General features: G+C 40.0%; 3 protein-coding genes across 3 annotated transcripts; all 3 read right to left on the reverse strand.

The window, feature by feature from the left end:
• Positions 1 to 842: 842 nt before the first annotated feature.
• LOC139324541 (vomeronasal type-2 receptor 116-like) lies at positions 843 to 8,985 on the reverse strand. Its single transcript, XM_070954253.1, has 4 exons — positions 8,701 to 8,985; positions 2,484 to 2,711; positions 1,833 to 1,959; positions 843 to 1,741 (listed from the first exon to the last, which is right to left on the reverse strand). The coding sequence occupies exons 1-4, from the start codon at positions 8,983 to 8,985 to the stop codon at positions 843 to 845; spliced, it is 1,539 nt and encodes a 512-aa protein (XP_070810354.1).
• Positions 8,986 to 16,899: 7,914 nt separating this feature from the next.
• On the reverse strand, positions 16,900 to 27,463 carry LOC139324542 (vomeronasal type-2 receptor 26-like; the record flags this gene model as incomplete). Its single annotated transcript, XM_070954254.1, has 6 exons — positions 27,258 to 27,463; positions 26,035 to 26,320; positions 23,765 to 24,613; positions 19,065 to 19,292; positions 17,875 to 18,001; positions 16,900 to 17,783 (listed from the first exon to the last, which is right to left on the reverse strand). Coding segments are annotated over exons 1-6 (2,580 nt in total), but the record flags the coding sequence as incomplete, so codon positions are not given.
• A 9,179-nt stretch (positions 27,464 to 36,642) lies between these two features.
• LOC139324543 (vomeronasal type-2 receptor 26-like) lies at positions 36,643 to 49,956 on the reverse strand. Its single transcript, XM_070954255.1, has 6 exons — positions 49,739 to 49,956; positions 48,208 to 48,493; positions 41,829 to 42,683; positions 40,038 to 40,265; positions 37,632 to 37,758; positions 36,643 to 37,541 (listed from the first exon to the last, which is right to left on the reverse strand). The coding sequence occupies exons 1-6, from the start codon at positions 49,954 to 49,956 to the stop codon at positions 36,643 to 36,645; spliced, it is 2,613 nt and encodes an 870-aa protein (XP_070810356.1).
• Positions 49,957 to 65,575: the final 15,619 nt, after the last annotated feature.

Consider the following 65,575-nt stretch of genomic DNA (forward strand, 5'->3'; position numbering starts at 1 on the left):
CTATTTTCTCCGTTTCCAATTCTATAGAAAGCTCTCTGGCTTGATCACTGCTTTTCTTGAGGGGTGGAAGACAATTCCACCTCCTACTCTTTGAGTCCCACTTTCACTCAGGCTAACTTTAAGGGGTCTCTTTGCTCAACAGAAGTTGGAAAAATCTCACCCAGATCAACCACACTGTTTCTCAGTCTTTTATGCTTTCTTCATTGGTCAGATGTCATAGCTTTGGTCACGCATGCAATGGCCATCTTTTTCTTCCTGCCAGATTGAGAGCTAACTCTAGGTCAAACAAGGAGGTTGAAGTCTCCTTGTAATCCAAAGACTGTCCTCTCTATTTTCATCACCCCTCCTGAGTGACTTGGGTCCCTCAGAACCACCTGACAAGTCAAATTCTGTGTGATTCCAAGAAGCCCCGTGGAGGGGCGCTGAATATTAAGTTATTCCTTAATATGGTTTTTGACCCATTTCCAGTCAGACTCATTTTGCAACTTCCTCCAATGCCACATCACACCTCAACAACCTAAAACAAAAAACTGGCCTAACCTGTCACTTCTCATATGAATTGGCCACTCAATAATTTAAGACAGAAAAATGTTTGCCACAGAGGCTCATATAACAAATGACAACTAAAGAAAATAAATCATAGATTTATTAAAAATAAATAAAATAAAGCATAGATCTAAAAAGAGTGGTAGTAATAGTTGATCATTCAGACTTTTGAATTTTGCCTCCCATTTTGAAGTATGAAAGCAAGCTCATTTCAGCTAAATAAAATTATAAACTGGTCACAGACTTCAAAATTGGAAAATTCTCCTACAATTACATATACATTTCTTTTTAAAAAATTAAAACTTTCTTTTCATGAGCTGATGTTTATTGTTCAGTTCAGGTCTCATCATAATGATAAAACACTTGGGAAAAAAGATACACACCAATAATCCAGCACTAGAGGAGATCATGGAGAAAATCTCCACAGCCAACATATATTTTCCCCCTGTGCTTAGATAGGTTGGGATAAAACACAGCCAAACACTACAGAAGACCAACATGCTGAAGGTAATGAATTTGGCTTCATTGAAACTATCAGGTAACTTCCTAGCTAGAAAAGCAGCAGAGAAGCTAACCAGAGCAAGAAAACCCATAAAGCCCAAAACACAGCAGAACATGACCGAGTCTTCATTACACTCCAGGATGAGTTCTTCAGACATCGACTGCATATCAAAATCTGGATATGGTGGGGATATTATCAGCCACACAGCACAGAGACATATTTGGACAAAGGAGCAGGAAAGTATAATGTAGCTGACCATTCTTCCACCCACCCATTTCTTCAATCTGGAACCTGGTTTGGTGGCCATGAATGCTAGAACCACAACAAAAGTTTTGGCCAATACACAAGAAATTGCTACAGAAAAAATGAGACCGAAGGCTGGTAGTCGAAGGAGACACAAAATCTTATCTGGTCTGCCAACAAATAGAAAGACACAAAGGAAAGAGAGGAGAAGGGAAACTAGAAGTATATAAGAGAGATTTCGGTTGTTGGCTTTGACGATGGGAGTGTCTTTGTGTTTCATGAATATTGTGATGATCAAAGTTGTCATTAAAGAAAAGCAAAGGGAAAGAACAGTCAGACTGATCCCCAAGGGTTCTTCATAGGACAAAAAAGTGATCTGTTTTAGAATGCACATATTTTTCTCAGGATTTGGATATTGATCTACAGGACATGGGGAGCAGTCATCTACGTCTGGAAAAAAACACAGTGGAATTGATACAGTTGATTACGGACAGTGTTGTACCCTAATGTCTTAATCCCATTATATTTGGAAATTTCCTACCTTTGTCCTTTGATATTTTTCCTTCTGGGCACAGCCAGCAATCATAGCAGCAAAACGACTTTCCTTCTCTCTTGACCTTGCTGTGTCCTGTCTCACAAGGATCATTACACAAAGATAGAGGTAATGCCTGTCAATGAATGAAGAAGAATTTTTTAAGATACAGAGGGGAAAGAAATCCTTGGTTTGATACTGTTAAAATAGAATTAACATAATAGAAAAGAATTGATAAGCAAAAGTGATGTATTGTCATCATTTTAGTTGTATTTGTTGTGAAATTATAATTCATTAAATATCTACAATTATTGGTATTTTCCAAAACCATCATCTCCTCTCTCCAAAGGCATTTTCTATGCTGGTCAGTTAAAGTTAGTTTTCTCTATTTCTTAATTATGAACCAATGAAATGTAATTATACTGTATTGCAGCTTTTACATCAAAATCATGAAAACCATAGTCTATAATTGACAGAGGGCAGAGGGCATAAAGTAAAGGATACAATATTCGATACCAATGATTAGAGAAGTAAACATTCTTATAGATATTTTTTCCTTCCCCAGGACATTTGTTCTTATGTTAGTTCAGAGATGATGCTCTGGAACACTCACCAATATATATTTTATGCTACAGATCATTTTAGATTTAAGCAACTAACCTGATTAAAGCCTATTGGCCATGTGATGGAATCTACAGAAATATTGAAGAACTTCTCTGGTAGAGCTGTGGGATCTATCACTCCAACTTTGAGTCTAAAGAAGGATTTGTTTGGGAATGTGATCCAATTGACAATATCATATCCACCAATGAATTCTCCATTTTTATCAAAGGTGATCTTTTCACCAACACTGTTGTTGAATCTGACACTTCTCAGAAAAGAATGAACCTGAAATACAGAGACAGTCAAAGAAAAACAGAAGGCAGAAATATATGTGCAAAACATAACAATGATTCCAAAAGGGAGTAGATATGACACTACTGAAAAACAATTAAACTGTATTAACAGGATTGCACAGTAAATTACTAACAAAAAATTATCTACGATCTGAGTTATTGCTCAGGTAAAATCCTTCAGTATAAAGCAAGAGAATAATAAGACAAAATGTAATGTCTTTACATTTAATATATGTATGTTACTTTTCAAAACAGTCAGTAATGATCATAAGCTATATGAGGTTATGGTAACCTAAACAGGATCTCTTGAATTGCTGGAGTTATATATGTTCAATAATGGCTCACATACAAAACTGGGCTACAATGTCTGACATTCCCACTCCTGGTTAACTCCTGGTTAAAATAAGATCATCGGTTTCTCTCTCTTGCCTGGCTATAGTGTTACAATCGGGAAACATCTGTATTTTTATAGGAATGGCCCCGAAGAACCTTATAAGAGTCACTAGTGGGGCAACAGACTTAAAAGAGGAAGTTGAGTCTGTGTCAAGAAAAGTAATTTGAGAAAATATTTCAGGAAAATGTTTATGGAGATTCCCAGTCATCCAGGTCATGGTTGTCCGAAAGGTGCTTTTTTCAAGAAGCAACTAGACTTTCCGGTTTTTCTTTGAAGACATGAAGAAGCTTCTTGGATGAGAAGAGAAATGTCTTCAAAGAAAAAACAGAAAGTCCAGTTATCTCTTGAAAAAAAAACACCTTTGGGATTTCAGGAAAACATAGTTCACACAATGTGAATTTGAGGGAGGGATAAGCAGACTGTTAATGCAACTGTTCCAATAACAATAGTGCTGACCTACATGGAATGGGTTTCTCAGTTTGGCTTACATGTTGAGATGGACAGTATTTTGGAGGTCTCTATAAACAGATATATTGCCAGCTGGAAGAGTAAAGAAACTCAGGGCAGTGGGAAAAGACTGACCCCACTGGATCTCGCACACCCACCCTGGAGATCAGGCTCAGACAAAACCGGTTTGCCCTTGCCAAAGATGCTTGCCCATCAGCTGGTCAACCCGCCCTCTCCGCACGCCTTCGCTGTGCTTTGGTCAAGCCCAGCCTCTCACTTCAAGACGGTATCCCTGCTCATGCACACCTTCCCGGCACTGCAACAGCTGGTCAAGGGATCACGTGGGAAGGTGGAGGAGGATGTTTGTCTTCAGGGAAGCTGCCATTGTGGCGCATGCTCAGTCCTCAGCTGTGGGCCTGTCCCCATTTCCTTTGTACCCTCCTCCTGGATCCCATTTCCACACCTCCAGCCCTTGTGTTAGCGATGTTGTTGTCAGCCACTGCTGGGTTGGGCCAGTCTTTCAGGACAGAGAGCAGGTCACGTGACCAGGTCGGCAGGGAGCCTCAGGTCAAAGGGCCGCATGCAGCTCTGGAACTGCGGGTTGCTGACATGTGCCCTAGGGGAAATTATTTGTTAGAGCTTATGAAGAGATGGTGCAACTACAAATATGGTGGTTACTCCACTAGCAAGCTTACCTGCCACCACATACAATTGTGGAAATATTTCCTTCCTTCTTTCACTATTGTTGTTTCCTTGGATTTGGATAAAGAGAGAGATTGCAAAGCATGTGCCACAGCATAGACTGCATTGTAAATATTGTAACTCTGTCCACTCATCCGTGTTTCAAACACAGATGTGGGAAGTGTCTCAAGCCTCTCCTGACCAGTACATTTCTTCTCAAATGTCTCAGTTTTTGAGTTTGAGAAGAAACAATTGAATGTCTGTTCCCAAAAATCTTTCCGAAAATGATCATGTTGGTTGTTGTTTGGATTTAGGTTTTGAAAAAAATCCTGGAAGTTTTGGACCTCCTTTGTGTGAACTGCAAAGGATAAAACACCATGTAGGAAATGGATGTCCAAAGATTTATCAAAGGAAATTGAAGTATAATCTGTCTGAGTGGATGTAATCAAGATTTTTGTCTTTCTTGGTATATCCTCCACTTCTGAAAATTGGAGAAAACTTCTCAGAAATGATATGGAGCGAATTTCACCATACAAGATTATCACATTGGCTGTGCTGTTCATGAGAACTTGGTATATATGTAGTCCTTTGTCTATGAAATCAGCAAAATCACCGTAAAAAGATACATTTGGTAACTCTTCTATGAATTCAATGCAGATACCATGTTCAGAAAATGTGGGGAGCACCTCTTGTACAAATTTCTCTCCTTTGTCATCCTTTACCACAAGAATTCCAATCCAGATCCATCTAAAATACAGCAATAACTGCAGGAGGCCCTTATGTTGGTGGGATTCATCTGGAAACATTTGCTGGAAGAAAATTGATTGAGTCTTTTTATCTATGACTGGAGCAGAGCCATAGGTCAACTACAGAAAGATAAACATATGCAATGTCAAAGGTCTATGTGAGCCTCTGGAAATGTGTACATTTATTTGCGTATCTTTATTCTTATATACTGAAACATTATGCAGCTAGTTGTGTTTATTTAGGAATATCAAGCAAGATGTCACTGTTAAGGTACCAGTAAATATCTTTTCCTGGAAGTAATACCTCCACTGTCTATTCAGAATTACTTATTACTCATGCAGGTCTGCTGATCAAGCAAAATAATATATCTAGGAATCTGAAAATTGTCTCCCTTCTAGAGAGAGAAAACTACAGACTACAGTCTGAAAGCATGTAAAAAATGCAAGGGGATGTCAGTAATTTAAAGTCCTTGAAAGAAGGAAAACTAAAAAACAAAACATTGTTGAAGTCAACATCAGACGAGAAATCTTCCAGGGAGTCACTTTCACCACTACTGTTCAACATCACATTAATTCCATTGACAATAATCCTATGAAACCCAAAACTGGGATACCAAATCTCAAGCCAACATGGCAAATTAAACCATCTACTATGAATGACTTAAAAATTATGTGAAAAGCCATATATTGTATCCTTTACTTTGGCCCCCTGTGAATTATAGACTATGGTTTTCATGGTTTTGATATAAAAGCGGCAATACGGTGTATTACATTTCATCAGTTCATAATTAAGAAGTTGAGAAAACTAGATAATTGGTACATACTTGGTTGATACATAGGACCAGTCAATGGTATTTGTGATGTATTTTTGAATGTTCAGTTGACTGAGTTTCATGTTTAATGAATAACGTAAATAACAACAACAACAACAACAACAATAATAATAAACCTGATCATGCCTTTCTGACACCAAACAGGCAGTTGGGCTGCCATGGCTGGGCCTGGACAGCTATCGGGTGTGATCCCTATGGTTATGGGATTCCCATCTTTGGATCAGTAGTGGCTTAGCCACTGTGAACCAACCCAGGCACCTACCATCACCAATGATGAGAAGAAATCAACAAAATTCCAAATCGGATCAGTCGTCGCCTGGGTCAATAAGGGCCATGTCAGATGCTATGGCTCCTGGACATCTGTCAAAGAATGGGCTACAGGGCTCAGTTGTTACTGCTAGGGAATCAGGGCATGCAACTGCAAAACGACTGGAACGAAAGAGCGAAACTTGAACAACTGAAGAAAATAGAGAAATAATCAAATGTTACTACCAGGCAGAACCAACAGCCAGAGGATTTGAAAAAAGAATGATGCAAGTGTGGAAGGAAAAACACCGAGAAAGTGACGTAACTGAACAAAGATAGATGGATCAAAGATGTTCCATCATCCGTAATAAAGTTTTCACAGATGTGGAAATGCAACATCTAGAAACATTGGTGAAAAAGAAAACAAGTAATGATGAACAAGCTGAAGAAACTGTTCCAACACCTGAACAAACTGACCAGCTAGTGAAAGAAACTAACATACAGGATGAAGATTTTCCAGTGCAACAATGTGAAAGTGTAAAGCTAAGTGATCTAGCAAAAATGCTGAAAGAAAAGATTGAAAACCACATCAAAGAAAACATAGAAAGAAAAAGACTGCCTGCCATTCGTGAAGTGCATAGCAAACGAGTGAAAGATCGACTAACTGCTGTGAACAACATTTTAACTTCCATCCCATCCAGCACACTGTAGTATATGAAACACTAACGTATAGCATAGTCGCCATTATAATTGCAGAACTGGGTTATAAAATGCCAAAAAAAAAAAAAAAAAAAAAAACCACTGGAACACCAATGTGGAAAATTTGACTTGAAAATAAAATTAAAAAACTTCGAACTTTTGGAAAGGACTGTGGGAAAACCCAGTGGAATAACAACAAAACTGCCTCCTGGATCAAAGATATTCAAAATCAAACAACATGAAACAAAATGGAAAATATTGTAATAACAACTGATATGGTTGCAAAACAAGAACTGGCAGGCACCTGACCTGGACGAACTGCATGGATACTGGCTAAAACACCTGACCAGCATGGTCACTCAATTTGATCAAATGCTTCAAAATGCAACAAGCGAAGAATGGTTAACAGCTGGCCGAACATATTTGATAATGAAAGATCCAGAAAAGGGCACATAACCAAGCAACTATCACCCAATTACTTGTCTGCCAACATTTTACAAGAATACTTGCAAATTCACTATTCAATCATCTGATGGAAAACAGCTTGTATCCAGTAGAACAAAAAGGAAATTATAAAAAATCAAGAGGAACAAAAGATCAGCTGCTTATTGACAAAATGGTAAGAAAAATTCAAGATGAAGAAAATGGTGTGAATCAATTGCAAAAAGGTATTTGACTCACTACCCCACAGCTGGATTAATGCCTGTCTGGAAAACTTTTGAATCAGCAAACATATTTGTACATTTTTTAAAGCAAACATGCAAAAATGGAAAACAGTTCTAACAGCAAATGGGGAGAACATTGGTGAAGTCAACATCAGAAGAGGAATCACTTTCCCCAGTACTGTTCAACATCACATAAATTCCACTGACAATAATCCTACGAAACACAAAACTAGGGTACAAAATCTCAAGCCAGCATGACAAGATAAGCTATTTACTGTACATGGATGACTGACAACTGTATGCAAAAAGCCCCACTGAATTTAAATCAATACTCAACACAGTTCAATTGTTCAGCAGCGACATCAGAATGAACTTTGGACTTGAAAAATGTGCTATATCATCTATGCAGCGAGGAAAAATGGAAAAAATAAAAGGAATAGAACTGGGAAATGGAAGCATCATGAAAGTATTAGCAAAGGATGATGGTTACAAATACCTAGGCATATTGGAAGCAGATAAGATCTTGAATGGAAAAGTCAAAAAGTCAACGCAAAAGGAATATATCAGGAGGGTCCACAAAATATTAAAATCAAATCTGAATGCTGGAAACATAATTAAAGCCATAAAACATAACTAAAGCTGCCCTGAGTCTCCGGAGACAGGCGGCATATAAATTGAACTAACTAATTAACTAACTAACTAACTAACTAACTAACTAACTAACTAAATAAATAAATAAATAAATAAATAAATAAATAAATAAATCGGCAGTTCCATGATATGCTACTCAGCTGGAATCATCAACTGGACTGTGGCTGAACTGGAAAACTTGGACTGGAAAAAACGTAAACTATTGAATAGGTACCATGCTGTACACCCACAAAGTGACATTGACAGGTTGTACCTGCCAAGAAGAATAGGGGACAGAGGGCTATTGCAAATCCATCAAACTGTAGAAGAAGAAAAACCAAGTTTGAATGACTATGTGAATCAAAGTACAGAAACATTGCTGCAGGCTGTGAAAATGGAGAACATTATTAAAACAACAGAAACAAAGACAGAATATAAGGAAAAACAGCTAGATGACTGCACTACTCAGAACAACATACAATTTAAGAAGATACTTGATTGATACCTAGGATGCTGGCAACAACCCGTATCAACCATCACAGCCAGTCAATGTTATTTGTGATACATTTTTAAATGTTTAATGAATAAAAGTTTATAATAATAAGAATAATATAAATATTACATCTTCAGCACCACTTACCTGAGGAACTTTATAGATGCACAATAAAGTTGCCATGTGAAGAGCAATGTCAGGTGCTCCAATAACTGCAGCCAAATTTTGGGGGACGCCACACTTGTAGTTAGGGATGAATTTGCCCTGAGTTAAAGGCAGCAACAATGAGGCAAAGTAAGTCCAGCTTGGACTAAAGTTGCTGTTAAAAATGTGGAAGCCCAGCGTGATGTTGGGTAGGAGCTGAGGATTTTCATTAATCTGTTTTATAGTAAATGCTAAAGCCAGGATATGCTGGTAATTCTGAAAAACCATTCTGTAAAACATTTTTAAAAAACACATTAAGAAAGCTCTGTTTCACTTTATGACACTTGTGAGCCTTTCAGTACAATATTTTGTGGAATACATTTTAGTGCAATGTATAGGTAGTCCTTGACTTACAACCGTTCATTTAGTAACAATTCAAAGTTACAATAACACTGAAAAAAAGTAACTTATGACTGTTTTTCACGCTTACAACCCTTGGAACATCCACATGGCCAGGTGATCAAAATTCAGACACTTAGCAACTGACTCACACTTATGACAGTTGCAGTGTTCCAAGATCATGTGATCAGCTTTTGTGAACTTCTGACCAGCAAAGTCAATGGGAAGCCAGATTCACTTAATTGTGTCACTAACTTAACGACTGCAGGGATTCACTTAAGAACAGTGGCAAGAAAGCTCATAAAATGGGGCAAAACTCACTTAACAAATATCTCACTTAGCAACAGAAATTTTGGGCTCAATTTTAATCATAAGTTGAGAACTACCTGTATTTAGTCTTCTGTTCAGATTCTCAAAAATGCAGACAAAAATATTAGCACCTTTATACACCTCCAGAACCTGGAATGATTTTTAAGAAAAAAATTGTTTTGTGATTGGAAGCATTATTTCTGAATGAATGAGGAAGGCTCAGTATCAAACTCCAGCTATTGAGAATGGTTTCTATCAAGAAGGAAAATGCTGAATTGTGATACTAGAAATATCAAATGAAAAAAAGTTATCACGGAACATATGTGCTCCCATCTAGATTTTAGTGGTAGGTCTTCATTATTTAATCCTTATCTACCTCAATATTTAGATTAGATTAATAGAGTTGGAAGGGACCTTGTAGGTCATCTAGTCCAGCACCCCCACCCACAGTCCAATGGCCGTCCAATCTCTTCCTGAAGGCTTCCAGGGATAAAGCTCCCACAACTTCCAAAGGCGAGCTGTTCCATTGGTTGATTGTTCTCACCGTCAGAAAATTTCTCCTTATTTCTAGGTTGAATCTCTCCTTGGTCAGTTTCCATCCATTATTCCTTGTCTGGCCTTCAGCCCCTCAAATATTGGAACACTGCTATCATGTCTCCCCTGGTCCTTCTCTTCACTAGACTAGCCATGACCAGTTCCTGAAACCATTCATCGTATGTTTTAGCCTCCACCTCCCTAATCATCCTGGTTGTCTTCTTTGCACTTTTTCTAGAGTCTCAACTTCTTTTTTAAAGTGTAGTGACCAAAACTGGATGCAGTATTTTAGGTGTGGTCTTACTAAAGCTTTATAGAGTGATATTATTACCTCACTTGATCTTGATTGTATCCCTTTGTTAATGCAGTTTAGGATTGCATTGGCTTTTTTGGCTGTCGGTGCACACTGCTGGCTCATATTTAGGTGGTTGTCCACTAAGATTTATTTATTTATTTATTTATTTATTTATTTATTTATTTATTTATTTATTTATTTATTTATTTATTTAAATTTATATGCCGCCCTTCTCCCGTAGGACTCGGGGCAGCACACGGAATAAAAACATGTAACAATAAGAATTCCTAAAAACAGCCAATATAAAACCCCAAACAAAATAAAATCTCGTAGCAGATCAGAGAAATTGCTGATTTTGCCAAATGCCAAGATCCCTTTCACAGTTACTGCTATTAAGCATGGTTTCAACCAGTCAGTATGTCTACTGCTGATTTTTCTTGCCTAACTTTATTTTTCTCTACATTGAATTTCATTTTGTTAGATAGGGCCCAGTGTTCAAGTCTGTCAAGATCTATCTGGATCGTGAGCCTATCTTCTAGGTGTTAGCTATTCCTGCCAGCTTAGTATCATCTGCAAATTTGGTGAGTTCCCCTTCTATTCCCTCATCTAAGACGTTTATGAAGATATTGAAGAGTACTGGGCCTAAGATGAAACCTTGTGGTACCCCACTGCTTACTTCCTTCCATGTAGATGTAGACCCATTAAGGACTACTTGTTGAGTACAGCTTGTCAGCCAGTTACGAATCCATCTCGTGGTGATGCTATCTATTCCATTTTTCCAACTTACCAAGGAGTAGGTTGTGGTCTACTTTGTCAAATGCCTTGCTGAAGTCTAAGTATATTATGTCCACATAATATTTTGTCCACCAGTATTTTGCTGGTCTACTAATTTAGTCACTATGTTGAAGAATGAAATAAGATTGGTTTGGCATGATCTGTTTTTAACAAACCCCAGCTGACAGCTAGTTATTACTTTACTTGTTTCTAGATGTTGGCAGATCTGTTTCTTATTATCTTTTCCAGAATCTTCCTGAGTATTGATGTTAGGCTGATTGGTCTGTAGTTTCCTGGGTCTGTTTTTTTTTTTCCTTCCTTTTTTGAAGATGGGAACCATATCAGTTCTTTTCTAGTCCTCGGTAGTTCCCCGGTGCTCCAGGATTTTTGAAAGACATGGTACAGTGGTTCTAAAATGACATCTGGCAGCTCCTTCAGAACTCTGGGATATAATCCATCAGGTCCTGGTGATTTGTATTCATCAAGATCAGACAGGTGTTCTCTTACTATTTTTTTGCTTATTTTAATTTTTATTTCTAGTCTGTCTTTTACAGTTATGTTTTTGGTAGGTTGGGCTATAGTTTCTTTTTGTGTGAAGACTGATGCAAAGAATGAGTTAAGCAGCTCTGCTTTCTCTCTTTTGCCTGTTACTTCCTTGCCGTCTTCTCTCTTTAGTGGACCAATTGTTTCCTTGATTTTTTTTCTTGTTGTTTATATGTTGGAAGAAACTTTTTTTATTATCTTTGACTTTTGTTGCAAGTCTTTGTTTATTCTGAGCCTTTGCTTTCCTGATTTCATCTTTGCAGATTCTGATTATCTGCTGATATTCTGCCTTAGTTGTGTGTCCCTCTTTCCATTTTTTGAATTTGTCCTTTTTTTCTTCCAATTTCTCAGAGAGATCTTTGTGCAGCCATGCCGGTTTCTTCTTGGATTTCTTGTTTTTTCTTTCTTATTGATATTGTGCTGGTTTGGACTTTTATAATCATATTTTTCAGAGTTTTCCAAGATTCTTGAGTTGTTTTGGGAAACTCTGAAAAATATTTACATTTAATGCTTGTTACATATGATTTGTTGAAAAAGAAATTTGGCCTTTTTTCAACTTTATGTGGAAGCTGAAGTTTAGATATAAATACACCTAGGCAGCCCATTTAAGATTACTGAAAAATATTTTGAGCAATGACCAGAACTTGAAAATAAATTGATAGTGTACATACATAAGTCCATCTTGAAGTCCCTGAGAAGGATGTTGACTGAAATCAATGGGGTCAGAAAATATCAAGCATACAGAAATAATGCCAGCAATGTTAACATCTCCAAGCTGATGATAGGTGTGATGAATAGGAAGAGGCTCATCAAGATGACATTGAAGGCTACGATGCTTGCACACCACTTGAGGCAATACTGTTAACAGCAACTCGATGATTGCAAACAGCTTCCATAAATGTCCTCTTTCTGTGTGTAAATGGCAGCAACAAGATCCTTCTAGGAGATCATACTGGACTGTCTTTTTCAGCTGTTTTTCAGAGAAAAGTAGAAATTGCAACATACTGTGAAATCAGCTCACACAGTACTTTTGAGTGTGAATTTCATGGTGAATATTAATAATATCCTTCAGGGTCAGTTCCTCACTTTTCCAGAGTGTCCCATGAGATTTGGGAGAGACAGACTGTCTAATTCCATAATGATGGTGAGACAGTCACCTCTGTAAAGATCATGCAAGGGCCTCTGGAGGGAGGAAGACCTAAGGCAGAAGATAAAGAATGAAAAACAAGATACAAATTTATTTAAATATATAAATAGATAGTCATTTATATAGTTAGATATTATAGTGTAGAAAGTCAGTACACACACAATCCCCCCTAGTAGAATGAGATATTTTGGAGGATATTAAAAAGGTAGAATATTATATTTCCCTAAATGAAAAATGGAGAAATGTTTTTTTTTTTTTTAGAGGCAGGAGGCACACTCACACTTAATACCCCCACCACCACCACTCTGCAGCAGCTATTTTGTCCCCATTAAGGAAGACTGGGCCAGCCTATCTACGAAACAAAAGATCTTCAGCTCCAGGATGATGGAATTATCCTTCAGGATATAATAGGATTAAGCAAAAGACACAGAGCTCTCTACATTACACAATCTCCTAAGGGGTATTTCCTTCATTGCATTACCCCCAACAAATTTCAACCAAATCTGGGAGCTCAGACAACCTACAGAGCCAGCTATGACCCCTATATAAACCCTACAACATCCAATAGAATACATGTCCTTGCAGAGGAACAAGAAGCTCAAGTGCAAAGCCCAAGAGAAGGTATAAAAAAACCCACTCTCAACTCCATGTGGTCAGCTGCCCAGAATCACCCATGCTTCATCATTAAACCATTTTTTCAACCAGCCTCCATGTTTCCAGTGTCTTTCTCCCAGCTTGAAACTGAACCAGATGGATATTTCTTCCAACAATAGATTCTATTCTATTCCATTCTAATTATTTTCTTGCATTTGAATCAGTGATGACTTCTGATGCCTACTTGGATGGGTCTCTACAGTTTTCTTGGCAAACTTCTAGAAAAGTCTCTATTTATTTCTTAGGGTTGAGAGAGAATGGTTGGACCAGTCTCCCTAAGGCGGATTGTACCTTAGGCATGACTTATACTCATGGTCTCAATAGGCAGGGCCATAGTCAAAGAATAAGTAATATACTTTTCACATTGGTAACAGAATTGGGAGTTAGTATTTTAGAATTTAGAATGTACACCTTTTAAGGCACAGTTGTCTTTGTATCTGCAACACTGTGCAGAACAAAACATTTAACATTTTGACTTTAAACATTCTAAATACATACAGTACCTATATATCTAAATACATACATAAGTATCTAAATACATACAATAGAGATGGTCTTCAACTTGCAACAGTTCATTTAATGAAGGTTTGAACTTATAAAGGCATTGAAAAAAGTGACCTATGACCATTTTTCACACTTATGACCATTGCAGCATCCCCATGGTCACATGATCAAAATTTGGACACTTAGTAACTGATGGATATTTATGACGGTTGCAATGTCCTGGGGTCTTGTGATCACCTTTTATGACTTTTTGACAAGCAAAGTCAATGGGGAAGCGAGATTAATTTAACAACCCTGTTACTAACTGTAACAACTGCAGTGATTCACTTAATAACTGGCAAGAAAAGTCATGAAATTGGGCAAAACTCATTTAACAGAATTGGGACTTATTTAGCAACAAAAATGTTGGGCTTAATTGTGGTCGTAAGTTGAAGACTTCCTATGGTTCTTCCCCTTATGAAATAAATATCTTATGATTCTATTAGAGGCAGTTTTGGCTCACAAGGAAGGATCTGAAGAATGGAGTTTCAGAGAAGATGATAACCGGAAATAAATACCAAGATATTTAAAATCCGAGTTTTGCTCAGTTTGCTAGTTCTGAATTTTCCAGAAATGGGGATGTTTAACATACTGTTTGATTTATACAGTATGTGGCTGCATTATAGGGTTTCAGATTGGTAGTAGGTAGTGCCAATTCTTAGCCAAAATACACTGGTTTTGTCCTAACCAGAACTGCTAGATGGAAGGCATTAAAAGGGAACAAATATTAAAATGTTGCCACCCATATCAACACAAGGTTGATTTAATATGGTTTTTAACCATGTCTAGTCAGACTCACTTTGCATCTTCCTCCAATGCCAGATCAGACCTCAACCATCTAAAACAAAAAATAGGCCTACCCTGTCATGTCTCATATGAATTGGCTACTCAATAATTTAAGACAGAAAAATGTTTGCAATAGAGGCCTTCATTTTGTAAGGTTTCTCACATTCAATAGTACCAAATGACAACTTGGAATCCCCAATTAAATAAAATAAACCATAGATTTATTAAAATCAATAAAATAAAACACAGATCTAAAAAGAGTGATAGTAATTGTTGCATCATTCAGATTTTTCAATTTTGCCTCCCATTTTGAAGTATGGAACCAAGTTCATTTTTTGCTAAATAAAATTGTAAACTGGTCACAGACTTCAAAATTGGATTATTCTCCTACAAATACACACACACACACACACACACACACACACACAAACACCCGCGAAAACCTGAGAAAACATATATATATATATATATACAGTCAGGTCCAGAAATATTGGGACATCGACACAATTCTAACATCTTTGGCTCTATACACCACCACAATGGAGTTGGAATGAAACAAACACAATGTGTGTTAACTGCAGACTGTCAGCTTTAATTTGAGGGTATGTACATCCAACTCAGGTGAACGGTGTAGGACTTACAGCAGTTTGCATATGTGCCTCCCACTTGTTAAGGGACCAAAAGTAATGGGACAGAATAATAATCATAAATCAAACTTTCCCTTCTTAATACTTGGTTGCAAATCCTTTGCAGTCAATCACAGTCTGAAGTCTAGAACGCATAGACATCACCAGAAGCTGGGTTTCATCCCTGGTGATGCTCTGCCAGGTCTCTACTGCAACTGTCTTCAGTTCCTGCTTGTTCTTGGGGCATTTTCCCTTCAGTTTTGTCTTCAGAAAGTGAAATGCATGCTCAATGGGATTCAGGTCAGGTGATTGACTTGGCCATTGCATAACATTCCACTTCTGTCCCTTCAAAAACTCTTTGGTTGCTTTTGCAGTATGCTTTGGGTCATTGTCCATCTACACTGTGAAGTGCCGTCCAATGAGTTCTGCAGCATTTGGCTGAATGTGAGCAGATAATATTGCCCAAAACACTTCAGAATTCATCCTGCTGCTTTTGTCAGCAGTCACATCATCAATAAATACAAGAGAACCAGTTCCATTGGCAGCCATACATGCCCACGCCATGACACTACCACCACCATGCTTCACTGATGAGGTGGTATGCTTAGGATCATGAGCAATTCCTTTCCTTCTCCATACTCTTCTATTCCCATCACTCTGGTACAAGTTGATCTTGGTCTCATCTGTCCATAGGATCTTGTTCCAGAACTGTGAAGGCTTTGTTAGATGTTTTGGCAAACTCTAATCTGGCCTTCCTGTTTTTGAAACTCACCAATGGTTTACATCTTGTGGTGAACCCTCTGTATTCACCCTGGTGAAGTCTTCTCTTGATTGTTGACTTTGACACACATACACCTACCTCCTGGAGAGTGTTCTTGATCTGGCCAACTGTTGTGAAGGGTGTTTTCTTCACCAGGGAAAGAATTCTTTGGTCATCCACCACACTTGTTTTCCATGGTCTCCCAGGTCTTTTGGTGTTGCTGAGCTCACCAGTGCATTCCTTCTTTTTGAGAATGTTTCAAACAGTTGTTTTGGCCATGCCTAATGTTCTTGCTATCTCTCTGATGGGTTTGTTTTGTTTCTTCAGCCTAATGATGGCTTGCTTCACTGATAGTGACAGCTCTTTGGATCTCATCTTGAGAGTTGACAGCAACAGATTCCAAATGCAAGTAGCACACTTGAAATGAACTCTGGGCCTTTTATCTGCACATTGTAATTGGGGTAATGAGGGAATATCACACACCTGGCCATGGAACAGCTGAGAAGCCAATTGTCCCATTACTTTTGGTCCCTTAACAAGTGGGGGGCACATATATAAACTGCTGTAAATCCTACACCGTTCACCTGAGTTGGATGTACATACCGTCAAATTAAAGCTGACAGTCTGCAGTTAACGCACATTGTGTTTGTTTCATTCCAACTCCATTGTGGTGGTGTATAGAGCCAAAGATGTTAGAATTGTGTCGATGTCCCAATATTTTTGGACCTGACTGTATGTGTATATATATATATATATATATATATATATATATATATATATATATATATATATATATATATATATATATTTGTATAAATTAAAATTTTCTTTTCATGAGCTGATGTTTATTGTTCAGTTCAGGTCTCACCATAATGATAAAACACTTGGGAAGAAAGATGCACACCAATAAACCAGCACTGGAGGAGACCATGGAGAAAATCTCCACAGCCAACATGTATTTTCCCCTTGTGCTTAGATAGGTTGGGATAAAGCACAGCCAAACACTGCAGAAGACCAACATGCTGAAGGTGATGAATTTGGCTTCATTGAAACTGTCAGGTAACTTCCTAGCTAGAAAAGCAGCAGAGAAGCTAACCAGAGCAAGAAAACCCATGAAGCCCAAAACACAGCAGAACATGACAGAGTCTTCATTGCACTCCATGATGACTTCTTCAGACATTAACTTCATATCAAAATCTGGATATGGTGGGGATATTATCAGCCACACAGCACAAACACATATTTGAACAAAGGAGCAGGAAAGAATAATGTAGCTGACCATTCTTCCACCCACCCATTTCTTCAATCTGGAACCTGGTTTGGTGGCCATGAATGCTAGAACCACAACAAAGGTTTTGGCCAATACACAAGAAATTGCTACAGAAAAGATGAGGCCAAAAGCTGGTTGTCGAAGGAGACACAAAATCTTATCTGGTCTCCCAACAAATAGAAAGACACAAAGGAAAGAGAGGAGAAGGGAAACTAGGAGTGTATAAGAGAGATTTCGGTTGTTGGCTTTGACGATGGGAGTGTCTTTGTGTTTCATGAATATTGTGATGATCAAAGTTGTCATTAAAGAAAAGCAAAGGGAAAGAACAGTCAGACTGATCCCCAAGGGTTCTTCATAGGACAAAAAAGTGATCTGTTTTAGAATGCACATATTTTTCTCAGGATTTGGATATTGATCTACAGGACATGGGGAGCAGTCATCCATATCTAAAAAAGAAGACAGTGGAATTCATACAGTTGATTTTAGACAGTGTTGTATCCCAATGTCTTAGTCCCATTATATTTGGAAATTTCCTACCTTTCTCCTTTGATATTTTTCCTTCTGGGCACAGCCAGCAATCATAGCAGCAAAATGACTCCCCTTCTTTCTTGGCCTTGCTCTGTCCTGTCTCACAAGGATCATTACACAAAGATAGAGGTAATGCCTGTCAATGAATGATGAAGAATGAATACAGAGGGGAAAGAAATGCTTGGAGTGAAACTGTTAAAGTAGAATTAACATAATAGAAATGAATTGATAAGCAAAAGTGATGGCATGCAGTGGTGGGTTGCCCCCGGTCCACAATGTTTCTATAGAACTGGTAGAAAACCGATGGGAGGTTCCACCCACTGACCCCGAAGTCATCAAAAAGCTTCTGCGTGCATGGGCCCATTGCGAACCAGTAGTAAAGGTAAGTAGAACCCACCCTTGATGTCATGGCATCATTTTAGTTGTATTTGTTGTGAAATTATAGTTCATTAAATACTTACAATTATTGGCATTTTCCAAAAACATCTGACAGCATTCCAAATAAACCCTCATTGGAATTCAGAACTCCGAGACAAAGTCCATCAAAGTAAGAATTTATTAGAGAAATCATGTTGGCACATCTAGAAAAAATCCGAATCTAAAATCCCGTATTTTCCCCCACCCACACTAAAGCTCACACCCTGCCCTGTTACATTCACATCATATATGACCCAATCAATCTCCTGCCTCAGCTGCTGCCAAACTTTGGTCACCTTGCTCCAGTTGCCAGCAACCCGTCCTTGATCTCATGTGAAATAATGTTGTTGTGATAATACTCCCTTTGCTAAGTTTCCGTTGCCACAGTTCGCCCATCCCCCACTGTGGCAGCCCTATTAAGTCTGTCTAAAGATGGATCCAGGGCTGACACCATCCTCCCCTCTCTCCAAAGACATTTTCTATGCTGGTCAGTTAAAGTTAGTTTTCTCAACTTCTTAATTATGAACTGATGAAATGTAATACACTGTATTAAAACTTTTACATCAAATCCATGAAAACCATAATCACAGAGTGCAGAGGGCACAAAGTAAAGGATAGAATATTCTATACCATTAGAGAAGTAAACATTCTTATAGATACATTTTCCTTCCCCAGGACATTTGTTCTTAGGTTAGTTCAGAGATGATGCTCTGGAACAATCATCAATATATATTTTATGCTATATGAATGAAGACAGACTAATTTAGATTTAAACAACTAACCTCATTAAAGCCTACTGGCCACGTGATGGAATCTACAGAAATATTGAAGAACTTCTCTGGTGGAGCTGTGGGATCTATCCGTCCAACTTTGACCCTAAGAAAGGACTGGTTTGGGAATGTGATCCAATTGATTATATCATATCCGCCAATGAATTCTCCATTTTTATCAAAGGAGATTTTTTCACCAACACTGTTGTTGAATCTGACACTTCTCAGAAAAGAATGAACCTGAAACACAGAGACAGTCAAAGAGAGACAAAGAAAGACAGAAGGAGGCAATAATATATGTTCAAAGCATAACAATGATTCCAAAAGTTGAGTAGATATAAAATATGACACCACTGAAAAAAATTAAAATGTTTTCACATAGGATTGCCCAATAAAATACTAACAAAAGTTTATCTATCATCTGAGTTATTGTAGTTAAAATCCAAAAGTACAAAAGCAAGAGAATAGTAAGACAAAATGTAATGTCTTTACATTTACTATATGTATGTTATTTTTCAAAACAGGCAGCAATGATCATAAGTTACAGTATATGAGGTTATGATGACCTAGACAAGTGACACCACACTTTATAATTCCATCACTTAGCAATGGATATTCAGCCCCAATTGCCATCACTAAGTAAGGACTACTTGTAAAATGGACAGGAGAAAATAAAATCTAAAATTCATTTAGAAAATAATTTTAGAACACAATATTCTAACTAAACTTCTAAGTTAAAGATGTTCAGCAGTGGAAATAGATGAGTGCTGAAATGTGTTAAAAGAGAGGCTGAACCAACATATTCTAAAGCAAAGGCTGGATTTGATGGCTTAGATGTGCATTTTGAATACTATGATTCTTTCATCTCATATGACTACATATATCTGGCAAAAGGTCGGCTCAAAATACATATTCTTCAGGGGGGGGAGTGCAGGAAGATCCTTTGCAGGGTCGTGCTGAGGATTTTGTGCAATTCCTGCATGATAAAGTCGCTCGGATTTGGGAAGGCTTGGACTCCGACTGGGTGAGTCCAGGGGGGGAGACGGGGGTAGGTCTTGAGAATATTATCTGGGAGGAGTTTGATCCTATGGCTCCAGAGGATGTGGACAGGGTTCTGGGTAAGATTAGTGCTGCCACATGTTTATTGGACCCATGTCCCTCCTGGTTCGTACTGGCCTCCCGGGAGGTTACACAAGGCTGGCTCCAAGGGATTATAAATGCTTCTTTGAATGAGGGTGACTTTCCCACCACCTTGAAAGAGGCGGTAGTGAGGCCTCTCCTTAAGAAGCCATCTCTGGACCCAGCTGAATTAACCAAATACCGTCTGGTCTCCAACCTTCATTTTGTGGCGAAGGTTGTTGAGAGTGTGGTGGCACGACAGCTTCCCTGGTACCTGGATGAACCTATCTATCTGGACCCGTACCAGTCGGGCTTCAGGCAGGGGTACAGCACAGAAACAGCATTGGTCGCATTGGTGGATGATCTCTGGAGGGCTCAGGACAGGGGTTGTTCCTCTGTCCTAGTCCTATTAGATCTCTCAGCATCTTTTGATACCATCAACCATGGTATCATGCTGCAGCGGTTGAGGGGGTTAGGAATAGGGGGCATCATGCTGCGGTGGTTTTCCTCCTTCCTCTCTGACCATTCGCAGTTTGTGTTGGCAGGGGGGCTTAGGGAGTGCCGCAAGGATGGGTCCTCTCACCCCTTCTGTTCAACATTTATGTGAAGCCGCTGGGCGAGATCATCCTGGTTTTGGGGTGAGAGTTCATCAGTACGTTGATGATACTCAGTTGTACATCTCCACTCCAGACCACCTCAATGATGCCCTTGATGTGATGTCTCGCTGCCTGGAGGCCGTGCGGGTCTGGATGGGGAGAAATAGGCTCAGGCTCAACCCTGCCAAGACCCAGTGGCTGTGGCTCCCGGTGTCCCGATATAGTCAGCTGGTACCATTGCTGACTATTGGGGGTGAATCTTTGCCCCCCCACAGAGAGGGCTCGTAATCTGGGTATCCTCCTGGATGCACGGCTTTCTTTAGAAGAGCATATGACAGCTGTGGCCAGGGGGGCTTTTTATCAGGTTCGCCTGATTTTGCCAGTTGCAGCCCTTTCTGGACCAGGATGCCTTGAGCACAGTCACTCACGCCCTAGTCACCTCCTGGCTGGACTACTGTAATGCTCTCCACATGGGGCTCCCCTTGAAGAGCACTCGGAGGCTCCAACTGGTCCAGAATGTGGCCGCGTGGATGGTTATGGGTGTGACTCATTCTGCCCATGTGACACCTCTCCTATGCGAGCTGCACTGGCTCCCAGTGGTCTTCTGGGTGCGATTCAAGGTGTTGGTCACCACCTTGGCTTAGGACCTGGGTACCTTCGAGTCGGTACCTTCGAGACCGACTTCTGCCACCAGTAGCCTCCCACCGGCCAGTCCGCTCCCACAGAGAGGGGCTCCTCAGGTACCATCGGCCAAGGTATGTCGGCTGGTGACACCCAGGGGGAGGGCCTTCTCTGTGGGAGCTCCTGCCCTGTGGAATGAACTGCCCCTGGAATTGCGCAAGATCTCCGACTTCCGTGTATTTCGCTGTGCCCTCAAGACCCTGCTGTTCCTCCAGGCCGGGCTATCAATATAAATGATTTTAAATTGGGTGTTTTAAATTTTGGGGGTTTAATTTGGGCTGAAATTATTTAATAATTTTAATTATTTTTAATTGATGTCTGTATATTTTTGTGTTTTTAATAGGCTGTACACTGCCCTGAGTCCTTTGGGAGAAGGGAGGTATAGAAATAAAATTATTATTATTATTATTATTATTATTATTATTATTATTATTATTATTATTATTATTATTATTATTATTATTATTATTATTATTATTATTATTTTCTACTTTGGTCCAATTTTATTAAAGCCCTGAGATTTAAAAACAGTTTTATTCCCTCGCCATATTATTTTAGAACTGAGTCCCTGGAAACATTAAACAAATTTTCTTTCTTCTCTGTTCACTTGCTAGAACCTATACACTGTTGTTGGGAATACCTTTGTGTAGAAATGCAGGTGAGTCTCAAATGGTGTGTGAAAAGGTGGAAATCCTACAAATGATCGAAAGGGAGCTTCTAGCATCCTGAATCTTTATTAAATAAGCATTTCACAATAACAAAATATCAGAATAAGAGTTGGAAGGTCTTCTAGTGCAACCGCCTGCCCAAGCAGGAAACAAACGGTTGTGCAATCAGACAAATGGTTGTGCAATCTCTATTTAGAAACCTCCAGTGTTGGAGTACCCACAACTTCTGGGGGAAGTTGTTCTTGAGGAAGTTGTTCCTCACTGTGAGGAAATTCCTCCTTATTTCTAGAATGGTTCTCTCCTTGATTAGTTTCCATCCATTGCTTCTTGTCCTGCCTTAAGCTGGTTTGGAGAGTAGGTTGTCCTCATCTTTTTTGTGGCAGCTCCTTAAATATTAGATCGCTGCTATCATATCACCTCAATCCTTCTTTTCATTAAACTAGGCATATCCAATTCCTACAACTGTTTTAAAACATATGTTTTAGACGCCAGTCCCTTAATTACCTTTGCTGCTCTTGTTCTGCACTTTTTCTAGAATCTCAACATCTTTTTTTTATATTGTGGTGATTAAAGCTGAATGCAATTATTATTATCAGCTCTTCATAGTCCACTAGTCCATAGTCCCAGGTTTGGTTGAATCTTGCTGGGTAATGTAATGAAGGGGTTTGGTTGTGCCATGCGATGAGCTCTGCTGATAGATTATCCTATTATGTCCTGGAGGGTGAAGTCTTTTGTCTTGTAGATAAATTGGCACCAAAATATCTGCTGGCGACAGGGAGCTGAGGCTGAGTTTCTGTTTCCTTTAAGATTTTTATTTCTCTTTTAGGGGAAATATTCTGCCTTTTTAATATTCATAATCCACTCATGGTTTATCTGAGAAGATCTTCATCAGGAAATGCTCTAAACCCATGATGGCGAACCTGTGGCATGTGTGCCACAGGTGGCAAACAGTGCCCTCTCTGTGGGCACGAGAGCCGTCGCCTCAGTTCAGCGTTACTGTGCATGCATGCCTGCCTCCTGCTGGCCAGCTGGTCATCAGGTCTCTGCCGCGAATGCATGAGGGGCAGAGCGCATGCAGGGGGCCATGCATGCATGCATGCGTGTGTGTGCAAGGGTGTGCATGCATGTGCAGGGGGCAGTGTGTGGGGGGGCACATGCACATGCATGGGGGTGGGGCACATGAAAGGGGGCAGTACACACATTGCATTTTGGGGGTTCGAGCATGGACGCATTCCCACATGCATGCTTTGGGCACTCGGTCTGAAAAAGGTTAGCCAACACTGCTGTAAATCATGGGTGGGATTGTACTTTCAACAATCAAAGAACTGACTAAATGCAAACATCCCTCCTCCAGTAAAGAAACATTTAGAAGAAACAACTGCTTCAGTACATCACATTAAGGCAAAATATCATTTTTCTACTCTTTACCTAGAGACTGACCTAATGGCAGAGTTCTTCATGGTTGTGGTTGTGGCAAGTGGTTATAATTTTATAAAATTACTTTTGCCATTTTAATATGAACATATAAATATTTCAGCTGGTTAAGCCATTACTACATTTCATCTGTAGACCAAATGTCAAAAGTCCTAGAGGATATTATGTGAGAGTTTATGGAGAGATTTGGTGGTTACTCCAATTGCAGTCTTACCTGCCACCACATGTGATTGTGGAAATATTTCCTTCCTTCTTTCACTATTGTTTTTCTGGATTTGGATAGAGAGAAAGATTGTAAAGCATGTGCCACAGCATAGACTGCATTGTAAATATTGTAACTCTGTCCACTCATGCGTGTTTCAAACACAGATGTGGGAAGGGTCTCAAGCCTCTCCTGTCCAGTACATTTCTTCTCAGATGTCTCAATTTTTGAGTTTGAGAAGAAACATTCGAATGCCTGTTCCCAAAAATCTTTCCGAAAATGATCATGTTGGTTGTTGTTTAAATTTAGGTTTTGAAAAAAATCCTGGAAGTTTTGGACCTCCTTTGTGTGAACTGCAAAAGATAAAACACCGTGTAGGAAATGGATATCCAAAGATTTATCAAAGGAATTTGAAGAATAATCCGTCTGACTGGATGTAATCAAAATTTTTGTCTTTCTTGGTATATCCTCCACTTCTGAAAACTGGAAGACACTTCTCAGAAATGATATGGAGCAAATTTCACCATATACGATTATCACATTGGCTGTGCTGTTCATGAGAACTTGGTATAAATATAGTCCTTTGTCTATGAAATCAGTAAAATCACTGTAAAAAGCTACATTTGGTAACTCTGCTATGAATTCAATGCAGATGCCATGTTCAGAAAATGTGGGGAGCACCTCTTGTACAAATCTCTCTCCTTTGTCATCCTTTACCACAAGAATTCCAATCCAGATCCATCTAAAATACAGTAATAACTGCAGGAGACCCTTATCTTCATGCAATTCATCCGGAAACATTTGTTGGAAGAAAATTGATTGGGTCTCTTTATCCTTGACTGGAGCAGAGCCATAGGTCAACTACAGAAAGATAAACATATGCAATTTCAAAGGTCTATATCAGCCTCTGGAAATGTGTACATTTATTTGAATCTTTGGTTAGCCTTATTCTTATATACTGAAACATTATGCAGCTAGTTGCGTTTAGTTAGGAATATCAACCAAGATGTCACTCTTAAGGTATCAGTAAATATATTTTCCTGGAAGTAATACTCCCATCGTCTATTCAGAATTACTCATTACTCATGCAGCTCTTCTGATCCTATCAAGCAAAAAAATATATCTAGGAATCTGAAAATGTTCTCCTTTCTAGAGAGAGAAAACTACAGACTTTTGGGGTGGTATGGCAGAATAATAATGTAAATAATAGTAGTAATAGTAGTAGTAGTAGTAGTAGTAGTAGTAGTAGTAGTAATAATAATAATAATAATAATAATAATAATAATAATAATAATAATAATAATAATAATAATAATAATATAAAGACCTTGACTACGTGTCAGAATGGTCAAACAATTGGCAACTCCAAATCTCAACCAAGAAATGCTCTGTCTTACACATTGGCAAAAAAAAGTCAGAACACAAAATTCAAGATGGGCAGATACGACCTTGTAGATGACCCTCACTCTGTCATGGACCTAGGAGTACTCATATCAAACGATCTAGGCTCCAGAGCTCACTGTAACAGTATTGCCAAAAAGGTATTAAGAGTTCTTAACCTAATCTTGCATAGCTCCTTTTCCAGTAATATTGAACTGCAAACTAGGGCATACAAAACTTTTGCTAGACCAATTCTTGAATACAGCTCATCTGTCTGGAACCCACACTGCATATTGGATATTAATACAATTGAACGAGTCCAGGGATATTTCACAAAAAGAGTCCTCCACTCCTCTGCTTGCAACAGAATACCTTATGTCACCAGACTTGAAATTTTGGGCTTAGACAATTTAGAACTTCACTGTCTTTGGTCCGACATAACCATAGAACATAAAATTATCTGCTACAATGTCCTACATGTCAATGAATACTTCAGCTTCAACCACAAAAATACACGAGCACACAATAGATACAAACGTATGATAAACTGCGCCAAACTTGATTGTAGAAAATACAACTTCAGTAACAGAGTTGTTAATGCCTAGAATGCGCTACCTAACTTTGTGGTTTCATCCCCAAACCCCCAAAACTTTAACCTTAGACTGTCTACTGTCTACCATTCCTAAGCAGTCTTTAAGGGGCATGCATAAGCGCATCAGCGTGCCTACCATCCCTGTCCTAATGTCCCCATTTATTCATGTCCATTTCATGTATGCATAATCAGGTTTATATTTATATCTGTTATGTAATACATACTTGATGAAATTAAATAAATAAATAAATAAATAAATAAATAAATAAATAAATAAATAAATAAATAATATATCTTCAGCACCTCTTACCTGAGGAACTTTATAGATGCATAATAAAGTTGCCATGTGAAGAGAGATGTCAGGTGCTCCAATAACTGCAGCCAAATTTTGAGGGACGCCACACTTGTAGTTAGGGATAAATTTTCCCTGAGTGAAAGGCAGCAACATTGAGGCAAAGTAAGTCCATCCGGGACTAAAATTGCTGTTAAAAATGTGGAAACCCAGAGTGATGTTGGGCAGGATCTGAGGATTTTCATTGATCTCTTTTACAGAAAATGCTAAGGCAAGGACAAGCTGGTAATTCTGAAAAACTATTCTGTAAAACATTTTTTAAAAAAATACATTAAGAAAACTCTACTTCACATTATGACACTTGTGATTTTTCAGTACAATACTTTGTGAAATATGTTACATATTACTTGTATTACTTACAACCGTTTATTTAGTGACCATCAAAGTTACAACAGCACTGAATAAAATGACTTATGACTTATGACTATTTTTCACCATCTCCATGGCCATCCCCATGGCCATGTGTTCAAAATTCAGACACTTAGCAAATGACTCACATTTATGACAGTTGCAGTGTTCCAAGATCATGTGATCAGCTTTTGTGACCTTCTGACCAGCAAAGTCAATGTGGAAGCCAGATTCACTTAACAACCATGTCACTAACTTAACGACTGCAGGAAATCACTCAAGAAAGATCATAAACTGGGGCAAATCTTACTCAACAAATGTCTCACTGAGCAACAGAAATTTTGGGCTCAATTTTGGTCGGAAGTTGAGGACTACCTGTATTTAGTATTCTGTTCAGATTCTCAAAAATGCAGACCAAAATATTAGCATGTTTATACACCTCCAGAACCTGGAATGATTTTTTTTTAAAAAAATTGGTTTGCGATTGGACACATTATTTCTGAATAAATGAGAAAGGCTCAGTATCAAACTCCATCTGTTAAGAATGCTTTATATCAAGAAGAAAAATGCTGAATTGTGATTCTAGAAATATCAAATGAAAAAAGTATGTGCTTCCACCTAGATTTTAGTGGTAGATCTTCATGAATTTACCCTTATCTACCTCAATATTTACTTTTAAAGCTTGTTACATATGATTTGTTGGAATAGAATTTTGGCCTTTTTTTCAAATTTATGTGGAAGCTTATAAATAAATCTAGGTAGCCTATTTAAGACTACTGGAAAATATTTTTTGCAATGACCAGAACTTGAAAATAAATTGATCATGTACTTGCATAAGTCTATCTTGAAGTCCCTGAGAAGGATGTTGACTGAAATCAATGGGGTCAGAAAATATCAAGCATTCAGAAATAATGCCAGCAATGTTAACATCTCCAGGCTGATGATAGGTGTGATGAATAGGAAGAGGCTCATCAACATCACATTGAAGGCTAGGATCCTTGCACGCCATTTGAGGCAATACTGTTAACAGTGACTCCATGATTGCTAACAGCTTCCATAAATGTCCTCTTTCTGTGTATAAATGGCAACAAGATCCTCCTAGGAGATCATCCTGGACTGACTTTTTCAGCTGCTTTTCAGACAAAAGTAGAAATTGCAACATACTGTCAAATCAACTCATAGAGGACTTTTGAGTGTGTATTTCATGGTGAATATTAACAATATCCTTCAGGGTCAGTTCCTCATTTTTCCATAGTGTCCCATGAGATTTGGAAGAGACAAACTGCCTAATTCCATAATGATGGTAAGACAGTCACCTGTGTAAAGATAATGTGAGGGCCTCTGGAGGGAGACAGGCCTAAGCCAGAAGATAAAGAATGAAAAACAAGATATGAGTTTATATAAATATATAAATGGGTGTAGGCATTTACTGTATGTAGATCTGGGATCCTCAAACTTTTTAAACAGGGGGCCAATTCACGGTCCCTCAGATGTGGGGGGAGGTGGACTATAGTTTGATTTTCCTAATGACCAGCTGTGTGGGTGTGGCTAAGTGATCATGTGAGTGGTGGGCCCACCTGGGTGGGTCATGTGCCCTCCCCCGCCATTGACCTTACCTTCTACCATGTTTCCCCAAAAATAAGACCCTGTCTTATATTTTTTTGCCATGGAAAAAGGCACCAAGTCTTACTTTCGAGGGGTGTCTTCCACTAACTCACCACCCAGTGGCATCATCAACAGCCCCACCTAGCAGGAGCCCGCTGTTGGCCTATTTGCTCTGTGGCCACTTGTCAGCCCCAGCCTCCATTTCAATGGTAGAGGCTTTCAGGAATGGCCTCTGCAGCCAAGAAACGGGCTCTGGATTGATCCATGAGTCACCCCCGGCCTTCATTTCACCATCAGAGGCCCTTCAGGAAAGGCCTCTGCAGCTGATGATAGAGTCCAGATTGATCCCAAAGGTGACATGCACAAGTGGGAGCAAATGACTTTAGAAGTGGGCTGGCAAGGCAGGTGTTGGGGTATTCAAGGCCTGGTAAGTAATTTTTACCAACGCGCCTCGCCCCATCCTGTGCATCTCATAATGGGTGGGGCTTAACTAGGGCTTATTTTTGGGGTAGGGTTTACATTAGGTGCACATGGAAAATCAAGCTAGGCCTTACTTTTGGGGTGGGTCATATTTTTGGGAAAACATAGTAGTTCCAACCTGCAAGGCTCATGAAGGTAAGGCCTGTGCTCGGCTGCTGGGCAGGGGATGGCGGGTAGGCAGGGCGATGTGATCTCGCACAGGCTGGATTAATTGCTTCAGCAGGCTGTTGTTTGAGGACCCTTTGCTATAGATGGATACTGTTGATTCCATTCCATTCTAATTATTTTGATGCATTTTGAATCAGTGATGACTTCTGGAGCCTACCTGGATGAGTCCCTACAGTTTTCTTGGCAAATTGATTGGGAAAGTATTTACTACTTAGGGATGAGAGAGTGGTTGGACCATCTCCCTGAGGTGGTTTGTACCTTAGGCATGACTCATACTCATGGTCACAATAGGCAGAGCCATAATCAAGCAATAAGTAACGTACGTTGCATGTTGGCAACAGAATTGGTACTCAGAGTCAGTATCTTAGAATTTAAAATGTACAGCTTTTAAGGCACAGTTGTCTTTGTATCTGCAACACTGTGCAGAAGAAAACATTTAACATTTTTAATATAAAGTTTATTGTCATTGTACCTATATACACAGTATACTCATACAACGAAATTCACATAACATCCAGAGACCAAGCCCAACACATATGCCAATCCTCAGACACAACCCCACCCATCAAAAATTTCCCATCCCTGAACCACCCAAACATCCACACAGCAGACCAAGTAATACTATCCAACAGCTCACTGATGGTGGCCCTTTAGTTCATTGTTGAGTGCAATTATAGCTCTTTTGACTTTAAACATTCTAAATGTGTCTGGAACATACAGTAGAGGTAGTCCTCAACTTACAACAGTTCATTTAATGAAGGTTTGATGTTACAACGGCATTGAAAAAAGTGGCCTATGACTGATTTTCACACTTATGACCATTGGTCACATGATCAAAATTACTAAGACACTTAGTAACTGGTTGATATTTATGATGGTTGCAATTTCCCGGGGTCATGTGATCATTTTTTATGACTTTCTGACAAGCAAAAATCAATGGGGAAGTGAGATTCACTTAAACCTGTTACCAACAAACAACTGCAGTGATTCACTTAATAACTGTGGCAAGAAAAGTCATGAAATGGGGCAAAACTCACTTAACAGAATTGGGACTTATTTAGCAACAAAAAATGTTGGGCTTAATTGTGGTCATAAGTTGAAGACTACCTGTAGTTCTTCCCCTTATGAATCAAATATCTTATGATTCTATCAGAGGCTGTTTGGGCTCATAAGGAAAGATCTGAAGAATGGAGTTTCACAGAAGATGATGACTGAAAATAAATACCAAGATATTTAAAACCCTAGATTTGCTCAGTTTGATAGCTGTGGATCTTCCAGAAATGGTTGTCTGCTGTGCTTGCGTGGCAGGTGGGGCATGTGTGGGGGTGCGCATGCATGCACAGGGCATGTGTGGGGCACATGCAGGGGGCACACATGCATGGGGGGCAGAGTGCATGCAGGGGGCACACATGCATGCGCAGGGGGCAGGGCGCATGTGGGGGCCATGCACACATGTGGGGGGGTGCATGCACGGGGCCTGGGCATGCATTGCATTTTGGGGGGTTCAGGCACGTGCCCTTTGGGCACTTGGTCCAGAAAAGGTTAGCCATCACTGCTCTATACAATCAATATGATCTTCTTCATTTAACAGAAGCCAGACTTGGACTCTCTTGGTTACCAGACGTTTGAGGTTCATCAAGGGAGAACAGTTGACCAAGGGAGGCCACTGTTCCTCAGACGGCTGGATGTGAGTCCCTTCTTGTGAAGTGGGGTCATAGGGTGCAGTTGGGCTTGCTAGTCACATACCTGGCTCCCTGCCATGTGGCAGCAGCCCTGCCTGAGCTGCTTGATGTTATAGCCGCGGTGGCTGTTGACACCCCCAGGCTTATGGTCATGGGGGATTTTAACCTGTCATCAGTTGGCGAGACATCTGAGGTGGCTCGGGAGTTCATGGCTTCCATGACGGCTATGGACCTGACCCAGTTAATTTATGGCTCTACTCACATGGGGGGACACACACTGGACCTTGTTTTTGTCTCTGGACAGTGGTTGAGTGATCTCGAGATAGGGGATATAGCGATTGAACCCTTGTCATGGTCAGATCACTCCCTCCTTCGCCTGGACCTTTGAACTGCCACACCCCGCCGCAGGGAGGCGGAACCGACCAGGTGGTTCCGCCCCAGGCGCCTGATGGATCCTGAGAGATTCCAGATGGAGCTTGGGCCATTTCCTGAGGTTCTAGCACACGACTCGGCTGAGGACTTAGTGGCCGCCTGGGATAGGGCGGCAGCTGATGCTTTAGACCGAATCGTGCCTTTGCGGCCTCTGACCCGGCACCGGTCTCACCTGGCTCCTTGGTATACTGAGGAGCTGAGGGAGATGAAGCGCCGGAAAAGACGCCTAGAGAGCAGTTGGAGGGCTAGTCGTTCTGAATCCGACCGAACACTGGTAAGATCTCATATTAAGAATTACCTAGTGGCGATAAGAGTAGAGAAGAGTAACTACTTTTCTACTCTTATTGCGTCATCAGATAATCGCCCAGCCGCCCTGTTTAGGGTGACCCGCTCTCTGCTCCATCAAGAGACACGGGAAGACCCCTTGGAGGGTAGAGCTGAGGATTTTGTACAATATCTGTATGACAAAATTGCTCAGATTCGTGAACAGCTAGACTCTGACTGGATTGATCCAGAGGAGATGACAGGGGCAGGTCCTGAGAATATTATTTGGGAAGAGTTTGATCCTGTGACTCCCGAAAGCGTGGACAGGATACTGAACAGACTAAAGGCGACCACATGTTTATTGGACCCGTGTCCATCCTGGTTGGTACTGGCCTCCCGGGAGGTGACACGAGGCTGGCTCCAGGAGATTATAAATGCTTCTTTGAGTGAGGGTGTCTTTCCCACCGTCTTGAAAGAGGCGGTGGTGAGGCCCCTCCTCAAGAAGCCCTCCCTGGATCCAGCTGTATTAGCAAATTATCGTCCTGTCTCCAACCTTCGCTTTGTTGCAAAGGTTGTTGAGAGTGTGGTTGCACGACAACTGCCTCAGTACCTGGATGAATCGAATTATCTAGATCCGTTCCAGTCGGGATTCAGGCCCGGGTACAGCACAGAGACAGCATTGGTCGCATTGGTTGATGATCTCTGGAGGGCTCGAGACAGGGGTTGCTCCTCAGTCCTTGTCCTATTAGACCTCTCAGCGGCTTTTGATACCATCGATCATGATATCATGCTGCACCGGTTGGAAGGGTTGTGGGTGGGGGGCACTGTTCTACAGTGGTTCTCCTCCTTTCTCTCTGACCGGTCGCAGTCTGTGTTGACAGGGGGGCAGAGGTCGACCCCGAGGCCCCTTATATGTGGGGTGCCACAAGGATCGGTCCTCTCGCCCCTTCTATTCAACATTTATGTGAAGCCGCTGGGTGAGATCATCCGTGGTTTTGGGGTGAAGTACCATCAGTACGCTGATGACACCCAGCTGTACATCTCCACCCCAGACCACCCCAATGATGCCCTCGAGGTGATGTCCCGGTGCCTGGAGGCCGTACGGATCTGGATGGGGAGGAACAAACTCAGACTCAACCCATCCAAGACCGAGTGGCTGTGGCTTCCGTCGTCCCGATATAGTCAGTTGGCACCATCTCTGACTATTGGGGGCGAGTCGTTGGCCCCCACAGATGGGGTTCGCAACTTGGGCATCCTCCTGGACCCACAGCTGTCTTTTGAAGAGCATATGACGGCCGTAGCCAGGAGGACTTTTTATCAGGTTCGCCTGATTCGCCAGTTGCATCCCTTTCTGGATCGGGACTCGTTACGCACGGTCACTCACGCCCTTGTCACCTCACGCCTGGATTATTGTAATGCTCTCTACATGGGGCTCCCCTTGAGAAGCACCCGAAGGCTCCAACTGGTCCAGAATGCGGCCGCGCGGGTGGTAATGGGAGCAATGTGGCGCTCTCATGTAACCCCCCTCCTGCGCGAGCTGCACTGGCTCCCAGTGGTCTTCCGGGTGCGCTTCAAGGTTTTGGTTACTATCTTTAGAGCGCTCCATGGCTCAGGACCAGGGTACTTATGAGACCGCCTCCTGCCACCAATAACCTCTCACCGACCAGTTCGCTCCCATAGAGAGGGACTCCTCAGGGTGCCGTCGGCCAAACGATGTCGACTGACAGCCCCCAGGGGGAGAGCCTTTTCTGTGGGGGCACCTACCATCTGGAACGGGCTTCCCCCGGAGTTACGAAACATCCAAGACTTACGCATATTCCGCCGAGCCCTGAAAACATTTCTATTCCAACAAGCTGGTCTGGCCTAACTCTCCCTTTTTAATTGGCTTTTAAACTGTCTTTTAAATTGGGTTTTAAACCTCTTTTAGATAAATTTGGATGTTTTTTAATCTTTGAGCCTAAATTACTTAATCTGTTTCTTAATAGTTTTTAACTTCTATATGTATTTGTATTTATTATGGCTGTTCACCGCCCTGAGTCCTTCGGGAGTAGGGCGGTATACAAATATGAAAAATAAATAAATAAAAAATAAATCAAACAGCTCTGGAACTCTTAACTTATCACAGCTTTCCCTAAGTGCACAATTACAAAGGGAAATGGTGGTTAGAGCCAGGCACTGCAGCCTCAATCTACAGGTGAAACTCGAAAAATTAGAATATCGTGCAAAAGTTCATTTATTTCAGTAATGCAACTTAAAAGGTGAAACTAATATATGAGATAGACTCATTACATGCAAAATGAGATAGTTCAAGCCTTGATTTGTCATACTTTTGATGATTATGGCTTACAGTTGATGAAAACCCCAAATTCACAATGTCAGAAAATTAGAATATTGTGAAAAGGTTCAATATTCTAGTCTCAAAGTGTCCCACTCTAATCAGCTAACTAAGCCATAACACCTGCAAAGGGTTCCTGAGCCTCTAAATGGTCTCTCAGTCTGGTTCAGTAGGAATCACAATCATGGGAAAGACTGCTGACCTGACAGTTGTGCAGAAAACCATCATTGACACCCTCCATAGGGAGGGAAAGCCTCAAAAGGTAATTGCAAAAGAAGTTGGATGTTCCCAAAGTGCTGTATCAAAGCACATTAATAGAAAATTATGTGGAAGGGAAAAGTGTGGAAGAAAAAGGTGCACAAGCAGCAGGGATGACCACGGCCTAGAGAGGATTGTCAGGAAAAGGCCATTCAAAAGTGTTGGGGACTTTCACAAGGAGTGGACTGAGGCTGCAGTCAGTGCATCAAGAGCCACCACACACAGACGGATCCTGGACATGGGCTTCAAATGTCATATTCCTCTTGTCAAGCCGCTCCTGAACAACAAACAACATCAGAAGCATCTTACCTGGGCTAAAGAAAAAAAGAACTGGTCTGTTGCTCAGTGGTCCAAAGTCTTCTTTTCTGATGAGAGCAACTTTTGCATCTCATTTGGAAACCAAGGTTTCCTCCAGAGTCTGGAGGAAGAATGGAGAGGCACACACTGCAAGATGTTTGAAGTCCAGTGTGAAGTTTCCACAGTCTGTGTTGATTTGGGGAGCCATGTCATCTGTTGGTGTTGGTCCACTGTGCTTCATTAAGTCCAGGGTCAATGCTGCCATCTACCAAGAGATTTTGGAGCACTTCATGCTTCCTTCCGCAGATGAGTTTTATGGGGATGCTGACTTCATTTTCCAGCAGGATTTGGCACCTGCCCACACTGCCAAAAGTACCAAAACCTGGTTCAATGACCATGGGATTAATGTGCTTGATTGGCCAGCAAACTCGCCTGACATGAACCCCATAGAGAATCTATGGGGCATTGCTAAGAGAAAGAAGAGAAACATGAGACCGAACAATGCAGAAGAGCTGAAGGCCGCTATTGAAGCATCCTGGTCTTCCATAACACCTCAGCAGTGCCACAGGCTGATAGCATCCATGCTACACCGCATTGAGGCAGTAATTTTATTTTATTTTATTTTTTATTTTTCATATTTGTATATTGATGCAAAAGGGGCCCAAACCAAGTACTGAGTACATATGTATGCTTATACTTTTCAGAAGTCCAATATTGTTCTATGTACAATCCTTGTTTTATTGATTTCATGTAATATTCTAATTTTCTGAGATTGTGAATTTGGGGTTTTCATGAGCTGTAAGCCATAATCATCAAAAGTATGACAAATCAAGGCTTGAACTATCTCACTTTGCATGTAATGAGTCTATCTCATTACATCAGAGCCTGGATAGCTCTGCAGACAAGGCACTGTAATTTAACACCAGCTGTCTGCAATTAAAGTAAGTTCGAATCTTGCCAGGCTCAAGGTTGACTCAGCCTTCCATCCTTTCTAAGGTAGGTAAATTGAGGAGCCAGTTTGTGGGAGCAATAAGCTGACTTAGTATAAAATATACAAAAGTATGAAGGCTTAACGCACTGTAAGCCACCCCGAGTCTCCGGAGAAGGGCGGCATATAAATCAAATAAAAATAATAAAAACAAAAATAAAATAAAATCTCATATATTTGTTTCACCTTTTAAGTTGTATTACTGAAATAAATGAACTTTTGCACGATATTCTAATTTTTCAAGTTTCACCTGTATTTTAATCTCATTTTGATCAGTGAAAAAGTTAATAGAATGAACATCAACATTTAGAGGAACCAGAATGCTCTCATCACCTGGTACGTAGAGTTACTGTGTGTCTCTCATTCAAGTGCTATCATACACTATGTATTCAAACAGATCATTCCAGATCATGGAAAGACTGTTCTGTAGAGTGATTTATAAGAGTGAAATCCTAGAAAGAGACCATTATGCAAATTGGATGTTAGCATGTATTGGGTCTTTTAAATTTATTTTGATTTGCGAGTATTATTTTTTGGCTGGAGATTTCATTGTTCTTTGCTACTGAGGAGAAAACATAAAGCAGTGATGGCTAACCTTTTCCGGACTGAGTGCCCAAAGCTCACGTACATGCACCCGAATCCCCAAAATGCAATGTGTGTGTGGCCCCTGCACATGCATCCTGCCCCCTGCATGCATGTGTGGCCCCCCGCATGTGCCCCACCCCCCGCACATGTGCGGCAAAGACTCAAAACCAGCTGGCCGGTGGGAGGCACATGCACATGTGTGGCAGAGCTGGACTTGGGCAATGGCTCGCATGCCCACAGAGAGGGTGCTGCGTGCCACCTCTGGCACACGTGCCATAGGTTTGCCATCATGGACTTAGGGGCATCTGGAAAAAATTTTTTGAATTTACCACACTTTTTGTTAGTGACCATTGCACATAATATACAAAGACAATTCCTAGTGTCTGATTGTTTCAGAAACAATTTATAGTCGCTCCCTATTTGAATGAAGGGCTCCTTTATATTTAATCTCCACTTCCTTTTTACACATTCTAGTGTGCACATGATTTGAGATGACTAGTAAAGACAAATTTGTAATTCACACAAAATCTATATATTTGGTGAAAGACTGTTACACACAGAAAAATAGTAATCAATAAATTAAGAAGGAACAAATCCCATTGGTTAATAAAAAGAACTAATAACTCCTCCATATATTCTCTCTATATCCACTACCATGTTTCCCGTGGGTCCCAAAATAGGCACTAGGGCTTATCTCAGTTTTTTTACCCATGTACAGGAGGCCCAGTTCTTCTGCTTGCTCACAGTGGGGCAGTAGGCTGGCTGTGCAGGCTCTTAAGTAGGGCTTACTTTGGGGGTAGGACTTATATTAGGTACATACATAAAAATCATGCTAGGGTTTATTTTCAAGATAAGTCTTATTTTTAGGGAAACAGGGTAGTCCCATACTGAAATATGACAATCAAACTGTCACTATTATTTACACTTTATAAGGGCCTATTTATATTTGCCTTTCAGAAGGAAAAAAAAAATCAAAGCTATTCAAATTTCAAAGGACAGGGCATTCATTGCAACATGGAAAGTCAATCTGCTGCACATTGTTCTCTGGCTTAAATGTGCAAGTGAGGAACACATCCAACATTTACAGTATGTATAATGGATATCAGGCAAATAAAGAGGTTTTTCTAAAACTTCCTTTTTATCAGCTGATGTTTATTGTTCAGTTCAGGTCTCATCACAATGATAAAACACTTGGGGAAAAAGATGCATACCAATAAGCCAGCACTTGAAGAGATCATAGCGAAGATTTCGACTGCCAGCATATATTTTCCCCTTGTGCTTAGATAGGTTGGAATAAAGCACAGCCAAACACTGCAGAAGACCAACATGCTGAAGGTGATGAATTTGGCTTCATTGAAACTGTCAGGTAAATTCCTAGCTAGAAAAGCAGCAGAGAAGCTAACCAGAGCAAGAAAACCCATAAAGCCCAAAACACAGCAGAACATGACCGAGTCTTCATTGCACTCCAGGATAAGTTCTTCAGACATTGACTGTGCATCAAAATCTGGATATGGTGGGGATGTTATCAGCCACACAGCACAAAAACCTATTTGAGCAAAGGAGCAGGATAGAAGAATGAAACTGACTATTCTTCCACCCACCCATTTCTTCAATCTGGAACCAGGTTTGGTGGCCATGAATGCTAGAACCACAACAAAGGTTTTGGCCAATACACAAGAAATTGCTATAGAAAAGATGAGGCCAAAAGCTGATTGTCGAAGAAGACACACAATCTTATCAGGTCTTCCAATAAAGAGAAACACACAAAGGAAAGAGAGGAGGAGGGAAACTAGGAGAAGGTAGGTGATATTCCTGTTGTTGGCTTTGACAATGGGAGTATCTTTATGTTTCATGAAGATTGTGATGACCAAAGTTGTCATTAAAGAAAAACAAAGGGAAAGAACAGTCAGACTGATCCCTAAGGGTTCCTCAAAGGACAAAAAGGTGATCCGCTTTGGAATGCACATATTTTTGTCAGGATTTGGATATTGATCTGCTGGACATGGAGAGCAGTTATCCATGTCTGAAAAACAACACAATAGAGAGGATATAGTGGATTATACACAGTGCTGCACCCAGTGGCTTAGTCCCATTACATTTGAATTTTTCCTACCCTTCTCCTTTGATATTTTCCCTTCTGGACACAGAAGGCAACCATAGCAGCAAAATGACTCTCCTTCTTTCTTGGCCTTGCTGTGTCCTGCCTCACAGGGATCATTACACAAAGATAAAGGTTGTACCTATTCACAAATAAAGAATAATATTTTAAGATACAGATAGCAAAAGAAGTTCTTGGAGTGATACTGTTACTGGGGAATCAACAGATTAAAAAGGGAGTGATAAACTATCAATCTTCCCATGTAAACCAGATGGAAAATATGACCAGATTTGCCTGACTAGGTGTCTCAATGGCTAAGACACTGAGCTTGTCGATCAGAAAGATCAGCAGTTCGGCGGTTCGAACTGTACAGGTCTCCTGCATGAGCAGGGGGTTGGACTAGATGACCTCCAAGGTCCCTTCCAACTCTGTTACTGTTATATATTCTTTTATGAGCTAATTTCACATTATTGAAGAGCTAGTGATTTCCCCACTTCTGTTTTGCAACCTGAAAAGTTTGAAAAATTCCTTTTTACATTTCTTTCTCTGCCCATTATGCAGCTGTGAGCTATACCCTATCTTAACTGGTTGTTCCCTAAGTAGCATTTCCTCCCCACTCCACCCTACCCACCTTCCAAGGTCATTCCCACAAATCACTCCATAACAAATGTGAAGTAGCATGAAGACTTTGACACCGAATGTTCTGCAACTGACTTATTAAAAATCCAAGGTCTTCTGAAGCTCTCATGGATCCACCTTTTCCAGCACCTTCCCCAAAAAGAGATTAGATACTCAACAAAATTTGTTCCGTATAGTGTGGTCCAGTGATGACGTTTTTAGAAAGAGGCAAACCAAGTCATCTCTAATAGGGAATGGAACACTCAAAGAAGAATTAATCACCATTAGAACCCACTCACACATCTCCCAGGCACTTCAAATGCCGGGAGGGCAGGGGTGGTTCTCAAAAAGTTTAGCAAAGGGTTATCTCCCCAGTTGCTGGGTGAGTGTGGCCATGGTGGATGTGGCCTAATCACCATCCTGCACCACAGTGGAGGGGGCATTTTTGCCCTCCCCAGGCTCTGGAGGATTTACTTGAGCCTCTGGAAGGGCGAAAACGGCCTCCTTAGGTTTCAGAGGCCCTCTGGAAGCCAGAAACAGGCACATTTCTGGCCTTCCTGAACTTCCGGTAGGCCCATTTTTCACCCTCCTTGAGCCTCTGTGCTCAGTCTGTACTTACCTGCATCCAAAACGGGCCACATAGGGACTCCTTGGAGGGGCAGGGCAGGGTGGGAAGGGCCAACCAGGAGTAGGATTTGGGGGTTCTCCGAACTGTACAGAATCTAAGCTAGAGGTTCTCCTGAACCCCTGCAAACCCACAGCAGGTCACCCCTGCAGGAGTGGTATGGGTCTAAAGAGCAGATGTCTGAACTCACACTCTCAAGGACCCTCAGGTTCAAACTGTTTCCAGATCATTGGGCAAGACTTCTCCCCAGGCAACTCTTCTGGCTCTGCAACAATGTTGGCATCCCACTGCAAGCAACTTCATTTGACAGATGCTGAGCAAATTCCATCTCATATCCCTTTATTAAAAAAAAGGTTTTGTGTTGCCTGACACGGGGCTGTGGGGCAGCTGTCTGTGGATGCAACAAAGGCAGAGAAGTACTAATGTTTTCCTCCCCTTGCCACCACAAAGGCTTTAATAGCAATTCTAAACAATGTTTGGTTTGTCCTTCGTTGAGTGTCAATAACATTCTAGATTTCTCTTCTCTCATTACATCTCTTTCCATGGACCATGGGAGTGACAGGATCTCTAAGAGAAGATAGATTGCATGGGTGCAATCTCATCCAATTACTCATCTGCCCTCTTATTCAAGTGGCAACCAAGGTTTTGGATGGACTGTGGAGCAGATCAATAGGATCAATTGATCCTCCCTCTGAAACATATCCAGGGCCATCAGTCACTGGGGATGGACCAATCTAATGGGACTAGATTCCCCACAGTAGATACCAGCAACAGAGCATTCCATAAATATCAGGGTGTGACCTGGTCATAACAAAGGAGACACCAAATTTTCCCCAATTTCAGATCTATAGCCACAGCTCTGAAATGAGCACTGTGATAGGTGAGCACTGTCATGATCTGGGATAAGCACATGGCTGTCATGGTGGCCATGAACTCCCAAGTACAATATTTCATGTCAAATATTTGAAATGTAAACATTCTTTTAGATAACCCCCCCCCCCCCTTCAGTAATTTGTACTTAGGTAAGCATAGAGACAATACTATGGTACTTCTAGATAGATAGATAGATAGATAGATAGATAGATAGATAGATAGATAGATAGATAGATAGATAGATAGATAGATAGATAGATAGATAGATAGATGTAGGCAGACAAATATAGATTCATACATCTAACCTGATTAAAGCCTACTGGCCATGTGATAAAATCCACAGAGATGTTGAAAAACATGTCTGGAGGAGCTGTAGGATCTATTGCTCCAACTTTGATTCTAAGAAAGGACTGGTTGGGGAATGTGATCCAGTTGATAATATCAAATCCACCAATGATTTTCCCATTTTTATCAAAGGAAATCTTTTCTCCAACAGTGTTATTGAATGAGATACTTCTCAAAAAGGAATGAAGCTGCAATATAGAGGGAGGGATCAAGCGAGCAAGCGAGGGAGGGATGAAGGAAGGAAGGAAGGGAAAAAGGAAGGATTTTTTTTGTTTGCTTTTATTCTGGTTTGTACACCAGCACCAAACAGATAATACAGCAATGTCACTGAAATAAAGGGAAAATACAATATTTCTTAAATAAAATTAAAAGTTATATAGAAATACATAATACAAAATTATATAACCAAATCTATATGAATCTACAATACAATGCAGTATTGAACAGATGACTATAGACAAATGCAAAAGTAATAATTGAATTTCAAAAGGGTAAAAATAAGGGCATTATAGAGGAAACCTTTTTTTAGAGGTGATATTGCACCTGTAATATCCAGAGTCTTAACAATCACTGTCAACAAGTCACCATTTAAGCACCAAGTTGAAAGGTGACAGATAGTCAATTATATAATGATTGATTTATTCTTTGAAATGAACAGGCCTGGAAAAGAGTGAATTATAACAATCTGTGTGTCTTTCTTGAGTAAGGATCACATTATTATTGTTGTTGTTGTTATTATTATTATTATTGTTATTGTTATTATTATTATTATTATTATTATTATTATTATTATTATTATTATTATTATCATTATTATTATTGTTATCATTATTATTATTATTCCTTTTTCTTCCATTCAAGGTTTGGTTGAGAACAACCTAATCTAGAAACCTGTTGAAAAGTGGACATGAAGGTATTTTGAACAATCAAACAGATATGTTTTACTGTTTATTTTACTTTTAATCTGTGACTGAATCTTATAGTACGTTAGATTTCTAGGACATTGAGTGCATAGTATTAATGTTGATGTAAACTCTCCATGCAACACATATAAAATAAAGGGCTGCTAAGCACTGTTTCAGAGACATCACCCTACCAACAAAAGCATGTATAGTCAAGGCTACAGTTTTCCCAAGTGTAATGTAGGGCTGTGAAGGTTGGACCATAAGAAAGGCTGAGTGCCAAAGAATTGAGGCCTTTGAACTACGGTGCTGGAGAAGACTCCTGTGAGTTCCTTGGACTGCAAGGTCAGTCCTAGAGGAGATCAACCCTGATTGCTCTTTAGAAGGTCAGATCCTGAAGATGAAACTCAAATACTTTGGCCACCTAATGAGAAGGAGGGACTCACTGGAGAAGAGCCTAATGCTGGGAAACATTGAGGGCAAAAAAAGAAGGGGATGACAGAGAATGAGGTGGCTGGATGGAGTCACCGAAGCAGAAGATGTGAGCTTAAATGGTCTCCAGGGGATGGTAGAGGACAGGAAGGCATGGAGGAATGTCGTCCATGGGGTCGTGATGGGTCGGACATGACTTTGTAACTAACAACAACAAAAGCACTGTTTCAATACATCAGTTGTAGGTAGTGGACATTTGTAATTTTAATGTGAGCATGTAAATATTTGAATGGATTAATCCATTACTATATTTTAATTTGAGACCTAATTTTAATACCCTTGGAGAATATGGTTTATTAGATTTTATGGCAACTACAGACAAGGAAACATTTTGCCTTTATCTGCTTAAGATCTTACCTGCCACCACAATTTGTGATTCTGAAACTGTTGCTTTCTGTCTTTTGCTATTGTTTTTCCCCTGGATTTGAATAAATACAATGATTGCAAAGCATGTGCCACAGCATAGACTGCATTGTAAATATTGTAGCTCTGGCCACTCATGCGTGCTTCAAACACAGATGTTGGAAGGGTTTCAAGGCTCTCCTGTCCAGTACATTTCTTCTCAGATGTCTCAGTTTTTGAGTTTGAGAAGAAACAACCAAATGCCTGTTCCCAGAAATCTTTCCGAAAATGATCATGCTGGTTATTGGTTGGATTTAGGTTCTGAAGAAATTCCTGGAAGTCTTGGATTTCTTTTGTGTGAACTGCAAAGGATAAAGCCCCATGTAGGAAATGGATGTCCCAAAATTTTTGAAAGGAATTGGAAGTATAATCTGTTTGAGCTGTTGTAACCAAGATTTTTGTCTTCTTTGGTATATCCTCCACTTCTGACAATTGGAGGTATGTTCTAAGTAATGATATAGATTCAATTTCACCATACAAGATTACAACATTGGCTGTGCTGTTCATGAGAACTTGATATACATGGACTCCTTCACCTACTTGATCATTAAAATCAATGTAAAAATCTACCTTAGGGAACTTTTGTATGAAATCAAAGCAGATACCATGCTGGGAAAATGTGGGGAGCATCTCCTGTACAAATTCCTCCCCCTTGTCATCATTCACAACAAGAACTCCAATCCAGACCCATCTAAAATACAGCAGTAGTTGCAAGAGGCCCCTACGTTGGTGGGATTCATCTGGAAACATTTGTTGGAAGAAAACTGCTTGAGTCTCTTTATCCATGACTGGGGCAGAGCCATAAGTCAACTAAAGGAAGCAAAGACAAAAGCAATTGTAAAGGTCTACAGTAGTGGCCAAAATTGTGGAAACCTTTTGGGAAAAGTGTATGTTTGAAGTTTAATGGCTGATAACACCACTTTTTTTTTTTTTTTTTTTTTTTGGAGTTTCAAGATAATCATATTCCACTGCTGGAATGGCCTGGGAATAGCCCAGACCTTAACCCAATTGAAAATCTATGGAGCTGACTAAAGAAACTTGTTAGTCAGAAGCGACCCAGTGGGACTCCTCCCACTGCAGTGAGAGGGCAGTGGAGTCCAGCTACCGGCTTTGAGATCCATCTTGCTCCAACACCTTAGACTATTTATCAAACTCCTGACCAGACTTTTTACCTCTCATCTATGTATGGCTTATACCACGACAGACCTGCTTGCGCTGCGAGATGCCCCCCTCTCGTGGCGATGGCCTTCCACGTTATCAAAGGCCTACCTTAAGGACGGGCTTTGGAGCCCTGAGAGGTGGCATGTTTCAAAGCGGGGATTAAGGGGTTTTTTAACTAGGGTTTTTAATAATTTTTTAAGGGGAACCGGGAGGACGACCAAAGGGGATGGGGGGGATAATCCACCAAGGTCAGAGCCGAGCCCGGCACAGGGTAACGGTTTGGAGGACATTGGACGAGGGAATGGGGAGGGGCGGAGGGAAATACCATCTGCACGGTGGTTGGGAGAGGCAGATATGGCGGGAGCAGGGGGCCACATCATGTGTTGGGGACGCGCACTCGCTGTCTGAGAGCAATTGCGCGCCCCGGCCCCCAAGGCTCCCCTCGGATACTAGGTGGCTTAGATACTCAGGACCTGGGCCTGCGGTTGATGCTGTGCAACGCTAGGTCTGTGGTAAATAAGGCCCCCCTCATTCACGATCTTATCCAGGAGGGGGGAGCGGACCTGGCAGGTATTACGGAGACCTGGTTGGGACCGGAGGGAGGTGTCCCTCTGGTCGACATGTGCCCACCAGGTTTCAGAGCATACCATCAACCGAGAGCCCAGGGGAGGGGCGGGGGGGTGGCGGTTATTATTAAAGAAGGTCTTGGTTCGAGGGAGACCACTGTGCCTCAGATTGCTGGATGTGAGTCCCTCTTCGTGAGATGGGGTCATGGGGTTCAGATGGGCTTGCTGCTTGCGTACCTGGCTCCCTGCCGCGTGGCAGCAGCCCTGCCTGAGCTACTCGACGTGATAGCCATGGTGGCAGTTGATACACCCAGGCTTATGGTCATGGGTGATTTCAACTTGCCATCCGTTGGTGAAACGTCTGGGATGGCTCGGGAGTTCATGGCTTCCATGATGGCCATGGACCTGACCCAGTTAGTTCATGGCCCCACTCACGGGGGGGGGACACACTCTAGACTTGATTTTTGTCTCTGGCCAGTGGTTGAGTGATCTTGTTATAGGGGATATAGATATGGAACCCTTGTCATGGTCAGATCACTCACTCCTTCGTCTGGACCTTCGTACCGCTACACCCCGCCGCAGGGAGGCGGACCCAATTAGATGGGTCCACCCCAGGTGCCTGATGGATCCTGATAGGTTTCAGATGGAGCTTGGGCCAATTCCTGATGATCTGGCACACGACTCGGCCGAGGACCTAGTAGCTGCCTGGGACCAGGCGGCTGGTGGGGCCTTGGATCGAGTCGTGCCTTTGCGGCCTCTGACCCGGTGTCGATCCCTCGCGGCTCCTTGGTTCACCGAGGAGCTGAGGGAGATGAAACGCCGGAAAAGACGCCTAGAGAGCGGTTGGAAGGCCAGTCGCGCTGAATCTGACCGAACACTGGTAAGGTCGCATATTAAGACCTACCTAGTGGCGATAAAGACGGCAAAGTTTAATTACTTTTCCACCTCTATTGCGTCATCAAGGAATCGTCCGGCTGCCCTGTTCAGGGTAACCCGCTCCCTGCTCCACCTGGGAGCGCGGGAGGATCCCTTGGAAGGCAGGGCGGAGGATTTCGGACAATACCTGCATGACAAAATCACTCAGATCCGGGGGGACTTGGACTCTGACTGGGTAGATCAGGGCAGGGTGATGAGGAATAGTCTTGAGAATGTTATCTGGGAGGAGTTTGATGCTGTGACTCCCGATGATGTGGACAGGATTTTGGGGAGACTTAGTGCGGCCACATGTTTACTGGACCCGTGTCCCTCCTGGTTGGTACTGGCCTCCCGGGAGGTTACACGAGGCTGGCTCCAGGGTGTTATCAATGCTTCGTTGAGTGAGGATTACTTCCCCGCGGCCTTGAAAGAGGCGGTGGTGAGGCTTCTCCTCAAGAAGCCGTCCCTGGATCTGGCAATATTGGCCAACTACCATCCTGTCTCCAACCTTCGCTTTCTGGCGAAGGTTGTTGAGAGTGTGGTCGCGCGACAGTTCCTGCAATTCCTGGAGGAAACATCCTATCTGGATCCGTTCCAGTCTGGTTTCAGGCCTGGGCACAGCACGGAAACGGCATTGGTCGCGTTGGTTGATGATCTCTGGAGGGCTCGGGACAGGGGTTACTCCTCTGTTCTGGTCCTGTTAGACCTCTCAGCGGCTTTTGATACCATCGACCATGGTATCATGCTGCATCGGTTGGAAGAGTTGGGGATGGGGGGCACCGTGTTACGGTGGTTCTCCTCCTTTCTCTCCGACCAGTCGCAGTTCGTGTTGGCAGGGGGGCAGAGGTCGACCTCGAGTGCCTCAGGGGTCGGTCCTCTCGCCCCTCCTGTTTAACATTTATGTGAAGCCACTGGGCGAGATCATCCGTGGCTTTGGGGTGAGATACCATCAGTACGCTGATGATACTCAGCTGTACATCTCCATCCCAGGCCACCCCAACGATGCCCTTGAAGTGATGTCCCAGTGCCTGGAGGCTGTATGGATCTGGATGGGGAGGAACAGGCTCAGGCTCAACCCTTCCAAGACTGAGTGGCTGTGGTTCCCGGCATTTCGATATGGTCAGTTGACTCCATCACTGACTATTGGGGGCGAGTCTTTGGCCCCCACAGAGAGGGCTCGCAATCTGGGAGTCCTCCTGGATACGCAGCTGTCCTTGGAGGAACATCTGATGGCTGTAACCAGGGGGACCTTTTATCAGGTTCGCCTGATCCGCCAGTTGCGGCCCTTTCTTGATCAGGATTCCTTGTGCACAGTCACTCATGCCCTCGTAACCTCTCGCCTTGATTACTGCAATGCTCTCTACATGGGGCTCCCCTTGAAGAGCACCCGGAGGCTCCAACTGGTCCAGAACGCAGCAGCGTGGGTAGTGACGGGAGCAGTGTGGCGCTCCCATGTAACACCGCTCCTGCATGAACTGCACTGGTTCCCGGTGGTCTTCCGGGTGCGCTTCAAGGTGTTGGTTATCACCTTTAAAGCGCTCCATGGCATAGGGCCTAGCTATCTTCGAGACCACCTACTGCCACCGACAACCTCCCACCGACCCGTGTGCTCCCACAGAGAGGGCCTCCTCGGGGTGCCATCAGCCAAACAATGCAGGCTGGTGACCCCAGGGGGAGGGCCTTCTCTGTGGGGGCACCCACCCTCTGGAATCAGTTGCCCCCTGAGATAAGGAGAATCCATGACCTCAGTGCCTTCCGCTGTGCCCTTAAAACTTTCTTTTTTCAACAAGCCGGGCTGGCTTAATTTCTTTTTAAGGGTTTTTTAATTGTTTTGTTTTGTTTATCGTTTTAATTAATGGGGCCAAATCTGTATATATTTTTTAACTGTGTTTTAATATTTGTAGTTGATGTTTTTATTTGGCTGTTCACCGCCCTGAGTCCTCAGGGAGAAGGGCGGTATACAAATTCAAAAATAAAAATAAAAATAAAAATAAAAAAATAAAACCCAGTTAACAGAAGCAATCATTCAATCACATTATAACAGCTGCAGAACTAAAAGATTTGGTTCACTCCATGTGAAGACTTTGTAATTTATGCTAAAGGTTACCCAACTAAGTATTAACTGACGTGATAATTTTTGTATATTTCATTTTTTTCTATTGTGATAATTTTTGTACATCTCATTTTTTTTATGTTTCACTTTTCTTTTTTATACTGTAACTGCTATTCTAATAGCAAATCCGTTATAAAAGTTATTGCATTACGTTTTTGATTAAATTATCTTTCCATTGATATATAATTTTATGGTACTACTCCAAAAAAAAAAAAAAGTGGGTGTTATTAGCTACTTTTAGAAAATACACTTTTCTCAAAAGGTTTCCACAATTTTGGCCACTACTCTATATGAGCCTCTGAAAATGCATTGAATATTTTGGTGTTTTTGAGCTTGTGTACTGAAACATTGTCCACGTAGCTGTATTCATTTCCAAATAGCTACCCTGGTTTTAGTCTTAGTAGTCAAAAAGTATTTTGGGATTTGTGCATGTGACTGTAAAACTTATTACTGTGTTATTTTTTTAAGGAATAAAAAAATGACTATTCTAGAAAAGGAAAGAATAGGCTCAAACCAGGGGTGAAATCCAGCAGGTTCTGATAAGTTCTGGACAACCGGTAGTGGAAATTTTGAGTAGTTTGGAGAAATTTTGAGTAGTTTGGAGAAATTTTGACCAGCTGGCCCCAGAGTGGGGTGGGAATGGGGATTTTGCAGTATCCTTCCCCTGGAGTGGGGTGGGAATGGAGATTTTGCAGTATCCTTCCCCTGCCATGCCCACCAAGCCACGCCCACAGAACCAGTAGTAAAAAAATTTGGATTTTACCACTGGCTCAAACCTTAAGTTCTGGAATTGGGGAATATTTCACTCCAATAAAAGAGAATGTTTGTTGCTCAGTGGGTCCTTGGTGGTCTCTGAGCTTGGTTGTTTTCTTGCAGATGTTTCATTACCCAAACTAGACTAGCACTGATGATGTTACCTAGCTTGGGTAATGAAATGTCTTCAGCAAAGCAAACATGCTCAGAGACCACCAAGGATCCCTCAATGTTTATCTTTCTCAAACATACCCACTGTTTTTTGTGGTTTATCATTACTATTCTAATCCAGTCAAGGAGAAATGAATATCAAATAGTTCCCTTTAATATTTTCTACTCATTTTAGATACACTATTGTCCTATCCATGAAAGACCAAACCACCTAAATTTCACTAGGTCCTTTTTTTCTCAACCCCTCCCCCCAAAAAACTGTACTTTACTTCCTCTTTCAGTCATGAATGCATATTCATACTTCAAAAACAAAAAAACCCCACCTTCCTTAACTTTAACCTTTCTTTGGCGTTTGAATTTAATTATTTCTCCCAAGCTAGAATATTTAACTTTTCATACTTTTGCTATTAAGCCAAGCATTTGATTTCTCTAATGCCTTGTCTTCATCTGTGGCCATTAATGTTCATTGAATTATAACAAACAGATGCTTGTGTACCATCTGACTTCAATTCTTCAACATGAAGTATCACTCATCTTTTAAGCTTCTGTTCTGACTATCTATGAAAAGGTTGAATATCGTCTGAAGAGCTTTATCACAAAAGCAAAGCGTTCTAGGCTTCTTCAGGTAGTGCCATACATACTCAACATATCGTACCTGAGGAACTTTATAGATGCACAGGACAGTTGCCACATAGAGACAGATGTCAGGCCCTCCAATGACTGCAGCTAAAGAGTTTGGGACCCCACAGTTGTAGTTAGGGATGAATCTGCCCTGGGTGAAGAGAAGCACCATTGAGGCAAGGTAAATCCAACTTGGACTGAAATTGCTATTATAAAGGTGGAAGCCCAGAGTGACATTGGGTAGGATCTGGGTACTTTCATTGATCTCCTTGAGAGCAAATGCTAAGGCAAGGATGTGCTGATAATTCTGAAAGGATACTCTGTAACAAATGTTACATAATATATTAAGAGACTGATTTAGAATATGGGATCTGCAATCTTTCAGTACAACATTTAGTTGAAGGTAGTTTAATGCAATATATATATTACTCTTCGGCTAGGATTAAGGAAAATGTTTAGGGGGGAAAATGTAGCACATATATATTTTTAACAAAGCAAAACAAAGCAAATACTGGTTAGAGGTTGGAAACATTATTTTGTAATATATGGAAAAAGCCTCGTAGCAAACAACAGATACTGTTCCTAGGAATTCAACCATCTAGGAATCAAAATCACGTAAAGTATTAGTACCAGTTTATAAAACCTTAGTAAGACCACACCTGCAATACTGCATCCAGAATTTTGATGACCACATTACAAATAAATAAATAAATAAATAAATAAATAAATAAATAAATAAATAAATAAAGTTGAGGCTTTGGAAAAAGTGCAGAGATGATTAAAAGTGCAACTAAGATGATTAAAGATCTGGAGACCAAAACACATAAGGAACAGTTGCAGAAACTGGTTATGATTAATCTAGAAAAAGAAAGACTAGGGGTAACATGATAGCAGTGTTCCAATATTTGAAGAGCTGCCATAAAGAAGAGGGGGCCAACTTATTTTCCAAAGCAGCAGAAGGCAAGGCAACATGGAAACTAATCAAGGAGAGAAGCAACCTGGAACTAGGGAGAAACTTCCTAACAGTGAGAACAATTAACCAGTGGATTCTCATTATAGTCAAATGAAAGTAGCTGTATTTTGTTACTAGAAAAATCAATTGAAAAATGGTAATAATTTCTCATATAGGTCACCCAGATTTTATTGGTAATTACATTTTCATAAGTTATTTTGGATTCTCATTCTATACTTAGAAATAATTTGATATGACTATTAGAATAGAATAACAGAGTTGGAAGGGACCTTGGAGGTCTTCTAATCCAATCCCCTGCTTAGGCCTTACACCACTTCAGACAAATGTTATATTATATTATTAAGGGAATTTTAGCTTTTTTAAAAAAAATGATTGATCAAATTTATTTGCTGCCATCTCACTAAATAAGTGACTGTGATTGTCTTACATGTAAAACATTTGAACAGCTTGAACATACACCAAGATATTCTTTTATAAAATGAATGCTTCAGGTATTCTTTTTTAAAATTACGACTTTCAAGAAAATATTTTGAGCATCATGTGAGTAAACAGCAAGATACAGGGCTTGATTATGAATTAAAAATGTACTTACATAAGCCCATCTTGAAGTTCCTGAGAAGGATGATGGATAAAAGAAATGGAATCAGAAAATGTTGAGAACACAGAAATAATACCAGCAATATTAATGTCTCCAAGCTGATGATAGGTGTGCCGAATATGAAGAGGCTCCTGAAAGTTACATTGAAGGCTAGGATTCTTGCACACCACTTCAAACAATACTACTAACAGCAACTCCACAAATACTAACATCTTCCATGAGTGTCTTATTTCTGTGTACAAATGCTTCTGTCTGCAACAAGATCTTTGAAGTGGATCAGACTGACTTCGCTTCCTGAGATGTTCTTCAGACAAAATTAGAGAATGAAATATACTATCAAATCGATTCATAGAGCTTTGGGGCTCCCAGCCATGGGTTGAAATAGGATGATGACAGTAAATACCATTATTCAGTGTCAGTTGCTCCTATTTTCATGGAGTCCCATAGGATTTGGAAGAGACAAAAAAGGCTAATTTCTTAATGATAATGAGACAGTCACATATGTGAACATCTTCAAAACATGAGAGCTTCCAGAGGCAGGAACCTATGTGTTGCAAGACAAAAATATAATTATTAGATCCATAAATCAAAATAGAGATGTAAATACAGTGTGAAGATAGATAGATAGATAGATAGATAGATAGATAGATAGATAGATAGGTTTCTAAACAATGGAAGATTAATGATATAAGTCCACCTTGGAACCGCAGAGGGCATCCAGAGGCAGGAATGCATGAGCTACAAGTCAAAAATAAATTCAATTCAATTGAAAAACAAATAAACTTTTTGGGGTGGGGGGGAATAAAAATAAAAAATGTACAATAAAATAATAAGAGCCGAGGTGGCGCAGTGGTTAGAGTGCAGTATTTCAGGCTACTTCAGCTGACTGCTAGCTGTAGTTCGGCAGTTCAAATCTCACTGGCTCAAGGTTGACTCAGCCTTCTATCCTTCCGAGGGAGGTAAAATGAGAACCCAGATTGTTGGGGTCAATATGCTTACTCTGTAAACTGCTTAAGGAGGGTTGTAAAAAGCACTATGAAGCAGTATATAAATCTAAGTGCTATTGCTATAATATGGTTGCATAAGTATTGTCAAACTAATATTTTTTTGAAGCACCTTTTGATTTTACGATAGCATCCAGTCTTTTGCATAGGAGCCCATCAACATGGCATATCTTGCCTTAGGAATCTTTGCCCTTCTCTTCTTAGCCAAAGCACTCCAAATTTGTCAGATTGTGATGATATCTCCTATGAACTGCCCTCTTCAGATCACCCCACAGACTTTCAATTGGCTTTAGGTCCAGGCTCTGGCTGGGCCATTCCAAAACTTCAATTGTCTTCTGGTGAAGCCATTCTTTTGCTGATTTGGAGAGAAGCTTTTGGTCCTTGTCATGTTGAAAGATGAAAATCCCCTTCATCATTTTAGCACAGACCAGAAGGTTTTGTGCCAAAATTGACTGATATTTGGAACTGTTCATAATTACCTCTTATGATGACTCCTTTGGATACTTCCTCAGATACCTCGCCAGATGTCATTTTGCTCTGAGCAGCTGTCTGTGAGAGATTCGACCAGGGGTGGGTTTCACTTACTTTTACCACTGGTTTGCCACATGTATGCACTGTCTGCGCATGCACCGGCCTTCCTTGCATGCGCTTTGCTTGCTCATGCACCTGCCACGCATGTGCCTGGCCTCAAAAACATGCCTAAATAGCATGACTTGGAGCCAGGGTGGGTGGGTGGGCAGGCCCACCTGCGATTGCTGCTACTGGTTTGCCCAAACCAGTGCAAACCGGCTGAATACCACCCCTGGATTTTACTGAGGCAAGCTGCAGCAGGACAGCCCTGAGGATTTGGTGGGGAAAACACACAGCTGTAGCTGGTCAGTAATGAGGAAGAGGAACTGCCTTCTGCACTGATCCAAGAACACCTAAGGCAGGGAAGGTCAGCCTGATTACTTGTGAGGAGGCAGCCTCATCCCACTTAATGGGCTGCACCAGAAGCTGGCTATTTAGCACAGCAGACAGATGGAGACAATGCTGGGAACAATCTGTTCATTTCTTAGCTGCGTGTTTCCTGGTCATTGTGATCCCTGCCTTGCTTTGGATTGACATGTGCCTTGTGAACCCTCTTGTATTTGGATTTAATTTTGCCTGGAGGGTTTATCTTGTTTGGGAAACTTTTACATTTTTATTAGTTTATAATATAAAATGCAAACATACAAAAGGAGATAGGAAAAGTAGGGGAGTGGAAAAGGGAAGAGAAAAGTGTAGAGAAGGGAAAAAGAAAGAAAAGGCATTGACTTCCAACTCCCTTTGGTGCAGTAGAATAAGAAATAATATCAAACCTCAACTTTTTTGAGAAACTTTTAAGTGTCTTGTGGACTCATTGGCTACTGCCCTATGGACTAGCGTTGGTCTGCTATTGGTTGGACTTAATTGGGACAGATCTGGTGTTTTGGTGAAAGGAATTGTTGGGGAATATTAATAAACAGCATTACATGTGTGTGAGTGAGCAGGATAGCACTCTTATACCTTGAATAAAGTCCCAGTTCCAGCTGAAGAAAAGCAGCTCCAAAGCATAATGCTGCCACCACCATGTTTCTCTATTGGTATGATGTGGTGATGTGCAATGTTTCTTTTACACCATACTTACTTTTTGGAATTGTAGCCAAAAAGTTCAAGCTTGGTCTCATCACACCTTAACACATTTTCCCACATGCTTTTGTCAAAGTCAAAGTAGTTTTTTTTTTTTTTTGCAGCTGGGCTTGGATGCTTTTTGTTGAATGAAAAAAAGCTTCCATCTTGTCACTTTAACCCACAGCCCAGATATATGAAGACTAGGGAAGCTTGTTGTCACATATAGTACACAACCAGGACTTGCCAGAAATTCCTACAGCTCCTTTAATGTTGCTGTAGGCCAGTAGTGGGTTGCAAAAACCATCACTACCAGTTCGCTCGTGCATGCGCATGAGCTCACTCTGCACATGTGCAGAAGCATCCAGTGTGGGTGGGCAGAGCCTCCCGCCACTACTGGTTCACCAATCCATGTAGAACCAGTAGCAACCCACCTGAGAGGCCTCTTGGGAGCCTCTCAGACCAGTTTTCTTTTTATTTTTCATCTATTTTAGAGGGTTATCCATTTTCTCGGTAATGTCACTGTTTTGCCACACTTTCTTCACTTATTGATTACTGTCTTCCCTGTGTTCTATGGTATATCCAATGCCTTGGAATTGGCTGTATAACGGGCTGTCCTACACAGTCTTCTTACTCAATTGAATTTTCTAAAAGGAGACTGTTATGTAAATTGGATACTAGCATGTATTGGATTTATGATGGAATTTATTTGGATTTTCAAGAATTGTTTGTGTGCCAGAGATTCATTGGTCTTTGCTAATGAGAAGAAATATGGCCAGCTGGAAGATCTTTTGAATTTACCCCATGTTTTATAGGTGACCACTGCACATGATATGCACTAGAGAATTCCCAGTGTCCAATTGTCTCAGTAACAATTAATGAGTCTTCCCTTTTTAAATGAAAGGATCATTTGTGTTTAATCCCCATTTCTTCTTACACATTCTAGTTTGCGTATGACCAATAAAAATGAATACATAATTCACATTTAATCTATATATTGAGTCAGTATTGTCTATCACATACTGAAATGTCAATACATCAATATGTCCTATTTTATTTATACATTTTTATGGTCCCCAGTTATAACTGACTTCCAGAAGGAAAACGTTTCAAACTATCCAAATCTCGGCGGATAAGGGATCATAGAAGGCCAGTCTAATTGCACATTGTTTTCTGGCTTCAATGTATAAGTGGATAAGTTCCCCAACATGTATATATAAATGATGTCAGGCAAACAAAAAGTTTTGTTAAAACTTTTTCTTCATGAGGTGATGTTTATTGTTTAGTTCAGGTCTCATCACAATGATAAAACACTTGGGAAGAAAGATACACACAAATAAGTCAGCACTGGAGGAGATCATGGAAAAGATCTCCACAGCCAATGTATATTTTCCCCTTGTGCTTAGATAGGTTGGAATAAAGCACAGCCAAACACTGCAGAAGACCAACATGGTGAAGGTGATGAATTTGGCTTCATTGAAGCTGTCAAGTAACTTCCTAGCTAGAAAAGCAGCAGAGAAGCTAAGCAGAGCAAGAAAACCCATAAATCCCAAAACACAGTAGAACATGGCCGAGTCTTCTTTGCACTCCATGATGACTTCTTCAGACATTGACTGTGCATCAAAATCTGGATATGGTGGGGATGGGGTTTTGATTTTTTTTGTAAGTTTTTTTAAAAAAATTTACATAAGCAAACACATAATACATCAATCCTTCCATGTTTCATCTCAATGTTTCTTCAGTAACCTTCTTTTTGATTACACCTCCTATCTTCATTTCTTTCCTTATAATTTCCATTTCTCTATTACAATATTTTCCCCCAAATACAATGCATTTAATATAATATTCTCTTATTTTGTTATCAAAATCTTTATCTATTTTTCTTTTCCAACCAATCATAAAATTTTCCCCATATCTTAAAATATTATGTATCTTCTCTCTCTTTAATCATCAAGGTTAATCTACTCATTTCTGCACAGTCTAAATTTTTTTTAATAACTTCCCCTTCCAACTGAATTTTCTCTACTTTCCATCTTTGCACAAATACTATCCTTGCTGCAGTTATTATATGAATAATCAAATATACATTTTCTTTATTAATTTTCTCTGGTAGCATACTCAGTAGGAACAGCTTCAGTTTTAAATCAATATGTTGTAGGGTCATTTTCTCTTACCAAATCTTAATTCTGTTCCAATAGACTCTAGCTTCTGAACATGTCCACCACATATGATAATAAGATCCTGGTTTTTGATGGCATTTCCAACATTTAGCTGATTTGTCTTTAAACATTTTTGCCAATTTTTCAGGGGGCATATGCCATCTGTAAAACATTTTATATTGATTCTCTTTGTGGACATTGTTAATTTATAGTTCCTTTCCCATAACTGTTGCCATCTATCGAGCTCAATTGAGTATCTGCAATTTTTTGCCCAAGCAATCATTGTTTCCTTTACTTGTTCTTCTTCTAATTCCATACTAAGTAGAAAATTATAATTTCTTTTTATTATTTTAACCTCTGTTCCCATGAGTATCCTATGATACTCATTTCTAAATAAAAGCCATATAATGTTAGATCTTTTTCATATCTTGCTTGTATTTGCATATACATATTCTAGTCTATCACAATCCCTTGTTCTTCTAGTTCTTCTTTCTCTTTCAGTTCCCCCTTATCTGTAAGTAAATCTTTATATCTAAAAATCTTTCCAAAATTAACCATATTTGGGTGTATCAATGCTTCTATTGTTGATAACCATATTGGAATTTTCAAATAGTATTTATCTCTAACTTTCTCCCACACAGATAACAATGCATTTCTTACATAATGTCTATGAAAATATATCTGTATCTTACTTCTACCATACCATAAAAATGCATGCCATTCCAATTGTAAATTATGTGCTTCCAAAGTTAGTAATCTTGTATTTCTTAATTCAATCCATTCCTTCATCCAAGTCAATGCTGCTGCCTGATAATATAATTCCTAGTTCGGCAGTCCAAAACCTTGCCTTATTCTTGCATCTTGTAACATCTTTATATTAATTCTCACCTTTTTCCCCTGCCAGATAAACTTCCTCATTATTTTGTTGAGGTGTTGAAAATAGGTTTTTTCAATTTTTATTGGAATTGTCTGAAATAAAAACAATAATCTTGGTAATATGTTCATTTTGATTATTGCTTTTGAGTGAGTGATAACTGCAAAGTTTTCCATTTTTCCAAATCTTTCTCAATTTGTCTTTTTAAGTTATAATAATTGTCCTCATTTATCGTTGCATATCTTGAAGTTAGTTGTATTCCTAAATATCTTACTTTTTCACAATTTGTATGTCTAATTTTTCACTAATTCTCTTTTTTGTTTTTCTGTAATATTTTTTACCAATATTTTTGTTCTTTATTTATTTATTTTTAAACCTGCAACCTCTCCATATTCTTCTATTTGTTCTAGTAGTTTAGGTCCTGTCTTTTGTGGTTCTTCCAGAATAAATATTAAATCATCTGCAAAGGCTTGTAATTTATATTCCTCTTTTTAAATTTTCTTTTTTTCCATCTATCTATCTATCTATCTATCTATCTATCTATCTATCTACCTACCTATCCATCCATCTTCTATCTATCTATCTATCTATCTATCTATCTATCTATCTATCTATCTGTCATCTATCTGTTATCCATCTATCTATATTTATGTATCCCTGTCATCTAAATCTATCTATCTATCTATCTGTCTATCTATCTATCATCTTTCTTTTTTTAAAAAAAAAATCTTTATTAAATATTTACAATAAAATTAACACACAATAATGGTTGAAAAGCAATATAGGAAGCGAAACATAGAAACACCTAAACACAGGACTAAAATCAAACAACAAACAAGACTAACTGAGAGTTAAGCTCACTCTCCAATTAATATTAACTAATATCATCCTAGCCAAACATTTCAATGCAATCAAGTTCTTTTTACTAACTACAAAACAATTGGTCTGTTTTTATCAAAATTATAAAGTTATAAAGCCTAGTAAATATCTAGTTAATCTAATTAGAAGGTCTTATCACCCTTCTCCTAAGTTTAACCTTCTTTTGAGCCAAACAAAACATCTGTCCCAACTTCTATTATATACTGAATCTTTCTTGTCTTTTAAGATATACATTAGTCTGTCCATCTCAGCACATCGAAGAATCTTGTTTATTATCAGATGGTCAGGGGGTGTGTCTGCATCTTTCCACAGTTGAGCAAATGCCATTCTCGCCGCTGTTGAGACATGGACAAATATATACCAATCCTTCTTATTGATGTTGTCCAGTCTTATTCCGAGTAAGTAGAGGTCTGGGTGAAGAGAGAAGCTCACACCTGTTATTTCCAACAACCACTGCTGTATTTTCCCCCAATAGTGTCTAGTGACGGACAAATCCACCACTGATGGAAAAAAGTACCCTTGGCCAACCCACATTTCCAACATCTGTCAGAGGATCCTGGGGTCATCTTAGCGATTCTGGCGGGGGGAGGTACCGACGATAGATCATTTTATAAAAGTTTTCTTTGAATGGGGAAGAAAGGGTCAGTTTCATAGTTTTGTTCCATACATTTTGCCATGCATCAAGCTGAATTGTTGTTCCAATATTTCTCCCCCAGGTAATCATCGTGTCATTTACAATTCTGTCTGCCATAAAATTGGACAGAAGAAGATTGTAAACGTTGGAAATAAATTTCCTTCGGCTACCTAGGAGAAGCTTGTCAAACGTTTATAAATGAAGGGAAATACCATGTTTATCCCTAGCAAATTTAGTTTGAATTTTCACATAGGACCACCAGTCTATGTCTAATCCTCTAGTTTGGAGATCGGCTCTAGGTCTAAGTCTCCCGACTTCATCCAGCAAGTCACCATAAGCCCAGTTCCTCTTTATATTGTGAACAGTCAGAAGAGTCTCTGCCTCTAATGGAGACACCCACTTAGGAATCTGTGTGTAAACTTGCTTCTTCACCGTTTCCCAAACCCTTAATAAAATTCCTCTGATATAATGATTAGTAAAGTGTTTGGATTGTTTGTCTTTCTGAGACCACAAGAAGGAATGCCATCCCCGCTGCAAATCAAATCCTTCAATTGCCAAAATGCGCTTTCTTGAGAGGATCACCCAATCTTTTATCCAAACCAGGGGTGAAGCTTGGTAATAAAGCTCCCACATAGGGAGCCCCAAGCCACCCCTTGTTTTGTGCTCTTGCAGCATTTTTCTTTTTATATGAGGTTTTTTACTCTGCCAAATAAATTTGCTTAGAATTTGATCTAATTTTCTAAAAAAGTTTTTATCCAGTCTTGCAGGAGCCATTTGGAATAAAAAAAATCCATTTCGGTAAAACATGGGCTTTTATTGCGGCAATTCTACCCAAAAATGAGATCTGAATATGCTGCCATCTTTCCACTTCATTCGCTGTATCTATCAATAATTTGGAATAATTGAGCTCCTTGATAGAAGAACATCTATTTGTAAGCCAAATACCTAAGTATTTAAGTTTTTTGACCCAATCCCCATAATACTTTGGATCTGTTCCTTTTTGGCACTTGAAAAATTTTTAAGCAGCGGTGAAAGAGGGCATCCTTCTCTGGTACCTTTATAAATCTGTATCTCATCTGATAGTCATCCATTAAACAGTAATCTTGCCGACTGTTTAGAATAGATGGCTTGAACTGCCCTTGTAAATTGAGACCCAAAACCCATCAGTTCCAATTGTTGTATTATAAAATTCCAGTTGACTCTATCAAAAGCCTTTTGGGCATCCAGAAAAATCATTACCATTGGTTTATCAAGGTGTGTCTCATAGTATTCTAAGGCATTCAATATTACCCTTAAGTTATCTCAGGTGCCTATGAGGTAGGAAACCATTCTGATCTTGGTGGATAAATCGGGACAGGAACACCCGGAGTCTCTCAACTAGTATTGTTGCAAAAATCTTGTAATCCACATTCAGGAGCAAGATTGGCCTATAGTTCTGGATACGAGTTTTATCTGTATCGGGTTTTGGGATTAGGGAAATATAGGCTTCCGTCAAGGACCGGGGTATCCTAGAGTGTAATAAAACCTCATTAAATAGATCTTTGATGTACAAACTAAGTGAGTCAAAAACTCCTTTATAAAATTCACTAGGAATCCCATCTGGTCCCAGAGTCTTGCCATTGGCTTGTTTCTTGATAGCTTCTGCTATTTCCCCAACTGTAATTTCTGCATTTAGAATTTCTTTACAGTAATCCGGAATCATCTCCAATTGTAGGTTCTGGAGATAACTCTTAACTTTATCTTCCTGATGAATTTCTTGGCTATATAAGGAGGTATAGAAATCTTGAGCCACCTTTGCTTTTTGCTCTGCAGTACCTACCAAGTTTCCCATAGAGTCCTGTAAAAATTCAATCTTTCTAGATTCTACCTCTTTTCTTAATCTACTGTATATGACAACCACCAGCCCGGCTTGTTAGCATGTTCAAATTGGCTTTGTTGACATTTCCGAATTTTATTCGCCAAATCGTTTTGATCTAGGATAGATAACTCATGCCTAATCAGATCAATTTTCTCTTTAATCAAATTATTATGCAGATCTAAACGCAGCTCTCCTTCAGCTTTCTCCAATTCAGCCATTAACTCAATCTGTTTGGCCTTCTCCTTTCTCCATTTGATAGCTGTATATTTTATTACCAATCCCCTAACTACTGCTTTGGCAGTATCCCAAATATTTTGAAGGGAAGTATCTTCTCTCTTGTTTTCGGCAAAAAAAATGATCTAATTCTTTTTTAATCATATTTATAAATCCCTCATCTTTCATGATCTCAGCCCTCATAGACCATCTCGCTCTTCTAGTGGACCCCTTCCATTTTATTACCAGGGGGTGGTGGTCTGCCCATATATTCATCCCTATTTCAACCAAATTTATGCCTTCTTTCAAATCTGATATTGACCAAACCATATCTATCCTGGACCATGATCTATGCCTGGGGGAGAAATATGTAAAGTGCTTTTGCATAGGATAGAAGTCTCGCTAGACATCTCTTAACCCTATTTCTGTTCTTAGGTTATCCCATGTTTTGGAGAGTACCTTCCTATGCCCTTTTTTGTATTAGGAGAACCCCTTCCTGGATCATAATCAATTGAAGTATCAACAATTGCGTTGAAGTCACCTACTATGCATACATGCTCGTAATTTAATTCATTAATTTTCTTATGCAAATCTTTAAAGAAACCCATTTGATTAACATTAGGGGCATATATATTTACTAAATACTATTTTTTGGCCAATACTAATCTCTTACATCAGTGTCCTACCCTCTGTATCTGCATATACTTGACGTTTCACCAGGTCTCTCTGATCATAAACGACAAGTGCCCTTTTCTTCTGGTCGGCCAAGGATACATACAACTTCCCCAGTTTAGGATAAATTAAAATCTTAGAATGGTCTTTCCTTATATGGGCCTCCTGTAAACATAGAATATCGTAATTATCTTTTTGAAGTTTAGCCCAGACCTTTTTCCTCTTAGTGGGAGCGTTCAGGCCATTAATATTAATGGAGAACAGGTGGAGCACCTCATCCATACCTCTACTTACCTGCGTTCTTGTGTTTCTGGGATCTGGTCTCGATTTGGAAATTTGTTCCCCTTTCTTCTCCAGATTGAGCTGTATCTTTATCATGTCCCATATGTTCTGTGGCTGTTGTTTCCTGGGTTACCTCTTCTTGTCTCTTACCTAGGTTACCACCTTCACTCTCTTGGTCACTAAGATTAGTATAGGCCTCTGTGAAGTCCTGCGCTTCCTGTACAGTTTCCAGTCATAACCTCTGCTCTTGCCAGGTAAATGTCAGGCCTTCCGGTAGAAGCCAGCGATAATGTATCCCTTGTTTCCTCAGCCATGTTGTCAAAAAATCATCTTTCCTCCGAATGTCTCATACTCGTCTTGGGAGCTGGGGCAATACTGTTAGTCGGTTATCTTTGTAGGTAAAAGCTTGGCCCCTCGTTTTCTGAAACACTTCATCCCTTAGTGCTGTTCTGGTAAATCAAACATGGATCTCTTTAGGGAGCTTGTTGCACCGAGCATAACTAGTATATACTCGGAACACATTATCAATATCTCTTGAAACTTCTGCAAAATCTCTTCCAGTAATTCCTGCAACGATCTCTCCCATTAGTACGTCCAGGCGCTCATCTTTCTCTTCAGGGACATTCTGAAACCGTAAGAAATAGCCAGAACGATCCATTTCGAGGAAGATAATCTCTTCCTCAATTTTTTTATTAGCTAAGGCATGCCGGAGTTCGAGCCGCTCCATCCTACAGGTCACTTTTTGGTCTTTATCTAGTAGCTTGAATCTATTCCTCGTGATTAGTCAATGTATTTTGAACCTCCTCAAACTTCGCATGAAACAGCCTTGTCTCAGTAGTTAACGTTTCAACATTCCTCTTCAGCTTTTCCAAGGTCTTTGACATTGACTCTTGATTTTTAATCAACGTCTCCTGTATAGACTGGAGAATATCTTGCATCAATGCTTTGCCCAGAGTAGCCACATCTTCAAATGATCTTCGTAACATCACAGAGGTGGTGGCTGGAGATGAAGTTGAAGAGGTCGTAATTGCCTTCTTCTTCAAGGTAGTAGTCGTGGTAGCCATTTTGGATATTCCTAAAAAGTCTTTCCAGGCAATCATACAACACCAAATGGTTTCACCACCTGTTATCAAATTTCACTCTTGCTTCGCTATGTCCAAACCACACTAAGAGTAAATTTACTCACTAATTCCTACTGGCTATCTAAAAGGAAATAGGAAAGGAAAAGGAAAAAAAAAAAGGAAGGTCCACTGTGATGAGTCTAGGTGCAGTTAGCAATTTTGGTCACTAGATGGCAGCAAATACCAACTTCTCTAGTTCCCCAGATCTTCTTGCAGTCGAAGCAAATCCAAAAATGAAAGCTCATGCAAATGGCGTTCTTTGCAACAGAAAATGTTAATGCTGAGTCAAAGATAGGAAAATCAAAGGAAGCACATCACTCTTTCATTCAAGGTCCATGGAAAATCACATTCCCAAACAGTAAGTCAAAATTCAAAATTCACCAATTGTAAAAACAGGATGAAATCAGATCGCAATAATCACTTATAATCCAAGGTTGATAATCTTCTCAGACTGCCAACCAACTTCACTACCATCTCACTCAGTTTAGGCTCTGAGAGTAGGAAAGTTTTTAAACTCCACTACCTTACGGCTTCCAATCGAATCACAGTCTCAAATTACCAATTGGGAGTCATTCTTTGGCTGGGATGAATAGACTTCCTCAAGCAGTATAGCCACAGCCTCAGGGCGCCATGACAGGCATCTCTCACTGTGCCGACATCGGGGAGATTCTTCAGTCTCTTCGTGCAGCCTGCACTTTCCGCATGGAGCTGGCAAGCTCCCCTCTTTTCCACCAAGATTTCCCACTCAGTGGTGGCTTCAAAGAAGCTTCAATGAAGCAGCCAGGTACAGCGAACAGAGAATCAGCTCAGGAGAAGAATCCCTTGCCTCTTCCAGCTGCTGTGATGTCACAGGAAGTCCTGTTTTTAAATTTTCATCCATTTTATTTCTTCATTCCATCTTATATTTCTATTTAACACTTCTAAAATCAATATGAATAACAGTGAGGATAGCGGACATCCTTGGAAGAGAGGAGAAGGGAAACTATGACTATATAAGTGAGATTCTGGTTGTTGGCTTTACAATGGGAGTATCTTTATGTTTCATGAAGATTGTGATGACCAAGGTTGTCATTAAAGAAAAAACAAAGGGAAAAAATAGTCAGATTGATCCCTAAGGGTTCTTTATAAGACAAAAAGGTTATCAGCACATCTCTTTGCCGGGATTTGGATATTGCTCTTCTGGGCATAGAGAATAGTCATCTATGTCTGAAAAAGAATGCAGGTGAGTTGATATAGGAAATTATACTGTTGGCTTAATCCCATTATATTTGAAAATTTCCTATCCTTCTCCTTTGATATTTTCCCCTCTGGACATAGACGGCAATCATAGAAACAAAACAACACTCCTTCTTTCTTGGCCTTGCTGTGTCCTGTCTCACAAGGATCATTACACAAAGGTAATGCCTATAATGAATGGAGAAGAATTTTTAAGATACAATGTGGAAAGGACGTGCATGCAGAGATACTTTTTGTATGGAATCAATAGACAGAAAATGAAATAGTGTAGTGACATAATTTTAGATATAATTGGTCTGAAATACTAATTAAATATCTACAATTATTAATATTTATGGCTTTCGATAACCATCATCACCACTGTCCAAAGACAACTTCTATACTGGTTAATTAAATTTAGTTTTCGCAACCTCTGAACTTTGAAGTCAGCAGACTGATCTAGAATACTGGCTTGCAGCTTTTACTTCGAAACCATGAAAACCATTGTTCATAATTAAGAGGGAGGCAGGAAAGGATACAATTGTTTTGACCTAGGCTTCCTGATACAGTAAAAGCACACAATGAGTCCCAAAACCCTCTTTTTATTTCAATGGCTGTGAATTCTGCTCATTCAGAGCCTGTTCATTCTCAATCTTTTCATTCACAGATAAGTCCCAAATAGTTGTAAAGAGTCCGACAGAAGTCTGCCTCAGATATGCAATGAGAAATAAATTACTTATAGAGGTGCATGTAAGATTTACCAAGAAAGCAATAGAAACAGACATATTACTGATGGCAAGGAATAGCCCAATAAAATCCAATTCACAGAAATAGTGGTGCTAAAATAAATACCTAGAAGAGTAAGAGATTTGAGAAAAGAATATCAGTTTTTGACAAAGTGCTTAATCAAAAAAGAGTGAGCTTTCACTGGTTAATATCAGAAGGAATATTGGTGAATTAGCAGGAACAAAGACCCAGACTTGATTCCATAGAGAAAGTGGAATTATTTTATGAGCAATATTTGGGGCTACAAGAGGAGGAAAGATCGAGAGAGGAAAAAGAGATTAGATACCAGGAATAAGCTGTGAGAGAAAAAGAGGAACAAACAAGAGAGAAGGCAAAGGAACGAGAAGAAAGAACAAAAAGAGAAGGGGCAAGATCAAAAGATGTTAAAGATCAAAGAGAGATAAGAACAACAAGATCAGCAAAAGCTAGTAAAAAGTAAACTATGAAAGAAGAAATAAAAGCAATTTCAATAAATATCAATGAATTATATTTGGAGATGAAAAGGGAAAGAACTCTTAACAAATTAGATAAACTGAAAATGGACATAATATGTTTACAAGAAGTCCATATTAGAAAACAACATTAAAATTGTTGGAATATTCAAAATTGGAAGAATTATTTACTGCACTAACATATCAAAGTAAAAGAGGTGTATACAGAACTGGGCTACAATGTCTGATATCCCCATTCCTGGTCAGCTAGCAAGAGACAAAGGCAGTCAGGCTCCTTCTCCTCCAGCTAATGTGTTATGAATGTGGACATATTTACATTTCTGAAGATAATATGAATGGTCTTGAATGACAGGAGGGAGGGACACTATCAAGGCAACAGTCAAATAAGAAGAGCTTTAACCTTGACCAGGGAATATGAATTGAGAAAACATTTCAGGGAAGCTATACTACATCAAACAAAGACTAAAATTGCTGTTAAAAATGTGGAAGTCCAGCATAAGGCCAGGATATGCTGGTAATTCTGAAAAAATATTCTGTAAAACAATTTTTAAAAATACATTAAGAAAAGTCTGTTTCACATTATGTGCCTTGCAATCCTTCAGTCCAGCATATTTTGTGGAATGAGTTTAATAATTCTTATTTCTATGTTCTAGTATATGACAATGGTCCACTACCACCCACAGTATTTAAGAATCACTTATATGCAGAAGGAAATAGCTATATTTTCGTTCCAGAAATATCAATGAAAAAACTTATCATGGGAAATATATACTTCATTTCCTCTTTGCTGCCATTATGGCAGAAAAATTAAAGAAGATTTTACAGGCATATATACATGAAGACCAAGCGGGCTTTCTGTCAAAAATACAGGTAAGAGATAATGTGAGGACTTTCTTAAATATTATTTAATACTTACAATATCATAATGAGAAACAAGCAGCCTTAATATTTTTAGAGGAATGGAATGGAATGGAATGGAATGGAATGGAATGGAATAGAATAGAATAGAATAGAATAGAATAGAATAGAATAGAATAGAATAGAATAGAATAGAATAGAATAGAATAGAATAGAATAGAATAGAATTACAGTAATGCCCTTACACATACATATATTTACATCTTTATTTCGCTTTATGGATCTAATTATTTTATTTTTTGTCTTGTGGCTCATGCGATCCTGCCTCTACAAGTCCTCACATGTTTTGAAGTTGTTCACATATTTGACCGTCTTACTATCATTATGAAATTAGTCAGTTTTCTCTTCCAAATCCTATGGGACTCGATGAAAATAGGAGCAACTAACACTGAATAATGGTATTTATTGTCCCCATCCTATTCCAACCCATGGCTGGGAGCCCCGAAGCTCTGTGAGTTGATTTGATAGTATCTTGTACTCTCTAGTTTTCTCTGAAAAACATCTCTAGAAGGCAGATCAGTCTGATCTACTTCAAAGATTTTTTTGAAGACAGAGGCATTTGTACACAGAAAGAAGACACTCACGGAAGATGTTAGTATTGGTGAAGCTGCTGTTGATAGCATTGCCTGAAGTGGTGTGCAAGAATCCTAGCCTTCAATGTGACTTTCAGGAGCCTCTTCCTTTTAGGCACACCTATCATCAGCCTGGAGACATTAATATTGCTGGTATTGTTTCTGCATTCTTTGCATCTTTTAATACCATTGATTTCATTCAAGATCCTTCTCAGGCATTTCAGGATGGAGTTATGTAAGTACATCATTAATTTATTGTCAAACTCTGAACTTTGCTGATAAATCACATGATGCTTGAAATATTTTCCTCTAATGGCAAAAACTCCAGAAAGGAACATCTAAACTAGAATATCTAGGTTTATTTTATGTAAGGTTATATTTTACTTCAGCTTCCAGGTAAAGTTGAAATAGTTGAAATAGAGATCAAATTTCCATTTATAACAAATTACATCTAAATATCTACTAATATACAGATATGAATGGCTATATTTATGAAGCTGTTACTACTATTAAGGAAATGAAAGAACATATTTCCCATGATAAGTTTTCTCATTGATATTTCT

The sequence above is a fragment of the Pituophis catenifer genome, unplaced genomic scaffold, assembly GCF_029215685.1.
Source record: "Pituophis catenifer annectens isolate HBS135680 unplaced genomic scaffold, rPitCat1.0.hap2 SCAF_15, whole genome shotgun sequence".
NCBI lineage: Eukaryota > Metazoa > Chordata > Lepidosauria > Squamata > Colubridae > Pituophis > Pituophis catenifer.

Bases quoted from the DNA above. Each gene is read 5' to 3' on its own strand.
- LOC139324541 (XM_070954253.1), bottom strand. From the start codon at position 8,985: ATGGTTTTTCAGAATTACCAGCATATCCTGGCTTTAGCATTTACTATA. The intron at 1,960-2,483 runs GTTAGTTGCTTA...ATTCATTGACAG, and splicing joins GGCCAATAGGCTTTAATCAG to GCATTACCTCTATCTTTGTG. The intron at 1,742-1,832 runs GTAGGAAATTTC...GTTTTTTTCCAG, and splicing joins AAAAATATCAAAGGACAAAG to ACGTAGATGACTGCTCCCCA.
- LOC139324543 (XM_070954255.1), bottom strand. From the start codon at position 49,956: ATGTTAGTATTTGTGGAGTTGCTGTTAGTAGTATTGTTTGAAGTGGTG. The intron at 48,494-49,738 runs GTAAGTACATTT...CATTTGTTACAG, and splicing joins GAACTTCAAGATGGGCTTAT to AGTATCCTTTCAGAATTATC. The intron at 37,759-40,037 runs GTTAGATGTATG...ATTTGTGAATAG, and splicing joins GGCCAGTAGGCTTTAATCAG to GTACAACCTTTATCTTTGTG.